Genomic DNA, 72,089 nt, shown 5'->3' on the forward strand with positions numbered 1-72,089 from the left:
CAAGAAATTTCTCTATCATGGGAACTTGACGCTACTCATGGAAGTAAAAACAGAGCCATGAAAGAATGAAACTTTATTTCCATAATGTTACAACAGCTGTGAAGGACACAGATTAATGTCAAACTGAGACAAAACAAAAGCTTTTTCTTGCAGAATATCAGTACATAATAATTTAATATTTTATACTAAAATAAAAGTTGAATGTCATGGCACTCAAATTCCCTATTTGTTTCCATTCTAATGCCCAAATGATTTTGGTTTATTTTCAAATCAAGTATTTTTATATTTGATTTCCCATCTCATTATGAAAGAAAAAGATTTCTGAACATTTGTAGTCATTTTAAGAGAAATGCAAATACTGCTTGCAATACAACACAATATTGATCACAGTTTCCATCCAGAATGGAATTCTTATTACTGTATTTACATGATATATTCAGTCTCTTTTTCTTAGGTGCATCTCACACACTGCCTCATAGTGGCTCAGTTCCACATAACACAAAGGCAAAGAGCATTTTTTCTGGAGATATGCCCAGAAAAATTTAACGTTGCACATGTAAAAATTCTAGTAGCAGTTGTGCCACTACAAACCTCAGAATATATATCAGCAGATATTACAGTCACACCTCAAAACCACAACCAAAATGTAACTGATTGAATCATATTTAAACTGGCGGATGCTACGAACATTTCTAAATCATAACTTTTTCCTCCTCTGACATTGAGAACAAGAAGAATGTACACAGAGGCAAGAGAGTTGCTTCAACCAAGTGTGGCAGTGCGGTGCACTATTTTAACTGTAGCAACAAGTATACCACCTTCATTCCTTGATGATTATTGTCATTGCTATGCATGTTCTTGTAAAATTTCTTGCATACCTTAGAGAGACTGCCAGGAACAAAAGAAAAAGGGGGGAACAAAAACATAGAACAACCACAATAAATAATCTCAGTCCTTGTGCCATGTTTCATGTGACATTTAGCCATGATCTGATGTTGCTAAGTTCCAACCAGACAGTCAAGACATGTTCATACAGCAATGTGTTCAAACACATGCCAATGGAATTATTCAAAAATTTGAATTTATCCTTTTTTTGTTGTGTGACTTTTACCTCACAGAGATTTTGCATGAGAATCAAAACTTCTCACTTACTTGATTTATAACTAGCTCATACATGCTCCAGCACTTTTCAAAGCATACTGTGGCTATAATGAGAAACACTTAAGAGAGCTGATCTATTCACTGTAAGTATGCGTGGGTAAGGCATAATAATTGTGAGGCTATGCTTGTTCTCAACTTACAATGGTGAGCGTTCAACGATTGCCAGGTGAAGTATTAACCATTTCCCCTGTGTCGCCCCCATATAAACGAAATTACTGAAAAGCTACAGAATTAGAGGCCATGCTGAAAACTGTCAGTTCTAGCTTCTCAAAGCTTTCATTACCCATGTCATGTGTGATGACATAACAAAAAATTCTTTGATCTTGCGAGAAGAGAAAAAAACCTAAATTGAATGTGAATTGTAGTATAGGAGACCTCACACGGCTTTTTAAAAAGGCAAAGGGTTCCTGAGATCACCCATTTTATCCATTGTCAAGAAAGGCCCACCTCTATCTTGGAAGCCACCTTTTCTGGCACAAATGGTGAGATATCACCTCAGACAAACCTCGTAGGTTTTCAAAGGGATGTGCAGGAGGTTCACTAACAATTGCGTGTATTTGTCAATGGGTAGTTAATAAACACACTGCTTTGAAAATTTACCTCTGCACGTCCGCTCTTCTTTCAGCTGTACAATGGCAGCAGCCAGTTTTCTAAAGAAGCTCCACCCAGTCGGCCTTTCCAGCTGAGAGGGCAGGAGGACATCTGTCTCCAGATACAGTGTCAATCATATTCTAACAATCAGTGCTTCTCTGAGGCTCAATTATTGTTTGCACTAAGTGATCTATTTCTCTCAGCTAGTCTTCTAAACTCCCTTTTCCAAGGTTACTGATTATGAGATATAAAAATCTATCTCTCGCGTGACTTTTCTCCCTAAAAGGTTTTTTGTCATCGAGACACTGAGCCGCATTCTTTGTGCATTAGATCCCAGATTCTTTCCTGATGGCTCTTCAGTGTTTTTACCCCAGAATATCTCTGTCTGATTTATCTCTCGGTCTAATGCCATCTCACTCTGATTGTGTCTTTTCTTTTGCAGTAACACTCATTTTTGAGAGAAGGGTCTGATGTTTACCGCACACTCCCCTAACTAGAGAACTTTTCATCTTGTCCATTTGTGAAATGCTACATGTACCAAACAGTAAAATAAGAAATTATTAAACATAAAATAATATACTAAGCAAAAATGATAAAGCGAAGCATCCCTCAAATAGAAATATGATTCATAGCTTTCAGAATAAGCTAATAACAAATCCATTTGTCATGTGCTTGGCTATATTAATGAGTTTCTATACTTATTTAATTTACTCATCCAAAATGTTTATTAGGGGTATTTTACTCTGTGGCATATGTACTATCATGCAGCCAAAAACATATCTTATATTCATGTTTCAGATATAATTTGTCATATAATATCTCTCTCCATCCTAATATGAAATCATCAGAAACACTTGAAAACAGAAGGTATGAATTCTTCAGGGGCCTTCAAACAGAAACAGGATTTTTTCCTGTGCAGGGAGTCTAACTGGGAATTTGACATGTAAATCAGCAAAGAAGCTGATGTCAGCTTCCAGATTAACTTCTTTGCAAAGGTAAGACTCTAATTTCCATTTTAGGTGTTCCCAAACTTACCCCCATATGTTGAATTTCAAAGCACCACAGCTGGTTTTACTTGGCTCTGTCTTACAAGGGCTCCTGGCAAGCAAGATGATGAGTGCAAACAGGTAAAACTGCATGAGACATATGTCTTCACAAATAGCAGCAGCTCATCATGTGATACTTATGTTTGTGTTTACTGATGTTTGAAGAATGATTTGTCGTTGTATTCACACTATCCTAGAGACCAGGAACCTCGTTTCATTATATTTATGTTTATTATTGCATTGTAGTAATGTGCCGCCTTAATCTTTAAACCATTTTCATAACAATTTCTCTCTAAAGTCCGTGTACAGGTCCGTCTGAACTCCAGCCACCTCTGTAGGAAAAGGCTAATACACACCTGAATAGTCTAACTGGACAGTTGACTAGCATGAAAGTCTTTGCAGAATGTTAACGATCCATAGGCAAGTGGCGACTTAGGCTCCTGTCAGAAACAGATATGTGGACTCATATTTGATTTGAAATTTTTCATATGCACAGTTATCTGACTATGCTTCCTCTCTTCTGCACCTCTGTGTAGGAATTGCTACAAAATACTGGAGGGTAAATGCAGCAGCTAAACCGAAATATACTCTAGTCCCTTGACCTTAATGAAATATTCATTGAAAAAATAGCAAAATCAAACACATGCACAGATGTTCCATATATCCTTTTCTTAATTTTTTTCCTATTCTCCCTGACTATGACATCTCTTACTATTTTAAATATTTCCTCTTCACTTTTAATGTTTACACACAATTTTGTAGAGTTCTGTGTCTTTCCCTGCTGGTCATTTAGCCCAGCAACAGATATTTTGTCTCATTCTATGCATTTTCCTACTCTGTGACATCATTTTCTTTTTAATCTAATTTTCCTATACAACAAGGATTGCTTTTGATGCAGATAAAAATTAGATATTGGAAAAAAATCTCAAATATATTTATATCTTATTATTCTTACTTTAAAGGAGTCAATTTAAATGTTGCTATTTTTATTTCAAAAGTGCCATGTTACTTAACAATTGGTGAGTGAGCAGATACAAGCTCAGGATATGCTCAGGCAGTCACATGCATCCTCAGCAGTCCTAGATAAGGCCATGTTTATGTTAGCACTGCACTGCTTTTAGCATTTGAAAGATATGGTCATGGATACTTCAAGACAGTTTGAAAACAGTCTCTTTTGGAAAAGATTTAGAAAAAAATGAGGCCACACTAAAGACTGAGAGAGCGGAAATTATTATTTTTTTACTCCTGACTTTTTTATTTTGAACAAGACTGGATGATTATGGCAAATTAACTGTGTGGATGTGTGCAAGAGATGAAGTATTGCTAGTAAAAGCCTCAATACTTAGTGGATGTTTACTATCTTACAGATACCTGTAAGACTAATTCTAGGGCATAAATCAAAACAGGACTTAAACAGGTAATTATTAGGCTAGGTTCAGAGATACCACATATAACTATCTTAAAAGAAGGACTTAGGGGTGGAGAGTGTAAAGCACGAAAACTAGGAAACCTAACAGGAAAAATAATGGCAAGAAACTACTACCCTTGCTATTGCTACTTTATATTTAGGTGTGCACTTCAAGCATTCCTGCAAACATTTTAATAGCAACACATAACCTTAATGTCATCCTTCTAATACAATCACTATAGGTCCCATCAATTTGAGCAAATACATGCTACAACTTAGCATGTGGACATATTTTATACAAGCACCTGCAAAGCTGTGGGTTTTGTGAAAGAGGCCCATTTAATGCAGTTCTGTCCTGACTTTCCCACTGCACATGTTTCTCCCATCTTCTGAATCAGTACCTATCCCCCTGCACACACGCATACTGAATTCCTGAAAAAAATCACATTTGCTTTTGTTTTCAATGAAAATGTACTCAGAATTACTTTTATAGCTTTTTCAAAAGGGATCCCACAGAGTTTTAGCAGTTTCCTGTTTATTTTCTCATCTCTCTCACAACAGATTATTCGTTTAAATCGTCATCATTATTAATGCTCAGCAGCATTAGTGTTCTGCTTCAACCGAGTGGATTTTTAATACCATTTTCACCTGAGCCCATTGCAGAAACCACATATGAATAGTAACTTGGAGCATAACTTTATATTAAGATTTTTTTTCAGGGCAGCCGTAAGGTTAGGCTACAGAGACTCACTCATATGAGAATGCCAGTATAATTCTGATGCAAGTGAACCTGTCATCAGTCATGCAGTTAATTGTGCATCAGTCTTGATCCCCTTTTCTGTTACAGTCCTTCACATCGAGACCACAATCTAAGGCAGAAGTGTCAGCACTAACCAGCTTTGTAATATAAGTTCATTTTTAAATACATCAACTATTTTTTCTTATTTCTGAGCTAGTTGAAACAAACTGGGAGGAGGGACTTTATCTAGCTGTCAGTTGAGCCGAGAGTACAGACTGCACCTCTGGGAATATGGATACAACACAGAACGCCTGGTGTTCTCATGTTAATGTTAATACAGTGGATCCTGTTCCAGCTCACTTATTTTAGTACTGGAATTTGAGCCTAGGGAATAGACCTAATTTGTACAGTTTTATATTCAAACAGGGACAAACTTCATACAACTTCATTTCTTGCACAACTGTCCACATCTCCAGAAAGAAGCTGAATTATCATGATTTCGCTATTTAAGGATAGAATCGAGCTATGCAGAGGGTTTTCAGGGGTACTATATAACTCTGTTGGAACTGAGTAGTTCAGGTTTCCATTCCACCTCTCAGTCACCAGGGTATAGAAACGGGGCACAGATTTGGCATCTGAGTAAGGAAACTGTATATGAGCACAGACTTCTGCATAGAGAGTATAGCTGGTCACAGCTCTTAGCTGAAGGATTTATGGGTGGATATATTATGTCTCAGCATCTGTTCTGCATCACAGCTTCTGACATGGAGAAGGAATCTCCCACAGTGATTTGAGCAAAGACAACAATGCATTCATGGACAATATGGCAGACAAAATTTTGACCCTGAAAACAAAGTATTTGGTTCATTGGGTGTTGCTTAGATTTTCTGAATGTAGTCAGGCTTCCTACTTCAGAATTCTACATGGTATTAGACATCAATAGCTAAATTCAGGTCACTGCATGATTTCATTATCATCTGTATATGCTCTGCCAAAATAAAACAATTCACATTTTAAATTAGAAGAAAGTACAATATCATTTTGTCTTTATTTCTGCCCAAGTTTGGCCTTATTCTTTGTCAGAAGCCTGGTAAGCAGCCTTTCCCAGTATATGCAGTGTTCAACAGACATAGAAATTTATTTCAGACTGAAGAATTTTCTTTTGGAGAAGTCTTATGGAGAAGAGTCACTTAAAAGTGAGCTTTGTTCCTTATTTTACATGACATTTCCCTCCTTTTTACGAAAAAAAAAGAATCATTTTCACAGATAGAGCAAGTCTTCCAAAGTAATGAATCAGGTGTCCAATGTTTGGTTTCTCAGTCACACCATATCAACAATCACCAAGCTTGTACCAGGGACTTACTGTTTTTGTACCAGTCTTTTAAAATTAAAATATTTTTTTTCTGGTGTTATTATTGCTTAGATACTGTCATTCTCTCCGAGTTCTTTAATGACCCTTATCATTGTCAGATGTGAGCACCTATATCGTAATCAGGCAATCTGATAAGTCAAAAGTTCTGTGGAAATGATGATAGAAAGAAGGTTTCACTATCTTTACTCAATTTCATTCTGCTGAGAACAATAAAAAACTAAATACTAAAACAGAGCAATTCTAAGAATATGTTTTATGGGAACAGAGGGTAACAACTTGATTAACAGACGATCCCCAGAAAGAGGACTAAGAAACCTGTAATGAAATAATAACCACAATTCAAACCTTTGTAGTACAGACTAAAACTCTGAAGAGTAACATCAATGATACTTTACCAAAGGACATGCTGGCACACAAAAATCTAACCAACAACTCCTTCACAAAGTGCAATCTGGGCCACTACTAGTTTGGATATTCAAGTCAGAATTCAGTCAGAATACTATAAATGCTTCAAATGTTGCTGTGATGGGACAATTTGGCTCTTGTTTGAAAGCATAATCTGGAACTGACATACTGTATTCTTTGTTATAATTTAGGAGGAATGGGTATGAAGCAGCTTTCAAAAGAATACAGACAAATTTACTGTCAAATTCAACCATATATTGTATGTTGTAAGGCAATGAGAGCAGGGATGCTGTTTACAAGAATAAATTTAATTTCTCAGAGGACAAAAATATAACACAAAGAAATAGCTGACTGTCAGATAGTAGCTTTGAAATTGTTCATTTCTAGGGTGACAAAATTATTAATGAATGCACAGAAGGGTTTGAGTTTAATGGAAGCAAACACCATTCTGGGGTAATTAGTGGGATAGCTATCTCTGCTGAAGCAATGCCCCTCATTTACTTCATCCTCTGCCAAATTTTACGAAATTGGCAATGAGAATTATGAAAAAATAATTTGAGAATTGCTGAGCACTCTCAGCCCTCTCCTGCTTTCAGAATGAATGAGGGTATTAAGCAGTACCCTGAGAAAAGACATAATTATTCCACTGCAGAGCTGTACACAGACTACTTCTGAGTGGGGATAGGTTATATGCCCAGGTTAAATTGTTCATAGACATTTAACAACAAATTGATGTTAATGCACCATCTGGTAACGTGTGTCCTGTTCCTATTTATCTGATAATACAATTCCTTTCCTTACTGATAGCTTTTACCTTGAGAAAATGTCCTGTATGCAGCAGTACAAATGTTAAAAAGCTGAGATATTTCAGAACTTATACGGTTTACTGAAAACTGACTCTTATATTTTGCAAAGAGACCTAGATGCCAAGCACTCGTTGTTCATTGCTTGCACTGGTTGTATCTCCATATAAGCTGATTTCTCCACAGAGACGGTATTTGAAAGTTACTGTAAAGCATGTTATATGATCTCTTCTTTAATAAGAAAATCCTAAAAAATAAGGAACCTTCGATCTCTTCAGTCTAAATCTAAGCAGTTTGAAATTCTAAGTGTGCTTGATGTAAAGTCTGCTGCTACTGAACTCATTCAAAGTGCTTATGAGGGAAATCTAGTGCATGTGGGTAATAACCTTCACAGGAAGAAAATAGTATAGAAATAGAGAGAGATGTACTGCACTGAGAAGCTGAGCTGCCAGCACTTTTGTTTCCACCAATGCTATTTTATTAGCTGCAAGTAGAGATTCAGAAGTCTACCTTTCGGGTTGTGTCATTAAGTACTTGAGGGTTTTCAGTATCATAATTTGAACGGAAACATTAACAACTGAAAGACTTTCAAGATACACACTTTAGTCCACAGTGCAGTATCTTTTCCAGCCCCTTGGACAACTGTAAATTGGAATTAACCAATGGAAATGCCCAATGTAAATATTTAAATTGATTATTCTTATCTTAACTTGTGCATTAGCTAAAAAGCCCGAGAGGCTGCCAAGCAAACAGCCCTGAAGAGTTCTTACTGAAGAACAAGACCTTCCAGTTACTGAAGTGAAAATACAAACAGAGCTTCTCCTAAAAATTAACTGTATGAATAGAAAAAATATTAGCATTCCATTAGATACAAAACAGTGGGGGAAGTTCTTGCCTATTGAGTAACGAATTTTTTTCTGAAAAACTATTGATTACATTTAAATACATTTAAACTAAACTATCCAAAGGTCTAATTTTTCTTTATCAGTAACACATATGCATTTTATTTCCCCCCCCCCCAATGAATCTGTCCAACGTAAGTGGTATATTTTTTATAGGATCTGTATTTTCATATCATAACACTTTGACCAAAAAAAGGTGGGGGTTTTTTTGGTTGGTTTTTTGGTGGTTTTTATTATTGTTGTTGTTGTTGTATATAACACGCAACCATGCTATGGATCCCTCATTCATGCAATAAGAGTGCTCAGTAGTGTGGATTGTTCCATTTGTGTACCTTGAAGGATAATTTTCCCAAATCACTGCTAGATTTAGGCACCATTACCTACAATGCAGTGCCAAAGTTGTGTCACTTACAGCATTCATGTGACAAGATTACCTAGAAGTCTCATGCTACCTGCTACAGAAGGACAATTTCTGCCAGGTATGGAGGTCTGCACAGAAGTCTACCCTGGAACCACAGCTATCTCTACATCCAGTGGCAGCATGATACAGAGATATCTGTAGCTTACCTAATGCCATTGCATCACATGAAGCATGGAATTTGATTCATCCAGTGTTCCATCTCTGCCCACTCTGTAGACTTCCCAAATCCAGCCTTATGTCAATGTGATGGTTTTCATCAAAAAGTAACAGTAGTGTGTTTTTTTCAAAAGCCCTCTCTATCAGCCTCCACATGCCCACTGATGGCACAGGTTATAGGCTTGAGCAAGTAAAGCTGGTGCCAACTCTGGTACTTTAGAGAATATTTTCTTAATTTATTTTAATGTTTTATTTATGGTAACTGAAGAATATCTTCTTCAACATAAAAAAAATTTCCATCTTAAATTGAACCAAACTATTTAAAAAACAGTATCAAGAGAAAAATTCCTGAGAATATTTCTGTATTCTTTCACTAAATGTGTATTCCTGTGACTTATTCAGCTGGTCCTGAAGAATGGAGAAGGATTTATAATGGAAGTATTGACACTGTCAAAGACACCTGTTGGCTTTCTAGCCTGGAATATTTGATGCACACATCCCCGTGATCTTTTCAGTAATGTTGTACCAACAAGGGTAATGTGTGCTGCAGCCCTCAGAAAGCAACACCCAGCACAATTTTATTTTTCTGCTCTCATGGGAAGAACAATTGAAAAAATATGAAAATTCTGAGTATTTTTTGCATGAAATTATATTCTCAGATTACTGATGTTATGAACTGAAGAGACTCTGTTTTTTAAAGGGAAGGACTAAGAAAGGTTTTCTTCTTGATTAGTTTTAGTCATCTTCACCATGACTGTCTAGTTCAGGATTATGATTTCCAAGTCCTCTCATTACAGAGAGGAATTGGTGTCACTAGAGTGTGCAACACCTTCCTTATCTGTAACATCTTAGTCATACAGAGTGAATACTTCTTTTCTTAGTCTTTCTTCTTTCTTAGGTCTTCTTTCTTAGGTCTTCCTGTTATATGTGCACTTGTAAAAACAGTTCCAAAATTTCCTCATCCTTTCTTTCACTTTTTTGCATCCAAACCTCCATATATCCAACGCAAGAGATTTCCTCACCCAGACAGATTATACATAGTTAAATACTCGTAGCTCCACAGACACTGCCCTCTGTTTCAGCGTATCTTACTTTCCCATGCTGGGCATAGCTACCTTAGGTTTTCAGTTTGTCTTAAGGCCAAAATCTGTCCCTGCTCATCAAAAATTCCACTTAGTTTAGCAGTTGAACTTTTTGAATCGATTAATTACTGTTGTTGCAATATATAGTTGAAGTATAAGCAATTGTATAAAGTAAGCAGTGACTAACCAAGAAGGGAATAGAACGAACGTCATTGGCCCACTGACAAGAAATGAACCAAAACACGATTTGAAAAAAGATCCAGTTCTTTCTACATAGATTTAAAAAAAACAAAAATGATGATACATGTTTAGGAGGTAGAATATATATGAATGGAAATGCTTCTAAATTATTAAAAAAATCTGCTGGAGACAAAGCAGATTATGTTTATGTGTTATAAATATATTTATATATGCCCACATGTATGTGTATATATGTGTGAATATATACATTGTTAGGTGTGTATACACACAGACATTGTGCACGTGTATGAGGACAAAATATATGTATTAGTTTGCAGTGTCAAATAATAGCAAAAATGTGACTACAGTTAAACACAGAAAGACACACTTGTCACTGAAGTCTAGTCACTTTTCATATGTACTGCCCAGAACTGAACATAGTGTCTGCAGCCCAAAATAGATCATTTCCCTTCTTCCTTTCCTCTGAATGTGCCATCTGACCTAATGGCTCCTCAAAACAACCCAACACAGGTTTCTATAGTTTCCTAGCTATGAAGTTTGAACACTTCTCCCTCTTTTTTCATCATAAAATCCAGGAATAATCTTCCTTTTTCACGCATCCAGAATCCCTCCGTGGCAGTATCTATTCCCAGATCTCCATTTATGTTACAGATCCATTGACTATTTTTCTTTTTTGTACTAAGAAAAAGTAATCTTCCTGCAGAAATACAGTGTCTTTTAAATACTCTCCACACACTAGTTTTATCTTTAATATAATTTTTTCTTCTTTCTCTGCTAGCTGTAGCCACGTCCTAATTTTAGGTTATAGAACTTAGTCCATCAAATCTAATTCCATAAAGAAACATTCCTCTCCCACATAATTATCTTTCCATCATCTCTTTTAACTGTAGAGTGGTCTAGAGCTATGTTTTCATTTGGGTCCTGTGTATTTTGATTTCTGCATGTAGTTACTGATTTTTTTTTCCTCACAAAAGGGTATTTATTTTATAATGATCACCTGATGATGGGATAAATGGTTTTTCCCACTAAGCCCACACTAAAAAGTAGGCATTTAGCTCCTTGTGCTCCAGATGTAGAAAGATCTGTAGAAATTAGATGAAGTTCATTCATGCAGTGGAATGAAAGATAGAGGAGGAATATTTAAGCCAAATGTGCAAGAAAAATGTCTCAAACTTCCTGCCAGAGAATGGGTGCCAGAGAAGAAGGCTATGACCATGACTGAGAAAGAAAATTCATCCATTTCTGATTTGTGTGTCCTAGTTTGTGACTTTGGCATAAGGTATTCAGTGTTACCTCTGAGTTCTCTCTCTGAGTTGCTGCACGGCATTGAGATATACTTCCTCTGTGCTTTCCCTTCAATCTGAAAGGTAGGAATTTAGCATGAGATCCAAAAAAGAACCTTTGCCATCTGAGGCATCTAAACAGAATAGGTAGGGGATTTTTTTTTTTTTTTATAACTCTCCTGAAGATACATGTCTAAATCACCATTTGGGCACCTGAGTAAGAGGGTAATGCTGTAGTAAACCTATTTAGCAAGTTTCACACACCCAAAATTACATCATTTCCGACATGCCACATAGGCAAGACCTTCCACCCACCTTACCACTCCCTGCAAAGCTACACCTGCTCTCTTGTGTGCACCCAAATCCATGCTCCAGGGATGCAGGGATAGTGGGCGATAAAGCTCACAATCAGAGTTAACGATACCCAAATGTGCCCCAACAAGTCCTCAGAGAATTGTTAAGGGTGTGAGTGAATTTACAGAGAAAGGTAAAAATATCTCAGTGAGTCTACACTAGCGTTACAAAACGAATTTTTGAAAACTAGCACACTACAAGGAATTCACAGGCTATAGTATTAGTTAGTCAGATAAAATATCCAGACTCATACAACAAAGCCCTAAGTTTCTAACCTTTCTCATGTAACCTTTAAAATGCAAATCTCTTCAAAAGCAAATTTTGAAGTGGAATAGTAAATATGGGTAAAAGTAAATCAGATCATCAGATATTAGTTTATATTCCAAAATCACTTCCCAGCTGTGAAACTCTTTAAAAGTTGTGAAAGTTTTAGGATAATTCAGTAACAGTAAATTAGATTGTCCTAGATGATAGTTCCTGTGTTCTTATTAGCGTATCTATGTGTGGGCCTAAAGATAATTTGCATAGTACAATCTGTATTACAGCAAGATGGGGCAAGCACAATCTGTTTACTTTGGTTCAACAATTGCTCATTCTGTAGCCAAAGAAAAGGTGGGGCTGGTTCCTTCAGGTTCTCTCTGCTTAACCTTTTTTTTTTGCACCATTGTTACATCTCACATTTGAGATGTAGAAAGTGGCAAGCCTAAGATAATTTCTTTAAAGACTATCTGTTTCACTCTTACAGCTTCTCAACAGGACTTCTTGGCTTAAGAATGCACCACACTAACAGAAGACATCTAATTCCAAGTTTACCAGTCTGTGGTGAGAGCACTGCAAGATCAGGTCTGCATACAAGGATGTAAGTGGTTGGGTAAATAAAACAGATGAAGGGCTATTCCCCCACTCAAAATAAGATAGCATTGCTCACATCTGTATAGGTAAAGATTTTTTTCTCACCTTCACCTACACTATGTGTTGCAAATAGTATGTGGCCTGTGCTATGCCCTGAAGCAAACGCCAGTATGTCTGGGAAAGTCTTAGCACAAGTTTTGTGCCAGGTAGAAGACTGACAATTAATGAGTCAACAGAGTGGAAGACTGCTTGAAACTGTACTGCAGCCCTTAGTTTATTATTTTAGATATACCTCTGACAAAAGGGAAGGAGGTGCCTGAGGGAGTGGGGTGTTTCATGTGTTCTTTTTTTCCATCATGGAGTGAAATGAAGTCAACATGAGCAAGACTAGGGGTTCCAAGCAAACTTAGCAATTGTGTGCATCAGCACCGCCAAAAGCAGAAGCTGACTTGGGACATCACCATTTTTCCATGCCTATCCTAAGGTCCTTCATTTTTTATTTGCAAAAATGGGGTAAATACACATTCCTGAAACACCATTTGGGTGTTTTAAGGTGACTCTCAAAACTAGAAAGAATTCCCCATTAATACTTTTCCAGTGTCAGAATTTTATTGCATACCAAATATGTATCCCCTCAAGAACATTATACATTTGTTTTAAATGGCCTGCTGTTTTATTAAGTTGGTTGGATTTGCCTATGCTGAGTTTATGACTTTCTAATGAAACCCTTATTTGGGTTTCATTTCTGTGAAGAAGTGTCCCATGGCCTATACCATGTGTAATATGGTCATAGCTGTTTTAGGTAGTTCTCAGTGGACCTCAGAACAACTTAGTCCACATAAATGATGGCATTCCTTCTTGACCTTAATGAAGGACTGTTTAACCTTTAGCAGTCATGAAAAGGAGAAAGACAGCTTCGAGCTCTGCTGGATGACAGGATGTCCTGAGAATTTCTGCCTTTGGATCTGCAAACTTATGTATCTTCTTTTGCTGTGGAGCAGAGCCACGCAGCATAAAAAGCCACGACTTAAAATGTCTCTAATATATTCGAGCTGAAAGCATAAAATGCTCCCAATGTGTACTATGCTGTCAGCTCTGCTTAGTCTTTACATAATTAGAATTATTTCAGATGTACATAGGAAATAAATTTTGAGACATTAATAATTTTGTTCCACTGCTTGACAAATACCAATCAGATGCTGCTGTGTTGTGTAGTTTTATATTCTAAGAGTGGTTTTGACTTAGACGCCACTTTCAGGTTCATTTAGACAGCCCTCACATCTTTTTTAAAAAAATTGTTGTTCAGAAATCCCAGCACTGATTCTATTAAATTAACTTTGCATGCCCAAACACCATCTCTTATGTCTTTTATGCACCGGTCTGGGTTAAGACAGAGTAACTGAAAAAGAGGAACTCAGTAGCAAAGAGCCCTTTGTCACACCACGTTGGCTTCAAAACTGCATGGCCGCAGACACAAGACTCCTATGAAATCAACTGGGTTTTAGTAATAGTTTACATAGCAACGGTAATTATCTGAGTTTCAAAAATAACATCAACTATACATTTAGTAGAAAGAAAGATTTGCGATACAGCTGCACTTTTGGCTTCTATGACATAGATTAAAAAAAATAAAAAAGTCTGCATATTGAATATCTGAGTTGAAATGGTAAATTTAAGATTATTTCAAGAGGACTGAAATTTGCCTCTCCCATCAAGATGGCATGCTTTATACACATACATTTTGAAGGTGGGCATATTAAGTTTCCCTTGGGCTTCTGTAACCAAGAGTCAGCAGGCACTAAAGTATATTTTAAACCAAGTTTGAGGATGTAAAGCAAGTATGGTCTGAGAACACTGGAAAGGACAAAGCCCCTCCAGGATATGCAGAGAAGTTTTCTTATGCTTCACAAGTGGAATTTCAGTATAACCAGTGCCTGGGTGCCATTGCAGAGGCCTCTGTCCAGGTTGTGCAGCATATCCACTTTCTCAGAGCCAAGTCCATTTATGATATCTGACATTGTAAATCTAAAAGTTAAGGCACTAGGGCCATTATTAGATGTCAAAACTTATTAAAAAATGAAGACAACTCTGTTCTGGTTCTGTTAAAACAACCAAAGTACTGTGTCTATTCACTCATGAATCATCTTTTGAATTTAAGAGATAATCTCTGCTGGAAGCAGTTCTATTGTCTTTTGTGTAAGGAAATTTCCATTGCCACCTGTGTTGGAAAAAATTTGGATATAAAGGTATAAAATATCTAAATGAAAATTGTTACCAATTAAAAATGCATCTGGTTCTTCTGTACATGACAAAGAATAAGCAGATAGCATAGTAAGATGAGAACAAGAGGAAATTTAGAGATCAAAATATCTAATTTTCTGTGTTAAATGGAGCAAATTACTTCAGGAGGTAATAAACAGAAAATTAAAAAGATGAGAGACAACAGTTACTTGGTGTTCCTTATCAGCGTGCACGGTAGAGGAGATAAATGCTTACGTTACCCATTGTTCTGGTCTGGTTTCCTTTTTGACTGTCCTGGAAAACTCTTAGTAAAACATTGACAATTGATGGAAGTTCAAAGAACAAGCAACCTGATTTTTTGTTTGAGAAATAAAAACCAGAAACCATTTTAAAATGTTATTAACTTAACTTCCTTTTTGAATCTTTAGGTCATGTTTTGCATGTCTTTGCAAAGCAAATACTGAAGAAGGCAGCAGTCAAATAGTCCCTGTAAAAGGCAGTCAGTTGTTACTTTCAGATCTAAATGTGTTCATTTACTATATAATTCAGCATTTTGCAGACAAAACTACATGCTTCCTCATCACTTCCAGGAACTTGTTTTATAAATCCAATGGGGTCTCAGTTTACAACTCAATTGAAAAAATATTACACTAAAGAGTGAGAGTCATATTGGTAATGCTACTTCTGATCCCTGCTGTGCTACAACTATGCATTAATTTTATCTCTTCAGAAGAATAGGTTATATTAAAGCCTTGACCAGGGATTTTAGAAGTTTTGCAGCTCTTTCATAGCTATGTTGTGTGAGTTAATCACGTTTCTGCATTTCTGTCTCAATTCCATACCTATTTTAGTTTTACAAAACTGCTTAGATTATCAAAATGAAAAAGTGACAAATTAATACTATATTATAAATTCTTTATTTGTAAATCATTATATGACACAGTTCTTTAATAACCTGAGAAAAAACAGATTTAAAACTGACACATATCCAACATGGGCAGTAATTTTCCAGTTTGCTTACAAATAAAGAATTAAATTATAGTATTTGTCACATTATTTACACGAAGGACTCAGAAACACCTGCTATCATTTTATAGAAAGGGAATTGTCTTCAAGTGTTAAAGACAAACCAAAAAACAGTTAAATTGTGTTTTCAATTCTACCTGAGAATTTGGTGAATAAAATAAGTAAAGCAACCTAAATTTCGTGGTCTGACTAATAATCACTATTCCTCACAAATTCTTCTTTAGCTAAAATTTCCTTCTGCACTCTGACTGGCAACGCTGATACTATCTTTAAGAGTTATTACTCCTCTTTTTATCTTTGTAACATCATGCTTAGCAAGGGCAAAAGGTGAGCAGCCTGAGGAATGAAAAGTGGAAATGAAGCACATTTTTCCAACAGAAAAATTTCTTAATTAATGAAAGAACTTATTTGGAGAAGCTATGAGATCTTGAACTTTGGTTGGATTCCTTTCAGAATGCACATTTAAGTCTAGCACATCATGTTAAACTTAATAGAGACATAGAGGGAACCTGAAATCATGCAGTGTGAGAATAACTGGTTCACTCTTTAATTAAAGTGTGTCTAAAACCCTATATGTGAGAGAGATTCTGAGAGACTAAGATTATGTAACTGTAAACATACCTATAATTTCAATATATGCATGAAGGTCACCCAGGAAGTGGAATCTTATGCCTGTGCAAAACATCCACCTCATCATTAAGTACAGTTTCTACCACTGTGCAAGTAGTGCACAAGCAGTAGGAATGCAGATGGATATCCAGTAACTCATTGGCAAAGCAAAGAGCAAGTTAGTGCAACAGTGTCTGCTACTGATGGCAAAAAGAAAGAATAAAAAATATTGTGAGTTCTGAAATGAGAAGTTATTCATACGGATGCCACTGCTCTTCTCTCAAATAATGTCTTGTCAATTTTGGGGAGTTCAAAAAGAACATGCATAATTTAGAAAATCACTTTGCTCTATGTATTTTTTTATGTCTAAGGCGTTGTGGAGGCATTCTGAATCTTGCTGAATATTTCCTATGTGATTTATCCATTTATACTGTTTCTCACTAGAACTGAAAGATTGAAGATGCTTTCATTTGGGGACTGTATGCAAACTCAGCAAGTGCTTCTGTTGAGCCATGGTGGTATCCGCTTTTGGATTACTTTATCCACTGTTAGCTTGCTTTTAGCATCTCTGTGTCCACCAATATTAGGAATGAAATCTTAGATCCACTCGCTGTTGTTAATAAGCCTTTTTTGGCATTCTACCCATTGGAAAGAAAAATTGGATTACACAGAATTAATTTAAAATCACATGTCTATTCTTTGTTAAAATTATATGCTTTCTTAGCAGCATATATATTTACATGATTCAAGATCCTAGAAGGGGTTGTGCTCTTCTAACTTTGCCAATAATTCTATACCCAATGACTTGGCTGTAGCAATGCACTATTTCTGCCCAGTGATGACAAATTTAGATTGTGGGTCCTTGGAATGATGGAAGATGGAGTTAATAGTGTAAATCATATGGCCGGTCATGGTGAATTGCATTTAAAATATCTTGGCCTAGTTATGTTGTTGTTTTTTTTCTTGGAGCTCTCATTGCTGATGAGAATTACTAGAAGATTATCCAAACCAAAATGCCTTTCCAAAAACATAACCAAACTTTGGATATTTCAAATCTACTCAGAAACAAGAACCACAAACCTATTGGTTTCTTTTCCTGTGGCCTGACTTAAGCCCAGACACAAAGTCTGGGTGATGGTAAATATGCACAGCTTTTGTGCTGCCTTACTTTGATTACTTCTAACTACAGGGATGAGTCCTCATAGCCAAAACATTAGGGAGGTCAAGGCACAAAAGAAAAGAGATTGTGAACATCCTACCATCCTCAATTACACTCTGCAGGTATGTACATTTCTCTCTGCAAGGGAATATTAAGAAAGGATTCGTGAAGCTGGTATGTACAGCAGCTGAGTGTGTGTAGGATCTGTGTGCAGGGAAAGAACCAATTACTTCATTTTACTGAGCCTCAAACTGAAGACTGGAATTTTAGCTTGTAGCAAGCAGCAAAAATTTCACCCAAACTTCCCAAGTCTTCACATTTTAATGCAATGGTAAATGACACCAGTCTGTGCTAGAAGTGACCGGGAAATTTCAGAATCCAGCTATGAATCGCATTTCCATGCAATATATGCTTAATTATATCTCTCAGTTTTCATAATATAAAGCTAAAGAGTTAATGTCATACTTTGAAAAAAAGTTCTTTCTCTTCTGAAGTCCTTAAAAGTAAGCATTGAGTTGGCTTTCCTCCACAAAATATATTCTCTGTTGAATCAGGTGTGGAAAAATTTATTCTCACAGCAAAGTGAGCTAGATTCTTTTGACTATTAATTCTGTAAAGTAGATGATTGCCTTGATTGCTTCACCTGATTCAGCTGAGGTGGAGCTAAAATGTAAATGAAAAACAAAGCTTCTTCTTTAATCTTTGCCTTAGGCTTGACCTTGAATTCCTCGAGTTCCTACTTGTCTCATTCGTTCCAGTACAAGATCTGGAACAACTTCTTGTGTATTTGGGACAACTGTTCAAAGGTGCTGAAAAATGAGAGAAATGAAACAAAAGGTAAAAAGTAATTTCAGAGACCTCATTGTGCTTACCTATTTCCTTTCTTCAGGGATTCAATTCAGGGAGTCAACATCATGCTTATCCTCTGTCCGCTCTAGCACTGTCAGTGCCACTATTATAGGTGCTTGATTTATGGACTAAATTTCACACCCTGAATGCAACCTGTCAAGAATTGTATCCTAATAAAAGACTGTATCATCAGACTTATTATGGATGTTGAGAAAGATATGTAGGGGTTATTAAATGCCAGGTATCTGTTTTAGTGAATAACCAAAAAGTTCATGCCCAAAGAAATAACTCACTGATAAATGAATGTAGAAGTTGCCTTGTGAAATGTGTATTTGTAAATGAGTAAGATAAATTATGTGTTAAGGGATTAAAGCGTGAACTCATTTGTTGTGTAATGATGCTCTATATTAGCAATTACTACATCTATTGTTATTAAGATGGGAGGTTATGGCTTTGTGATCCCCTGATGAGTAGAATAATAGCAGGATGACAGGGAAGAAAAAAGCGGGGAATAAAAGGAAACAGCTCAGTTCTTTATGAAAACACAGTCAATAAACTTCTCTAATGTAGACACGATGGAAAGAAGGTACTTGAAGTCCAGGAGTGTCAGCCTGGCAGTGGGTGGAGCTTACTGTGGCTGTTACAGGCATGGTTATTATCCCATACCAAAATATTTTATGAATGGAAAAATTCATAGGAAAAATGTAATAAAGGTGCAGGGAACATATCTGAGCTCAGAGTTTGAACAGTTCATATGGAAGAAATATGGCACAAAGCATCCAGTGATTTCCACAGCAATACTGAAAACCCAAGGTCCTCAGAGCAGAGGAGAAATGGGCCTGTTCCATCTTCAGAAGTGAAGAGTAAGGGGGCTGAGGGGAGATCTCATTGCTATCTGCAAAATACCTAATGCAAGAATGTAACACAGAGCACACTCATCTTTGCAGCGTCCAGTGATGAGACAGGAGGCAACAACCCAAACTTGGGAAACAGAAAATTTCAATTAGATCTAGGGAAATGATCTCCCTAAGGTTGTTTTTTTAAATCTCTGGATACCCTTACTTTATAAAAGGGTACACAAGTATTTTAATGTGATTTTCTCTTTAAATGCTGAAATGCCATACTTTTTTATCATAAAAAACCACAGCAAAACAATACCAAAATATTTGTAAGGGGGCAGAATGAGTCTGGAAATACACAGAATCCCTGAGATCCATTCTTGCATAAGTCAAGATATGCATTGACTTATGAAAAGAATGAACAAGTAATGGAATATTTATGATTGAAAGAATTGTAGCATCTGGGGAAATTGATGTGATTTAGAAAAATGGTGACGAGAGAAAAGAGAAAGACAACAGCATAAGGAGTAAATTAATGCCTCAGTTGCTGATCATTTACATTTTTTCAGTTTGCCTTGGAATTAGCCTCCTTATCTGCAGGAAATGGGCCACATTTTTTAATATTTCACTGAACCAGTAAGTAAGCTTTTTAGCAGCTCTCTAAATTGTATCATAATCTAAAATTATGAATGTATGTATTGCATCATCTGTGAAACTTGCTTCATGCATTTTATTGCCAAAGGAATTCAAAGAGAATTTGTATGGGAAATATTTTCAACCACAGAATTTCTGGTGACATTTTTCCAAAGGAAAACAGTATAATCTGCTTGTTTCCTTGAAAGATAGATTCTGAAAATAGGATTGGAAGCATATGGCAGCACTTTCTTGCACCATGGAATGGATTATTTAAACTCCATAGCGGCCATGACAGCTCTTTTCAACATTTTTGTTACCTTCATCCAGGCAGTACCTTACTCAGGTTCTTGTTTGGTTTGGGATATGAATCCCCCTCACTCTTCCCCTACACTGCATTTGGAAGGATTTCAGGAAATAGCAGAAAGTCTTAACACTGCTCCAGGCCCAAACAGTTGTGGAGTGGTGCTAATTTTCAGACATCATTGTCCTTTACTAGATGGGTTACTTAATGTTTGCTCTGTATTGTTCAGCTATTAAAAAAAAAAAAAAATCAAGAATGTTTACTCTGTTCTATAATTCTGTCCATAATACCCTAGCATCAGTTTATAAATCCCGTACAGGATTTATAAGTCAGGCTTCTAAGTTACTGCAGGTAAGGATGAGTTCCTGAAGTGTGATTTTAAAGAATGAATTTTTAAAAAACTAATGTATTTCAGGTTCTTTTCCATTTATGTTCTGTTTTTCAAGACTGGATTTCATGCCTGCAACCTTTTCCTTCGGCTAGAATGTTGGAAATTCCTCTTTCACTCTCTTTCTCTTTATTTTTTTTTAAATAATAGCAGAGATATTTTCCTTAGCAATACCTGTAAGGAAAAATATATCTTAGGCAAACCCAAAAGTTTTTATCTATATTTATATAGATGAGATATTGAAAAATTTGAGGAACGTATCTATACACTTCTTGTATGATGCTCTACCTATGATATATCTGTGGGTTTGTTTGTCATATATATTTTAAAATTAGGAAGATCAAGGTTGCTTAGTGCTATTACTCTTCCAGAGAAAGTATGGCATGGCATTCTTCATAGCAGTAAAGCTTGCACTGGAGACTGGCCGCTTTTAGAGAACATAATGTATCTGTTGCACAACAGTGTGCTTTGTATAACTTGTCCTTTGTCCCAGAGAGAAAACTAGGTTAAACTTAATATGGGTTGTATGTAGACAGGTGTTAACAGAGAACCACATTTCGTAATCCAATGTTAGGCAACAGACCATGCATTTAATTTAGTTTGGAAGCAAAAAACCTGCTGCTCAGGTAGAATTAATTACACTTTGAGAACATTAATTTCCAATATTTAAAATTCTTTCTAAAGCAGAAGAAGGGTCAGATTCTTCTCTCACTTCCTAACTTAGAAACACAAAACACTGGTAATCCAACTGGCTGGAGAAGTGGGGAAAAGACATGAATTTGTCAATCATTCTGGACTGCTACTGCATATAATAGCAATTACTCCTGCTGTTATATGAGGATCACAACATTGCTTACAAATAACAATTACATCTCACACCACTTGTCTTACGCAATGCAATACACAGTAGTATCCAGATGAGAAAAATTAAGCTCAAAATGGAAGGAATCCAAGTTTTTGAGTTTTTAGCAATTTTATCTCCCTTTCTATGCTGGTAGAAAACTCTGGAACAGTTATTTTTGAATTATTTTCTAGCAAGATATAGATGGAAAAAAATTTGTCTCTTTAGCAAAAATATTAAAAAAATTTATTGCAGATAACAATCCACCACAGAAAATGTATGGAGCTGTCTTTACTGTGTGAATTCATCCTCTCCTAAAGGACCTAAAAACTTATGATTTTTTGATGTCCATTCAAATTATGTGTCCACATTTCAGTGTAAAAACTAGAGACAGAAAGAGTTGATTCTTTATCTTTGATGGAGTAACTACTATCTGACAGATCTCTTAACTGCATCATTCTCAAAGCTAAAAAGGCAATCTAAAAATGGAAAGGCAGGAGTCCTGTTGTAAAAGTTATCATTATCTGCTTAATATATAAAGAGTGCTATATAATTGATGGTCTGCACTGTTCTGCTGTGGTAGATCACATAATATTGTCATGCATCTTCCTTAATATCAAGATACTTCAAGTCATATCTCAATTACTTCCAAGAGTTCCAGATGCACCCTGAGTTAATAAAATGCCTGCATAAAATTATAATTGAAAAATTAATATAATTTGGTTTGATCACTGACTATAGAGTCTGAAAATCCATAAATTAAAAATAATGACATATCAACATTTTACAGAGGGTGGAGGCAGGCAACAAGGAGGTGCTGAAATTATTGTTTGGCTTGCTACATCTGGAGCCTCCAACAGCGATCTGAGTAAAATGAAGAGAATATTAAGTCTTACAAAGGAATAGTCTTTCCACAGACTGACTGCATGTCCTCTATCAAGTGTAGCAGCATACTAAGAAAGTGCAAAGTAATCTAGTTTTGATTAAACAACAAAACCAAAACACAGCAATCTAAAACACACACCAAAAAAAACCCAAAAACAAACAAATGGCCACTCTCTATTGGATAGTAAAGTGAGTGGCTATTTGATGCCTAAGCAGGAAGGCTAGCCAAGTGCTGTTTAGCATGCTTTTGCAAATAGCTCAAAGATGACCATAGATGGCTAAAAATTACTGACAAGAATATTATGTATCCTTCTAGACACAACAGCAGCCAGAAGTACACTGACGAATCAGAACATATTTGGGCAAGGCCCTAACAATCTAAATTCATTGAGATGACTCAGAATTACTCTGCTGATGGCTGATGATACCTTCAACATTTATAACTATTTGTAGGGTAATAGAAGAACCATTTACAGGTAAGGAGTAAATTCATGAAGCTTAAGTTCAGAAAAATGTAGGTAGAGCATAAAGAATCCTATGTTAAGGGAATCCTTACCTCAGTGTAATGAGATGTTTGATATTATTGAGTATATGAATGAGGGAAAACACAAAGTCTAGAGCACACAGAAGAGAGAATCTTTGCCTGATAGCACTTCCTACTAAAAGGCAAGGGACTATCTTAGAAAGAAATATGTTAGCCCTGACAGTCAGAGGCCGATGCCTTTTGTAAAATAGAAATGCACACTTCTAGTGAAGGATTGAAATGTTATTCTTGTAAAACAGATTAGGTTATTGTAATGCAATGCCTGAATTACACTTCATGAAAAACAGCTGTAACTAAGTTTTGGTCTTGTATTCCTTGAGTTTTGTGAATTAAAAAAAAAAAAAAAATCATGCAGATCACTGGATTACCTGCTTAGCTGCTGCAGCCTGTTTAACTCTCCTTGTGAAGAAAAATGACTCATAGAAATCACCACAAGGAGTCACTGACTGAACCTGTATGGTAGATGTTATATATTGAATATCATAATGTTCAGGATAAATTTGAACCACTGTCCTTTTCAACTTTCTGGAAAAGACATCAGGATGACATGATAACACATCTCTAACAGTTGTAGAAAAACGCATGAATGATACAGAAATGGACTGTTCAGCGTGGAGGAGACTGAGGGAAGTCTTCAGTCACAACTTCCTTGTGAGGGGAAGAGGAGGGGTAGACACTTATCTCTTCTCTATGGTGACCAGTGACAGGACCCAAAGGAATGACCTGAAGTTCTGTCAGGGGAGGATTAGGGTGAATATTAGGAAAATGTTCTCCACCCAGAGGGTGGCTGGGCACTGGAACAGGCTCCCCAGGGAAGTGGTCACAGCACCAAACCTGACAGAGTTCATGAAGAGTTTGGACAACACTCTCAGGCACACGCTGTGAGTCTTGACAATGGTCCTGTGCAGGTCTAGGAGCTGAACTGGATGATCCTTGTAGGTCCCTTCCAACTCAGCATATTCTGTAATTCTGTGATTGTTCATTCATAACCTGGAGGTTTGGGAATGAAGCTTGTCTTTTTGTGCTTAATTGCCAGGAAAAAATATATTGACATAATTGTCTTTTTTTAAACAGTGTTCACAGAAAAAGTCACCCTTTTAACCCAAGAATAATTATAGGGTAAGAAACTCTGGCTAGTGCATGTCTGAGACACAGTAGTTTGAAGTGATTCTCTGAATACTTTGCATTGACCAAGCAGAGCTCACAGAGGGCTGAAAGTCCATTGCCAGCTTTATGTTACTGGGGCTCAGTGATTCTCTTATCTATTCTCTCCTGTAAATTGCCTATCGAATTGTACCTTGCCTGAAGCTTCTGGATGTGTCTCTGCAGAGGGCAGAGTGACTCAGCAGTTCAGATCCCGGTGGGTCAGGAGAGGAGAAAGGGCAGAGTTTAGCTTCCTTCCTAGAGTTTCAAGATTTTTTGATGCTCATTGAGATGCTACTTAGTTAAAGAAAATACAACCTAAATAACATATGGCAAAGACAAATAAGAGCTACTAAGAAGCAGATATTCTTTTAAGTCTTTTCATGGCAGGTCACTTCAATTGATCCTGAGGGTTGTAGGCTACCTGCACCATTGCTATCTCTCCTCCAAATTCTTCCCCAACCTGTGCTCACCTGTCCCTTTGAAATCCACGTCATATGCCTGTAGTTGGCTCCTGCAGTAAATTCCCTTGTGCTTCACAGTTTTGTATATTAGTTAATTTCCCTTCAGAGAAGGATGTATTCCCTTTCTTGTTTCTTCGTAATCATCCTGAAAAATTTTTGCTCTCATGTTGTGCCATTCCTACCAAAGTGGAAGGATTGGCATCCCTAGCTACAGTCTGTGGGGGATACAGTGGAATGAGGTAAGGGTAGCTATAACACACACCTCCTTCATGTCATGCTTGATGAAGGGTAATTCTTGTTGGTTTCAAGGGGTTTTTTTGGTTTTGTTCTTGGAATAGGACACTCAGGAGAGCCATGCTGTCATGCTGGTGCACTCAAGTATATGAGACAGGTCATACAGTAGGATTTACTAGCTTGGCTGCAGTTCCCAAATAATGCAGCTGTATGGTATGAGGTACAACGCTGTAGCAAACTTAGAATGGGAGAAGAGCAAACCAATATGTATGACCAATAGTCTGGTTGCAAAAGAGTGTGTAGATACAGCCATTATTTGTTTTTTTAAAAGCAATGCAAAAGTCTGAAGAGTATATCATTGACAATTACAAAATAGGCAGTGTCTATTTCAGTCAGAAATCCACTTGGGAAATTGTAACCGACTCCAACCTCCCTGAATAAACTGAATTTTAATATAGTAATTTTGAATTATTATCAGCTCACAAATCTTGAAGAAACAAGGAAAGGGAAGGGTGGCACTACACTTCCTCTTCTATTTTGCTTTAGTTAAAAAGAGAAGGAAAGCCAATGATTTGTACACCACCCTCATTCTCTATGAACAAGAATCAAATGATAAAATTCGAAGGAAGCAGTTTTAGGAGACCTACTTGTACTAACTATGCAAAATTACACTCAAATCTTAATGTGTTCTGATCATGGTATAGGAAAGAATTTTTTATGGAGACCTTTGATTCAGCCCATTTTATAGTGAGCAAGGTTCAGTTGCTATCAGTTGGGCCCACATTTTTCCATTAGCATTTCATTATTCATTCAAACTCAGTCGTAGTGAATGTTCACTGGACATTTCCCTGGGGTCAGTATAAGTACCTAAGTGAATTGCATATGCAAATATTGGGTATAATGAAGTGCAGATTCAAAATAATAGCCACAAACCAGGAAGCCATTTTGAACAATCTGGGCTATGAAAGTAAAAGAACGGTGGTCTGTGTTGTCAGTTGTACGAACCAGAAAAAAAATTTTTACAGAAAACAACACAGCTTAATATTTCATCATATTTCACTTCACATTAACCTTGTTTTCCCAGGTCTTTGTCTCTTTTTGTCAAGTGTTAACAGCATGCAAGATTTTGATGCAAGGATATTAACATCATAATAATTGTTTAAAATGTGTCCCATCAGCAGACAAATAAAATTTGGCCAAGAAAAAAAATAATGGAGCCAGAGCAAAAAGGAATAAAATTTTCCATTGATTGGCTTTTTAATCTGAAAAAGAGAAATAAAACATTACACAACAAAATGATGTTAAAAATCAAGAGCTATCAATATTTTATGCCTGAATCAAGAATATGGGCATCACACAAACACTCTGGTGACATAAGAGGAGCAAAAATTTTTATTTTATATTGGGTTTTGGTGTTTGTCTTACAGTAGAGGTGCTCTAAAAAGCGCTTTTTAGCTCAAGATCTTAAGGTGTGTTACAGAAGTGATGACTCCTAGTTCCTCTGTACAGGTGGAAAAATAAAAACTCTGCAGTGGGGAGTGACTACCTGAAGTCATTTAGCAAACTAATGTTTAAATTGGGATCACAAACTCCTCAGTAGTGGTTCTTTGAGCATGGCCAGAACTCAGATGACACCTAAGGATTTCTGATGTCTGCAGATAGACATTTGTGTTGAATAGCTTGAAGGATTCAGTTTACAAATTTGTATAGAGTTAAAGCAATTCTTATTCTGGATTTATACTACTGTAAAATCTTTTTTCTTGCTTGAATGTCTCAGTAGTTTTTATTATCTGCTAATCTCATCCATTAGCAAATAACTGACAAAGCTCCACAGGTCACAATTCATATCTTTTTATCATGAGATCATACAGGTGAGCTGTGGCACCATTATTCCTTAAAGAACACCTCTGGGGGAAAGAATCAGATCTCCATTTACTCTGACAATGAAATAATTGGAGTACAGAGTAGTCACTGATATTTCAATCATCCGATCATTAAAATGAGCTGCTAGTTAAGAGCTGGATTCTGATTAGCCAACCTGAGCTGACTACAACTTATCTAAAGTCAGATAAATTTAGATAAGTCCTCTGTGTTCTTCTAAAGTCACTCAAAGGAGATTGGCAGCTGCTGAGAACAATCTATGATTCCTATTTTACATACTCTTTTAATGTGGAGAGAAACATCCTCTGGAGTTACCTCTGTCTCTTGATAACAGAGGACATACAGACAACTACTTTAGAAAATATGTAAATACACATGGCCAAACTTTTTGAGGAAAGTCTCACAGTAGTTAAAATATTCCATCATCTAGACTGTTTGAGTGTCACTCACACAGATTTCTACGTTGTCAGATAAATCCTACTTGTAGTAGTGTGTGACTATGCCTTAAAATAATAATTAAACTAATAATTGTCTCCTGTTTTACTTTTCTACTTCATTTGTCTAAGCTTTCCCCTGTTTATGCTTCCTCTTGACTAGTAATGAGATTGTAATCTTTCCCAGGGCTGAGGCCCTGCTGCTACCCCATCTCTTAGACAACCCTGTCTCAAAACTGAGTATTCCTATAAAACCACAAAACAAAAAGACAATGAAAATCACATTAGTATATCATATTATTAATTACAAGAGGTATAATAAATATTCGCTTTTATCTCACCTTATTATTTTACTTCTTGTAATACAATAACAAAACATTAATAATGGCTTGAAGGTGAAAGCTTCTGATCCAGTATGGCAAATCTCTACTGCTTGACCTCAGTTTAGTATAGAAAACAAGTGTTTAAATGTCTTCCTGAATCAGTGCTTCAAAGTTGTGAGCATTTCCTAGAACAACAACATAATCTTACAGGAGAATTTTGAAAATTTTTTCTTAAGCTATATTAAAAATTGATTATGTTGCTTATACAAGATTTATGTTCAAAATTGTTTTCTCCATTTACTATTTAAAATAATATTGAGTAAGTTTATATCAACAGTAAAAAAAGTATACATGAATATTTGTAAACATTTACATACAGGCTAGAGAACATTTTGATTAAGAGCAGAATAATATGTGGGGATTTTTCTCTGTACGCTGAAACGGAGAGAAAATCAAATCCATGAAACAGTACTTAAGAGTTTGTTCGAGATATTTCACAGTCTATCTTGGACTAAGAAACAAACATAAAATTTCCACCTTACTCATTGTAATTCTGTATCTCTTTAGCTTTGTATTTTTAAGGATTTGGGGGGGTTTTAGGTCAATCCAGAGTGCTGAAGTAAATTAAACAGACTGTGAATTAATTTGATTTGGGCAGAGATAAATTGCTGATTAAGTATAAAGTATTAAACATGTGATACCCAGCAGAAAATATTGATTTTATTTTTTTTTAAAGAAATTTGAGGGGGTATCTTTTTTAAAGACTTTGTCTTGTTAATAACAGTACTGTAAATATGGCATAATTGGAGACTGCATGTGTCTTAATTCCACCAGTCAATCCTATGCACTGTTCCACTGCCTGTTATTACGCACAGTAACACTTTGAACTTTCACATGCCTATATTTATTCAACAGATGGCAGAGCTTGTGAGAGGATCAAACACCTTCCTGACAAGAGAGCAGCTCATTTTGTGCAAGGAAACTGCCAGATATCTTTACTGGATGGTAAACAAACTGATAGCCTCCTTCTTTTCCCGGGAGGAATTAGCTGCATGCAGCAGCCACAAAGAGGGCAGAGAGGCATGAGCTGCCGAGTCCTGCAAGCCTTAATTCAGTGTCTGGTAAGGAGACACTGGATGTACCTTGCAGGTTGCAAAATTATGCTAAGACAAAAAGTTCACCCTCAAACTCTGTATCATCTGGATAACAAACACTTATGGAAAAATTCTCTTAGATATAATAGAAAATGAGAATCTTTCTGCAGTTTTCTATATTAATTTACAAATTCAGATTGTTTGTTTAAATAATTCCTAAAACAATTTCAGCATGGCTTTATGGCTTTATCAGAACATAATAAGAAGTTAACAGTAAGAAGATAACAAGAGTTACAGTGGTCCCGTGTATTGAAGACATCTGCTTTGAGAAAGTTAAGAAGCATCATGAGAAACTATTATTGAAACTGTACAGTTTTAACTGTACAGTATTTTTTATACAAGCTTCTTTACATCAAAGCATACTGTTTTCATTTCTGGCGGCTGCTCTAAGACTTTCCATAACAGACAATACCTCAGCACGAACTTCTCACCAAAATTTATAAAAGATATCAGACCTAGCTCTGTAGTTCCTTGTTCTAGCTTTAAAGTGGAGTAGCACAGAATTCACTGATTTATACTTCCTAAAAAAGGTTTCAAGATGAGTGAAATAATGCTGAAAATACAAGAATATGAATTACTGGAACCAGCATGAGTCAGTGAAACACAGAAGGAGGGGAAAGTCCAGTGGGAAGTCCTTTATAACTGCAGCAGACAGTGCTTTCTGAAGTGCCCTTGGAAACAGAAATATGTGCACTGTTGCCCAGGTGACAAAATCCAAGTACATGGTGCCTACCGTGAATGAAACAACTGACACTGCCTGCTCCTTGTGGAGTGGCTGGTGTTAGTGACACTAAGAGCTGTCACTCTCAGTGGGTATGAGAAGCAAAGCCTATTTTTGTGGATATGTGTTAATCATTTGCTGGACTAGGCAGTTATAAAGGTGTAGATTCTCCAAGTAAGGTGTTTGTAAACAAGACTCATCTTAATTTCTACGAATACATATGTAAGTTCTATTATTTCTGTCTCGTGTATTTCATAACGCCAAAGAAAATATATAAGGATTTTCTTGGGTTAGACCTTATTTTATCTTGGTGATGCTGATCAAGTAGCATTTATTCTCTGAACCTGATTTTTAATTTCTCTGGTTCTTTCAGACTCTTCCACAGCTCTGCACTTAAAACATTACAGACATATAGTTCATAAAACTGACATCTTAAGGGTGAATTGTTTTCTGCTTCTCCAACCATTCATATGCCCTAACTTGTTCTGCAGAGCATTTTTCCTAATTAAGTGTTCCCTTTCATATTAATCCCTTAACATCTGTCTAGTAATCAAGAACAAATGTTTTTCATTGGTATTCTCATGAAGCTGCTGGGTACTTACCTCTCTTGCTGCAATGTTCATCCCTTTCGAGTTGGCTTGCATTTTCACTTGAGTTAGCAGCTGACTTGGCTGCTGGTTACTGTTTCTCTGACTTTGTTCTCCCTGGGTCACACCATTAGCTCATTGCCTGGCATGAAAGACAAAACTGACAACAGAAACAAGAGAATTCACCAGGTTCCATATCTTCTGTTCATGTCCAGGTTTTAAGAGGTACAACCTCAACCACACACTGTCTCATAATTATATCTGCTGTTTTTCGAGGTATACACTTTCTCTGTTTTTCATATGCTTAAAAAGACTGATATGATATAAACAAATGCAGGGAAAAAAACAAACAAACAAACAAAAAACCCACCAAAACCAAAAAATGGAATAGAACCAAGTAGACTTGTTCAGGGCTTCTGAATTTTGTAGGTGATTACAGCTTCAGTGGAGCACAGGTTATTTGCCTGGTTGCACACTCCTCTGAAAAATAATTTTCAGGTTTCTTATATAGAAAGTGTGCAGTGGAGATGGATGGAAAATTTGTGTCTTTTGTCCTAAAAAAAAAAAAAATTAAAAAGTGGAAAAATTCATCTTTGCTGCAATAGTTTGATTTTCCACCTGGAAAGTTACAATAAATATTTAAGGACAAGTCAACTCTCATTCTAAGAGAGTTGACTTGAAAAGAAAACATGAAATCCTAGCCTATTGCTATCATTAGAAGCCTTAAAAATTAGAACATACCAAACTTTTATTGTGGTAAAGATGCTAGGAAAAATTTGAGAGAAGGTCTAGAGCAAGAACTGGATTTGATTATTTCCACTAATACTCAGTTCCTTAGAAAGCTTTTCTTTTTCTCCTCTGTATTGACCCTAATGTCATGTATAGATGATTCACAGCTTTTTATGCTATGGGAATGTAGGCAAATATAACTTCCTTCTATATATTAGGATTGAATTTTCTTTCACCTTTGGTAAAATAGGATTCATCTTTTATGGGAAGTATAATTCAGGGAACACAGACACATATTTCTTTACATGTTCTATTTAACTGCACTGGTCCTTTTTCCATGGTTGATAGAGGCTTACTAATGCAACAGCTTTCTTCACTAATAGCAGAGAGGTGAGGGGCTGCTCAGTTGAAGATGCTTATGTCTGTATATCAATGAATAACAGCTTGGTGGTTTCACTTACACATCTAAAGAAACTTGTGGTCCCTGGGACTATACGAGAGCAAAATAATTATTCAGAACACTGTGACAGGGCACACTCCATAAGCTCTGTCTTGTAGCTTGAACCTAAGAGTAGCCTCATAGTTTTCTTAGACCTGTTGTCCAGTAAGAAACTGAATTGTTTCCTTATAACTGGGTGACCTAAAGCCTAAAAAATATTTTAATGGTGGCAAAACCAGATGTACTATTTTTCATTTCAAGATAGGAATTAGATTTTTTGAGAGGAGTCCTTATCCCATTTTCAAAAAACTTTTCCTTTTAAACCATCCTTTTTATTTGTTAATATACAATTGTCTGAACTATAAAGATACCTAAAATTAGAAATTCTTCATTAGCACCTTGAGCAGTCATGGGAACTCAGTCATTGACATTGCTAAAAACTGGTTTACCAAACATCTGTCAGGAACAGTTGAGTTGCAGTTAAGTCTTGTCTTCAGGAAGCAGGGTGGCCAGACTGAGCACCTTCCAGCCCTATTTTCTATGACTATATTACTAAGACAAATATGAAAATACTTTTAAAGTCAATTTACTTTAAAAGGCTTTGAGCAGTTAATTACAATGGCGAACAGCATCATCCAATTTCACAGCTTAAAGGAAGAAAGAATCACCACTAGGACGGTTTGGGTTGGAAAGACCTTAAAGATCACCTAGTCCCAACCCCCCTGACATGGGCATGGTTAGATCTTTGGGCCAAGATGTAACCTGCCTGTATACCCACATGCAAGGAATCAGTATTGGCCACACAAGTGAAAGGGCAGTGCCTGTTCGCACTGTTAGGAGAGGCTCTTGAACAGGAAGCAGTGTAAGCCTTATCAAAAACATCCTCAGCTCAGAGCAGATGAAGTTGTCCTTAATTGTTACTGGGCTGGAATTACCAAAGTTGGGTGTAGAATATAAAGTGATCTTGAGAGTAAGATTAAATAAGAAGTCAAACATATTTGAGTTAATAACATTCTTTTAATCATCCCTTCTTCTGCAAACACACTACATACTTATACAAATATATACACACTTCCAGATGTTTTTAAGGAAGTTCAGAGTCTGAAATTCCAAGTAATAGCAATTTTTTAAGAAATTTTCACTGTGCCATCTGGAATTAGTATAAGATCTACTGTAGATCACATACATATATACACTACAGTACACTATTGTGAGTAAAATGAATCATGTCAATACATATCCTTTCAATGCTGCTGTGAAATACTATTCAGCTTCCTTTATATTCAGGAAAAGAATGAAAATTCCCTTAAGAGGACCTGAAAAATGTAGCTGTGCAGTTACAATGCTTGTCACAGGTAAAGGAGGCACTGTACCTCTCCGTCTGAATTTTTGTTGATATGTGAAAAGGAATTCAGAGCAGAAAAAGAATTTGCTTACACAGCCTTGTGGTTAGAGGACCCACATGGGATAAATAATCCTGGATTTCATTCTCAGGACTCTTACTGGTTAATTTGTACACAAGTAACGCATAAATAATCATAGGCAAGGACAACTTATGTTAAATGAAAAAATAATCACAGGCAAGGAATCCAAAATTCTTCCCCCAAAATGGCGTACAGGGCCATGTCTGTTCTGTCATGTTCTTTCTCTTGGTCATTACCTTCCTACAATTTTTTTCCCCTTCTTTTGCCACATCTTTAATAATTATCTTAATAATTACAGAAAGAAAGAGAGAAGGATGGGAGAGAGGAAGGAAGGAAGGAAGGAAGGAAAGAAGGAAGGAAAGAAGGAAATATAACTGGTAAATAATTATCCTTTAACAATAAGAAATGGGATGAGTGTATTGTGTGACGTTGAATCGTAGAATGACCTGCATTGTAAGGGACCTTAAAGTTCCAGCCCCTAATGTCCTGTAAGTTTTTGTTACTTACAGGGAATCTAGTCCTTCCAGGAAATGTGCAGAAATACTTTCAGAGCTTCATTGGATATAAGTATCACATGGCTCTGTGCCCATTTCAGGGCACATCCACCAACAGGTTTTTAGGACACTAAGGTAAGATAAATTAAGACATTGGGAGCAGTAAGAGAAAAAGTAGATGCTAAGAAAAGTGAGGTGCCTTCAGAGTAAGCAGTAGTTGAATGTCAAAGCACACCATTACATTTGCTAATATAGGCACTATACTTTACCCTAAGTCCCGTTTGAAGGTGCTAAGTTCTTTTTTTGAAGTAAACTGTTGCAAAAACAGGTATAAACCAGGTGACAGTTTCTACGGTCATATCCTGGACTGGAACTCAGAGACCTGTCTTCAGCTACACACCTCTTTAAATGCTTGCAGATAGAGACCTATAACAGAATAGCCACAATCATATTGTCTGACCCATGTTGTAACAGGCAATAGGACACCAGAGGATGGGAAGAGAGTCTCGGATGGAACATGGAGGCAATGCAGTCCTTCATCCTGCCCTGAGAATCTGTAAACCACATTTAAGAGATGTTTCTATAACCTGTACTTTATAAACCACCTCTGTTAATATTTTTTATACCTTTCCTGGTCCTCCTTTTACCATGTTATAAAGCTTCTCCTAAACCTTCATTGCTGCACTTTAAACCAACTAGTTTCTATCCTTACAGATGCATAGAAAAGTTGATTTTCTATCTCTCAGTTGCATTTACATTTCACATTTGAAGCTTTTTAGACTGCTTCCTTTCAGTATTTTTCACTTCCACCACTCAAATCTTGTTTTAACTAAAAAAAAAAATTTAAATAAAGAGTTGAATCTTGATAAGTTACTCCCGTAGTTCTTTATTTTTCCAGAGAAAAGTTTCTTATCTCCTACAATCAGATGTAGAAAGCTTTTAAACTCTCTCAGCTTGCAATTGCAATTCAATTGCAGACAGTAATCTGCTTTTTCACACCCTTCTTAAAGATAAGTCTACTGAGAAAATAAGCTCTTCAATAGGGCAGCAATATGGACTTCTGATATTAGAGTAGGTCTCTGGACATCCTTGTGATGCAAACATTAACAGTGCTCCATTTTAACCCAGGCTGGGATGAACAAACACTGTGCAGCTCTCAGCCTTTAAGATGCTGCTGTCAGTCAATGGCATTGTGCTGATTACAGGCAGAATCTCAACTGGTACAAACCAGTATAACTCCTATCAGACATCACACTCAGTTCTTGCCTCCTTTATGAAAATGTACCTTCTGACTGCCATAGGCTTTTATCAGCAGCATGCTTTGCTTAATGTGTCTGAGATCCATAATGGCATATTGAGCAATATGATAGGCATCTCATAGGGCTATCTGATCTTTTAAGGTCAAGGATGAACTGTAACATCCCTGAAGCATTCAACCTCATTTAATTAGTGACTGAATTCTGTCAGAGCTACCTACTGAAAGACATATATCCCTTTCTCAATCTGCTTCCTGTCTTAGCTTATCTGTTTGTATAATAAAGACTCAGTTATAGGAGACACAGACTTCTCATTAAGAATCTTGTAAGAACAGTACCAGTTCACATTTAGTGGGAGCGTGCACCCAAAAACTCTTTGTATAGTTTCTCTAAAACTCTATGTTGTTCCTGTTGTTACAGTAAATAGTTCTGCAGTAGAGAATGCCATACTTTAGTATATATATACACCTATAATTAGTTACATTTACTGTGCTTATTTTATATATGCAAAAAGCCCATCGACTTCAGTGGGAAATTTGACTGTGCAAGTGTGTACACTCAAACTGGGATATGGGTGGGATAAATTTGGGTGGGATAGAGTTAATTTGGGTGGAATAGAGTTAATTTTCTTCACAGTAGCTAGTGTTGGTCTGTGTTTTGGATCTGTGCAGAAAACAGTCTTGATAACACAGGGTTGTTTTGGTTATTACTGAGCTACCCAGTGATCTACACTACTACTGAGTTACACAGAGTCAAGACCTTTTCTGCCTCTTACCCCACCCCACCACTGAGGAAGACTGGGGGTGCACAAGTTGCTGGAAGGGGACACAGCCAGGACAGTTTACCCCAACTGCCCAGAGGTATATCCCAAACCATACAGCATTGTGCTTATCAATAGCAGCTGGGGGAAGAAGAAGGAAGAGGAGGACTCTCCTTTTGGAGAGTTGCCCTTTGTCTTCTTAAGTCACCATTGTGCATGATGGGAGCCCTGCTTTCCTGGAAATGGCTGAACACCTGCCTGCTGATGGGAAGTGGCGAATAAATTCCTTGTTTTGCTTGTATACATGGCTTTTGCTTTGCCTATTAAACTGTCTTTATCTCAACTCATGAGCTTTCTCACTTTTATTCTTCTGATTCCCCCATCCACCGGGGGAAGTGAGTGAGCAGCTGTGTCGTGCTTGTTTGCCAGCTGATGTTAAACCTCGACAATCCTTTGTGGCACCCAATGTGGGGCTAGAAGGGTTTGAGATAATGAGAAATTTGATTGCAATGTGCTAAGTTGAATTTATAGCTGTTATTGCTGTTTAGCCATTAATTGACAGGCTTCTGTGCTTGCCATGGGGCTTGCTTGCCTCACTGTATATCAGAGTCTAGTGCTTGTTAGTGGCTGCTTTTTGCTTTCACTGTCTGCTGTAGTGTTTGTTGTACTGCTTATCATCTTACTCTACTGTGCCTGGGAACATTTTGATAATAGCAGTGGTGATGTGCCTGGGCTGGCAGATGGCCAGGGTATTGCTGCTGTTTCTGTGCTGCTGCACTGGACAGGCTGGAACTACAGCATGAACAAGCTGAAAGGATGTGACCTGTGGATGAGTCCACACGGGAGCAGGACACCCCAAAGCCTCTGTGGCTGTGGGTAAGTCCACATCAGAGTAGGTATATCTCGAAACGTCTGTGGCGGTGGTTGTGTCTGTGCCACAGCTGGTTTACCTCTGAAGAGATTGTGGCCTGACAGTAAGTCCAGGCTGGAGAAGGTACACCTCAAACATACACCTCAAAGACATCTCTGTGGCTGTGGATAAATTCATGCTGCAGGAGGTACACCTGAAGCATGAGTGGCTGTTCAAGAAGTCATGCTGAAGCACCTTAAATTGTGTGGCCATGGATAAGCCCTCCCTTGAGGGACTGTGGCTGTGGATAAGGCCATGTTGGAGCAGGCTCACTCCTGAAGGGACCATGGCTTTGAGTAAGACCACACTGATTCAGATGTATTTCTTAAGGCATTATGGCCCACGGAAAAGGCTACACTGGAACAGGTGCCCCTAAATTGATTGTGGCTGCAAATAATCCTATGATGCAGCAGGTATATCCCTGAAGAGGTACTGGCTAATAGCTAAGTCTCTTCTTGGAGCAGGTAAACCCTTAAGGAACTACAGTTTGTGGATAAGTGCAAGCCATAGAAGGGGTAATGGAAGGAGTTAATTCCAAAGTTAAATCCTATGTTCCTGTCCAAAAGAATCAGGGAAGCACCTTTAAACAGTTGTAACCTGGTATTTGAGTTGCATGTTTAGCAATCACTATAGCAGGAATTGCCTGAACAAGAGGAGGAGAAGCCTTATAAGAAGCAGTGCAAGTGCAGCAGTCAGTCAACTTGAACTGGCTTTGGTGCCCAGTAACTCCCCAAAACACACCGTCTCTCTGCCCTCAGAGGTGGTCCGTCGACTAAGGGAATTCTATATGTGTATTACAGCAAAAGATGGGAATGAGGATGGTGGTTAATGATGATGTATTGGATAGTGTGGGACCTGAGCATGATGTAAATGGTGTGGAATAAGGGTTGGAGAATGTGCTGGTGTGATGGGAAGTGGTGAATGAATTCTTTGTTTTACTTTGCTTGTGTGCTTGGCTTTTGATTTCCCTATTAAACTATCTTTATCTCAACCCACAAGTTTTCTCACTTTTACTCTTCCAATTCTCTCCCTCATCCCAACAGGGTGAATGAGAGAGTGAATGAGCAGCTGTGTGGGACTTAGTTGCCCAACGCGGTTTAAACCATAACAGCAAGAAATGCCATTTGGAGTTCATCAGGTGGACATATCTTTTACTGTTTCTAAAGCATGTCTGCTCTTGCATTCATACACAATGTGGGGATAGTATATGCACATGTTGTATTAAAGGTTCTGTTCTTGCTTCATTTTAAACAATGACTGGGCACCACTCCAAATTGTTCCTTATGAAAATGTATTAAATGTAATGGTTTTGAAAGAAAGGTATTGCATGGGGTCAGATAAATGTAAAATAGTTCCGCTGGGTACCAGAGCAGTAGGAATAAAAAGTGTGTGAATTAATTTTTCCCTGGCAGCTAACACTATTCAGTGCAAAATTTGTTCAGGGTTTGTTGCAGAGCTTAAATATTTGAGCTTTTTGAGATTCAGTTGAAATATATGTTTGTTTTTTCTAAAGCTGTCAGGGGCATGCATGTGTCAGTTTTCATTAAGAATAATTTCCCTCAGGATCTTTGGCTTAAGTTAACCTTCAGACCTCCACTGACCCCTTCCAAACCATCAGGGTTTCTTTTTGTGTGTTGTTCCATGGATAAATGTACCTGCCAAAACCTAAGAGCCTTCAGAGGATGATGTTGACTGAATGTCTGAGCAGTTCTCAAACCTAAGAAATGTGCCCTGAAAACTGCAGCAAGAAATTCTCCTTCTTCCTTTCCTCTGAAATGATCTATTTTCCTAATTCTAATAAAACAAACACTTAGGTAAGTGTATATAGCAGAGACCTTTTAAGGTTAGTGTCCTCTATGTTAAAGCTTCTTTCTGGAAGAACCGTGCTGTGTTGTATATGCTAAAGCCCGATTCCCACTCTGAAAATTTATACTCGCAAACTAATGACAAAGCACAATTCTGGTGATTCTTTAAATATAGGAAAAGGAATCCAATTATTTGACAAAAAATCATAACAGTAATATGATTTGTTACTAAGCTAAGGTGGCTTCTCTGAACACAATGCTGCTTTTTCACTGGTCAGAGAGGCTTCACAAAGATCATAAGCCCTGCTACTGCACTGGTCAGGACATACATCTACCCTCTTTACTGATGGTATAGGCCACCCATTTTCTCAAGAGTTAATTTTGTTCCCTGTTCAAATGTAGCAAATAACTTTAGAGTTAGGTCATTGCTGGCAAGTAGCAGAGGACTGTTGAAAGTAAGGAAGTTTCCAGGGAAAAGCAGAGACTGAAATATTATTCAAGGATCTTTCTGCCTGAAAATCATGAGGTTATTGTAACATAGCGTTCTGGTTCACACGATCCACTGATGTTAGTAAGTAAGGAATGCTGAAATGTTTTGATTTGAAGTCTGTGTTGGAAATGAATAATTCACTTCACTTTTGCACCCATGAGCTGAGAAATAAATGTGCAATACACATTTATTTTATAGAATGTTTTAATGAAAGACAGCTTATTTTCTTTCCCTCAGATGAAATCCCATGATTAGCTCTTTGTAAAGAGCTATCAAAAAGGTTTTTTGCTGCAGAACCAAGGAAAAGGATCAGATCACTGATTTACAATAAACCATACCAGTAACTGATATTTTAATGGCTAATGTTTAGCGTTATGAAACCTTAACATGGATAGACTTTTGTAAACATATCACTCAGTGTGAGGTTTATCTGAAGTTGTTATTACAGATGTAATAAAACATTTTTCAGTTGTGCATTTAATAGTTGCAGAATTTCCTTAAAGTTATATACTAAGCTATATATATTGATCTATATGTTGGGTTATGGAAAAATAACTTCAGAGGAGGTATGTATTCAGTGCTAGATGTTTTCCCTCCCTCCAGCTGATTCCATTTGCCTTTTGGATGGCCTGGATAAAAGTGCAACCCAAAGATGAGCGAAATCTGGCCCTTGTTTTTCATAGTTTTCAGAACAGAGATAAGCTGAAGCCATTCTTAGGAAGATACTGTTTCTCTTAAGCAGGATTTACTCTTACGTTCATCATATTGGCAATATTGCAGTTTCAGACTACCCCATGTTTCAAAGGTTCTACATTCTGCAGCATGATAGGGCAATAGACAAACTAGAGTTAAACTCCCTTAGGAACGTGAACAGGTCTGGTCATGACAGCAAAGTGCACCACGGTAATTATGTATATTACTGGGTTTAAAGGAAGATACCTTCTTAGGAATGTTTAAATTAAAAAATATGTTCACGAGAGTGGTATACAAATAGTCTCAAACTGACTGTACACTCAGCCTTGGCCTGCTGGTTATCCATTTAAATATCAGTGACCGTGTCTGGAAAAATTCCTGAGGGAGAGAAGCAAATATAGAGCATGTCTATGTGGTCAGAAGATGGATGTCATTCCCTTGCTCTGTCCATGGCTTGGGGCCACTGAGATGTTATTCCGGATGCTGTTCCACCAGGCTCAGGGCCAGATCTTCCAAGCATACCTTTTCCAAAAGATTTAGGATGGATCTCAGAACTTTAAAATTCACCCTGTTTTCCTGATTTCTTCTATGAATGTCATGTGGACTCCACTAGAATTTAAGGAACAAGATCAGTGACTTCCAATAAACCTTTAGGTTTTGGAAAATAATGGACCTCAGTAACATATTCTGGACTCCAGTTGCCAGTTGCTGCAGTTTTCAGTGAAGTACTGTCTATGAAACAGCCAGGCAGTTTCCTCTGAAGCAATATTATTAATCTCATTGCAAAATGCGTCGTAGTTCTCTAACTGAAATTTGCCTCTGAACTAGCAGTTAACCTCAAAAATAATCTTTCACTTTTGGAAGAATTCAAAATGAGACCAAGAAACCAGTACTGTTCAGTGAGAGTTTGTGTCTCCAAATGTTACTAATTATTGCATAGCATCTATTTTTAACTTGAAAACCCCCATCTCCAGCTTTCCTCACATCTTTGATGGTCATTATTTTTCATATAATAGGATTCCCATAGTTACCCTAATGCTTTAAAATGTGTCATCTAGTATAGGTTGTCTGCCCTTCTAGAGCGAATGAAGAAATTCAGGTGCAAATAAATGTATAAATTTAGGTATTCCACATTATTATATTGCTGTCTCAGTCTCATGGATAAGACTCTATATTTCAATCAACTATAAGGGAAATGCATACCATAAACCTAGGCTACAAACCTGACTTTTAGGTGACTAAGATCTTAAATAAATCCCATTCTTTGTGTCCGTATAAGGTACTATACAATAATAATCATAACCTAAAACTATGCAGATACATTTTCACAGAATCAGTCTATGAAAATAAATCAAACTTAACTCTTATACAGCTTGTCTGAAATGATCATATATGTTTAGCAGTATATTATTTATTTTGTATCATTTTTGTAGGTGTCCAATACTGCAAAGGTAACTCTATTTCTGGTAATACTGGGGGAACTGTGAGTGTCCATCATCTGAAGCAATGATTATTTTGCCCTGAATTTAATACTGACAAAGCTATACCAGGATGTTTTTGTATTATTCACTGGACTAGTCATACTCTATTAAAGGTAATCAAAGTCATGACGGAAAAAACATCACAGCTGTCCTAAATTCTGGGAGTTTGGCTCAGGGGGATTGGACTGTGGTACTTGAAAGGACCTCAGATTGTGATGAATGGTAAATAAATGAAACAACCTCTCCCTAAACAGAGAACTCATCTTGACTCAGCCCTTTTGGAGTACTGCCCTCAGCGTAATCTGCAGCGGGCAAGGCCAGACCTACCCACAGTGGGCCTCCCCAGGGGTGTGTTAAACCAACTGACACTAAATGCATGATGTAGCATCAGGTGCCCCAGGAATGTGTGTGTTTCACTGGGCCCTACTGTCCCTTCACCATGATTCACCCAGCTCTTCACTTAGTGCTCACACCACTCTTTCAAAGAATGGAGACATTTTCCTTAGCCATGCTAAGGAATCTCCTTTGAAGATTTAAAGAGAGATGTCACTGTTTTGGTATCCTAATTTGATGAGAGTTGAGTAGCTAATTCCTTGGAAAGGGCTGTTAACTAAATTGAGAATGCCCTAAATTTATCCAGGATTTTTTGGTAGCCTTACAAACAAATTGTTCTCAGAACCTTTTAGTGTCTGAGCAAATGAAAGCTGCTAAAATATGTCCTCATATGCAAATTTGACATATTGAAAATGGCTTAGCTGCTTTGCACTCTTATACATTCTGTAGGTTAGTAGAAGTATTCCAAACAAGTTACTTATAGATTGGACTCTAACTGAAGTGCCCTATCAGCTTATTGCTGTCCAGAGAAGTGCAGAAAGAAATACAGAATGTAAGATTCAGTCTTGTTTCACACTATTCTGGTTTAATAGGGAGCTACAGATTGGAGGGTGAGCCATGGGACTGCATTTGCAAGTGTGTTTACAGATACAGTATTGATTTCCTTGCTCAGTAAGAGCATTTCTGTACTGCCACTGCTTCCAATAAACAACCCTGCAAGAGCCTACATGGTTGTGAAGCCATGATGCATTATTTAACAGGAGCTAATCAATATAAAACAAGTATTCCCTTTGTTACAGGAGTGCTATTGACAGAATGCTTCTCCTTTTTAATTTTTTATTATTTTGCATTGATTGCTGAAGCCCTGCATAGTCTTTAACAACATATACTGAGCAAGGCCTGACCACAAATTTCACCTTATATAAAAAAAACACATTGCCCCATTTTAGCACAGAATTAATTTGGAAGAATATCCAGTATTCTAAGAAATCAATATGAGCATAGACATTAACTTCAATAGAAGAAAAACCAGGCCTTTGATCAGATATAAAAATCAGTCCATTTAACTATCTCTGAAATAAAAGATCAATACAAAAAAAAAAAACCCAAAACCTTCCTATTCCCAAACAAGTCCTTGACTTAAGAGTTCACCTGGAAAGAATGCCTGGAATTTGGATTACTCTGCTATCTGGAGAGAAAGAATTTTGCCACCTGTAATTTCAAAAATAATATTCTCTACTCTGTGTCTCATACTTGACCTGCAGTTCTGCTAATGTCGTGCCTGTAACATCATTCAAATGATAGTAAAAAAGTGCAAGATGGAGTTCCTAAAGCTGGACTGCCTTGAAATACTTCATTTATAATCTTTTAAGAATCTTCACCCAGTTCAGTTAGAGCAGGGATGAAGTAGGAAGAGAAGAACATACTTAAAAATTTCAGTTTCAATTATTGGACCTTCCTTTGTAGGAATATGCTTAATTAGTGAAGGTTTTAGGACCTTCATAGTGAAACTCATGGATATCAGTTGTCAATCACCAGGCTCATGGTCTCAACTGGCATTCATTAACTGCTAATATGGTATTCAGGGAATCAGATAATTTGGCATAAAATTGTCTAAAAAAACACTAAATTAATTTGTTGTTTGAGTATATTTCTCTTCAATTTTATAAAAGGAAAAATACAGCCTTTTTCTTCCAGTCTAAAAGCTAAAACTTTACACTAAAATCTGAACTCTAAAACAAATATAATCTTATTATTTTGACCCTTCATATGACTACTGCAGCGAGGGATTTCAGTATTGCTTGGAGTTGAATGATGACTAAAGTGTCATTCCAAATTGAAAATCTTTATGAAGAAAAAGGAGAGGAATGTTATGTTTGATGTTTTGAAAATGGTAAGTAAAATAAACATGAAACATATAAAGGTAAGACCCAAATATGAAGCAGGCAGCTTTTTATCTCTTGCTCAGAGAAGATACTTTACTATTCTCTGAAATCTGTTTCAAAGAAAAAGAGAGAATAAACTGGGAGAAGATATGTTTTACTGGTTAGGAAAAGAGATGGAGAAGATAGGAGCAGAGGATTTCATATTGTTGTTTTACTACAAAGTAGTCACTAGTCATTGGTGAATGTAGAATGCTTAATGGTCTCAGGATGTCCCCCCAGTTAAAGTCTTTATAAATTGCAAATATCATAGGTGACTCTCTAAAACAGTTTACATATATTTCTTAATTGTTTAGAAGTATCTTGTGCTACACGATTCTACTAGCAGTCAAAAAAATATAAATAGATAAGAGAGAGATGAGAAAAGGAGATATTTTGCAGTAACCCTAAGCTTATACCTCATAGCATCAATCACACTGAAGAGTGCAGCTTGCCAGAGGCATTTCCTTTGTAATCCAGAAGACCATCTGTACAGTGTCAAGGAATAATACAGCAAGCAGAAGCTTTCATACTTGGTGCCTGTGCCTATGTGCATACACACACCTACTGCAAAAGCTGAGATGAATTCTGCCAAGTGTACTAAGAGAAGACATCACAGGTGCTCACTTTATAAATTATACACTAGATATTAGTCATACAAAGTTTAAAATTTGTCCCAGTCACCACCCTGGAATTCTCAGAAGTCTTCCTGTGTGGATGTGCAGAATGGCCATACCCAAATTTCCAAATTTAGGTAAGGAGGACAATGATTCTTTGACACACTGAGGGTTGTGTAGGGGAGCCCAAGGAGTGTCTCATGAGGGTATATGTGAAGAGAAAAGGAGCATTGAAGCAGGTGTGCTCCCTGTCTGGTAGAACATATAGAGGCATTCCAGTTTTAATTGGATTATTGGGATTGCAAGTGCTTTGCTTAATGAGGGAGAGATCCTCTGGTTTTTACAAGGAGATCCAAAGAGCAGACAATCCAGAATGGCCAAGTGGACATAGGTGGTTTGTGTTATGGGGTGGGAAAGTCAGTTGTTTTGTCTTGATTAAAGAATAGACGTAAGGCTATGCAGATCTTCGGAGGTGCAAAATCACCTCTTTCAACAAGGAGAAAGAAGAAATTACCTGAAATTGTGAAGCAGGAAGGTAAACCCATGCAGTAGGCTGACTGCTCCTGCCAGAGACAAACACTTTCTAAGCGACTGCACCAAGCAAGGGTAAAGATAGATGGCAAAACAAGCCTCAGGGCTGCCAAAGCATTGGAATTCTGACAAACAAGTACCACAAGAACTTAAAGGCATGCTGATGTCTTTAGAAAAGAAGTCGACCTGACTAAATAGGTTAACCCCAGCTAGAGATTTAATTCAAAACTTGTACAATTTTGACATTACAAGATTCACTCTTGTTTCATGAGCTAGAACAGCTTCTCTTTTCATGAAGTAAGAAATTATATACACATGCAAATTATTGATTTATTATACTATTTTCTAATTCTAAGAAAATTCATATTATTCTGTCAGGATTCTATCAACTTTTTTCCTTTTCTCTGCTTACTGTAGAAGCACTGTCGATACTGCTATATATCTGAAAAGATAAACACCTGGCAACTTGGCAACACTTAAGCATTCTTCATCCTTATTCTTTTATGCATCATAAGGATCTGCTCAGAACACCCACATACATGCACAAACATTGTGTCACTCACACATAATACACTCCTTTTTCCAACCACAATTTTTCCTTTCCCAACAGTTCCAACTATAATTCACTGGCAGAGCAAAATCTTGGAATAAGCATCTCATTTATCACTGGACAAAGACAGGCCTTTACTTCTCCTCAGCCCTAAAGGCCAAGGTGGAACTGTCTGCATCTCATTTGTCATAAACTTTCAGTAGATGAGTTAGTTTATATCTGGGTGGACCGAGACAGGCTGGAGCTTACTGCAGTGGGGTTTTTTTTATCGTTTTAACCAGGATGGGGGCAGAACTCACAGTTTTATAGCTTTACTTTCACTGCTGAGCAAATCTGACTCTATCCTGCCTGCAAGAACAGAAGAGCTGTGGTTCAGAAGAGCTCCCTGGGGTGCTCCGGTCAAGTAATTACAGTAACTTGCATAATACCTCTCATCAAGAAACTGCATTTTTGCAGCAAGAAGAGAAGTCTTGTTCCATACACAGCAGAGACTTAAAAAAAAAGAAAAATGTCAGTCTCCAGTACTAAACTGCCTGTAATCCATTTTACCTTACTGGCAACAAGTAAGGGCAGCAAAACAGGAAAAAAAAAACTAAAAGCATTATGTGGAGCTTACTGGAGGACCAGAAAAGACACTACTCTTATTGTCTCAGTTTGGTAGAGTTCTCAGGAAGAGTTTGCATAAGAGTTGGTTAGTGGACCCCGAACAACAGAGCTCTCTTACAAGCTATCTCACAGTTCTTCACTGACAAATTCACAGGCTACCACCCAAGGAGGGATTTTGCCTGAGGCTTGCTCTTCTGTTCCACAACTGCTTGGTACATGCAGATGCCTGCATGTGTTTCAAAAGCTGTTAGGTTTGTGCAAGTTGCTCCCTTCCATCTACCCCATGTCAGTCCTGCTCCCTCAGATGGGGACACGTCCATGACACTCTCCAAATGACACTCACCAGGCCATGCACAGACCATGAAGTCCAACAAGGACTTTTGGCAGATTCCAGAAGACAAAGGCTCTCAGGATGCCAGGAGAGTGTCAAGAGGAAGGAAACAATGATTTAAGCTGTTATTTATAAGGTATATCATGTGCAAATTGGGACTACTTTAATTGGGAATTAAAAAAAATAAAATAGTTCCTCCAGAGGATATCCTCATCCCTTAGGCATGTTCCCCAGCCAGTGGATTGCTGGCTGCAGATGGGCTGCATCACCTGCTGGCTTTATTAATGGTATGCAAGTCCATTAATGGACATATTAATATGTAAAATTAAAATGCTTTGTTTAATAGAAAAAAAAATCCCATTCTGCCCCCCCAAAAACTAACCGATTTAATTTCTTTTTCAAGCAGCAAGAACAAGGACATGTTTATTTAGATTTAGCTCAAGCCAAATTAATTTCCATTTTTTAAAGATCATTGGCATATAAGAAGGTAAAATACACTGTACTGTGAATGAATCCCTATTCCCTTCCTTGCTCCTTTCGCTACAAGGCTTAATAAATTAACAATGTGTGAACTTTTACTGAGATCCTGGAGGGTCCAGAAAATGTATTTTAACTGTGATGAGAAAACTTAGTCTTATATATCTGTTCTCTATTCATAAGGTACAATGTATTTTTATATTTCCAATTTTTAAAGGCTCCACTTTCTTTCAGAGAAACTAATTGGGTCTGTTCCCCACCCATTTTAACCTTTTTTCCTCAAGCTCAAGGATGCCAAGGTTCTGCTTAGTTCATAAAGCATCTGATATTTTGAAAGAATAAAAAAATTCCTTTTCTTTTCTTGGTGAAGCGTATATTTAAGGATGAATAGACCATTTTAAAATTTCAACAACAGCACTTAGCCAAGAATGCAGAGATTGATAGTTTCTCAAAAAATTAAGATTATTTTAGGACATATTTGGTTAACAAAATATCTCAGGTTTCCCACCCAGCCTCAACAGTTGGCTTTTGCTGTACTAACCACTGCTGTTAAATTACATAGTGCACACTACACTTATGATGGACATGGTTATAATGGACAATTGGTTATAGCGGACAAAAACAGATCTCCCAAACCAAACATATTAAGTTCAAGACATTCCTCTCTGGTTATAACAGACAAACATTGGCCACAATGCCAATTTCTGGACTTTTTTCTGAACCCTATAAATGTACTGAATAGAAATGGGAGCTAGTGAGGAAAGTTACAGGAATACTATGTTTTTAAAATAGATTGTGCCTTAAGCCAAAGACTGAACAAGATGGTAAAAGAGGTTATGCCAGACTAGCACTTTCTGCTAACCTGATTGACCACTGCATACAAGATAAACCCAGAACTTTCTATAATCTGTTCTCTCCTGCTCTAAGAGCCAATTTCAGTGGGTGCAGTACTGTGGAGATGTAGAAGGACTCCAAATCACTCCCTTCACAGGGCTCTTCCTCAGATGGCACAGCCTGTCCTGCCAGACACTCAAACGTACTCCTACTGACATAATAATTTTCAAGGTAGCCTTTTACATTCTGTTTATATGCATATTTGCCAAGGGTACCAGGGGAGTAGGTGGGTGAGTTAAAATGTACCCATTTTAAATAGAAATAAGAGCTACACACACAAGCACCCACTCGCATCTATGAAATAGCTCTGGTAGAAATAGAGAGTTTAGATATTTGCTGACTAAGGTCCTGCAAGTGGATACCCTGTCAGCTGATGCTAATGGAGACAAAAAGCTGACCCAAGATGTAATTCCACATTTCAATAAGAAGCTTTGTTTTATTCTATATGTTCTTTGGGGTCAAAGTCTGTCAAGGCATAGTCCTGGCTTCCTGGTGTCTAAAATTAAAAACGAATGCTCACTACATTTGGTAACAAGAACAATGTTACCTGTGAATTTTAGTTGTGCCCTATGTGACCTCCCTGTAAAATAGTGATGAACATCCCAAGTCAGCACAAAGTATTTTACCTAATAATTACAAAGAAGTTCCAACACACATCTGAAAATAAATCATGGAATCATAGAATATCCTGAGTTGGAGGGGATCCAAAATTCAGCTACTGACTCTGCACAGGAAAACCCAAAAATTCACACCATGTGCCAAAAAGCAGCATCCAAAATCTTCTTGAGCTCTGTCAGGCTTGATGCCATGACCACTTCCCCAGACAGCCTGTTCCAGTGCCTAACCCCCTGTCGGTTGAAAGCCTTTTCCTAACATCCAACATAAACCTACCCTCCTGACTCAGCTTCAGACCATTCCTTTGTGTCCTGTCACTGGCCACCACAGAGAAGAGATCAGTGCCCGCCCCTCCTCTTCCCCTACAGGAAGCTGTAGGACTGCAGTGAGGTCTCCCCTCAGTCTCCTCTTCTCCAGGCTGAACAAATCAAGTGACCTCAGCCACTTCTCATATCACTTCCCCTTTAGTATCTTCGTAGCTATCCTTTGGAAGCTTTCTAGTAGCTTTATATCCTTCTTGTATTGTGGTGCCCAAAACTGCACACAATATTCAAAGTGAGGCCACCTCAGTGCAGAGCAGGGAGAGACAATCCCATCTCTCAACCAGCTGACGATGCTTTGCCTGATGCCCCCTAGAACATGGTTGGCCCCCTGGCTGCCAGGGCACTGCTGACTCATATTCAACTGGTCATTCCTTTCTGTTGCAGATCCCTTTCTGCAGGGCTGCTCTCCACACTCTCAGTCCCCAACCTGTACAGATGTCCAGGGTTGCCCTGTCCCTGGTGCAGAATCTGGCACTTGCCCTTGTTAAACTTCATACTGTTGACGATTTGCATTCTCTGAAATACGATGGTAAAATATCTGTCATCCACAATAGTCTGATGGACAGCACACATTCAAAAGACTAGGAAGCTCACATAGTGATTTTCCAGGCAGCGGACACCTGTTTCACCCATCAGCATCTTCCCTTCTTGTAATACAATAAGAACATCACAATATATTGCTATTGTCTATAGATTGTTTCTTTTCAACAGCAAGACAGGTGTCGCAAGTTTCTTCTATTCTGGAGAAAGCTTGCTAACAAAATGTGATCAGTGAATGATCATTATGGTAAGTCCTGTGACTGGAAACTGCATAGGGAATATAAACTGGCAAACACACTTGCCTCCTAGAATGATAGTAAAAAGTGTTTTCAAAGTCTATTCAAATGTACTATATTTTCAAAAAACTGTAGAAATTGTCTGTTTTTAATTATTCCATTCAGATAATTTGGGATTTTGTTGGAGTTTTTTTAACTTGGGTTTCAATATTTTAAGGCCTATTTTCCAGTTATTAAGTAGTTGCTACATGTTCTCAAGCCGTGCTAATGCACAGAATTTGAAAGACATGACATATCACAAATAGATATGGTTGTCATACAGAGTTCTGTGCACTTAAACTATCATTTTGGCACAAAACTTCAAGTAACCACCGGACTTTCTCTTCACTGCCTAACCAACAACACAAGAATAAAACATAAATATGTGAAAAACATATCATTTCCCCAGAGAGAGTCTCAAAGAAATTGGGGTGCATGTTGATCTCTTTTGCTTATCTGTCTTCTTTTCTTTTCCTTTTTTAAAGATATAACCCTCAACGGGGGAAGAAAAAAAGGCAAAGAAAAAAGTGCATTAAGATTACATTTGGCGTTTTAAATACAACAAAAGGTACTTATAGGGCTGCTTTATTGTACAGTCAAGTAAACTCCAGCTGTCAGCTCTGTGATCACTTCTTCAATAGGCAAAAAGGACTCAGCTCTAACCTGGCTACATGCTGGTTCTCACCAGTAGAACAACTGATGTTTTCTTCCATATGAATTGCATTCACAATTATTCCTTGACTTTCAAGGAAAACTTTGAAAGAAAAATGTGAATAGACTTCCAAAGTGAGTGTGCTTCTTTTTGCTTTCCTTATTTTTTTTCTTATTAAAAAAGCTGTATATCTGTTTTTATTAGAGCTGAAGTAAAGATGAAAACTTCTGCAGGATGACTTGCAAAATCTTGTGGGTTTATTGGCATTCTCCTATTATGTCCACATTAAAAAGGAAATCAAATAAGTTTGATTTTGAAAATCTGCTTCAATCTTGCTTGAAATTAGTGATATTGGCAGTTTTCTCTTATGACTTTTCCCTTTTTCTTTGTTGATTTCTGTCTTCATTTTCTTTTGAAATCCATACAATACAAAATTAAAAATAAAAAAGGAGTAGTAGACGAGGGAGAAGAGGAAAGGAATGACAATTATTTGTGAAAAGAAATTACTTTTTACCACATTTTATCTCTTACATTCAAAGTCAAAGTCAAATCAAGACAGAGACAAGTGATGTAGCTTAAAAACTACAAAATTCCCCTTTGCCCTCTTTTCAGTGTATTGCTATACTGCTTTCAAAAGACTCTATTTCACTGTATTTTGAAAGCTAGTTGCATTTTGCATGTTGTTTCTTTTATGAAATTATCTTCTTTTCTAAGTCCATTCTATTAACCAGTTGTCAGAAACTCATAAAAAATGCCACTCTAGATTGCTCCATCATGTAGGTAGGCAAAACACGGAAGACTGACAGTAGCAGTCTGTGCAAGGCCAAGCAGCATACAGCCTTCAGCAAAAATGGGCCCTAAATGATTTCAAAAATTTGTTTACTGTGGCATTACATATTTGACAAACTGTATTCCAGCAAACCAAAATATAGACAACTATTCAGCAAAAAATTTCTTTTCGGTGAAATGTTTGTCCAGGTGACCGACTGCTTAGTTTTCAGTTCTGACCTCAGTCAGCTAACCTATCTGCTCTTTCAGTCTTCTCCAAGTTTATCAACCTTACAACTTCATAAAATTGACTCAATTTGGCCATAATTTCTTGATTAATCTATAGTTTATGTGTTTATATGAAAATATTTTTTTTCAAACGTCTCAAATCTCTGTTTATGAGTTCTTGGCTGAAGGATTAACTACAGAAATGACAAGCACGGAGGGAGCTTTCTGAGAAATTTTTTGGCTTCAACAGTAACATTCTGGTCACCTCATAATCCCATTGAATGATTTAATGTAAAAATGGACCCAAGGAAATATGAAATATAAGAAGTGGTGTTGCACGGGGGTTTTCTGTCCAAAATATTCTATGTAACATAAAACAAACAAAACCAAAAAAACAGCTACAAAATTGCATATTAGGTTCATGAAGGTACTTACTTCCATCCTCAGCAACAGAAATTTGTAAAAAGAAAACCATATATGTATGAAGAATTTTTCAAGAAAAAAATTATTTCAATTTTATCTAATACAAATTTCATCCTGTTGGCTGTATACTTGCTCTGTGTGCAGACTTAAGCAATGAGCAGACAAATGTTCAAGTCCACACATTTCATTATTCATGTCATACGTTTTCTGTATGACATAGAAAGAGATATTGTTTGATATAGTGAAACAGAGAGTTTACCACAGATCCAGTCAGAGTCCTGGCATAAAGTATTTTGATAAGTTAACAAAGTTTCTGACAATGTCATCAATAAGAGTGGCACAGGAAAACATTTGAAAAATTTGATATCTGTACCTGAGGATATCATTAATCAAAGTGAAGGTTTGCTTTTGAAAATCCTTCCATCTGGCATATCTGTTAAACACCTGTAAACATCTGTAAACACCTGCCTACCTCCAGGGTATTCAATACCCCATGGCTCTTCACTCTTCCCTCCTAAGTTTTGTATAGCAGGAAACTGCAACTAGATTTGCCTTCTAAAAATAGTCACAGTTACTTGGTATATCTGTGTAACCTCTTCCAGAGTGAGCAAAAGAGCCCTAGCAGTTCCAGGTAGGATGGAAAAAGTTCCCGTAACATGACATGTATGTAAGGTGATGATAAAAATCTCATCAGAATGGATTACAAAGCCCAGTAATCAATAGCAAATGAGCTTCTTTCTAAACAGTGCTCTAGATAAAGACCAGATTTATACAGTTTATTTTCTGCTGTCTTGTCAATGTTTGGTCCAACAACCCTTCAATTCTTATTATAGCAATGTCCATTCACCAACACATCCAAAGAAATATAAAGAAAGCTTCTCAATTTCTTAATATGATTAGAGCACCCTAGAGTTTTTATGACAGACATCTTCTTAACATATAAAATATATTCTCTTCAATTAAAGGCCAGCAGAACTGATTTATATTGGTTTAATTCCAAAGTAGGTTCATGCCGGTGGAATCATGGCTAGCTTTGAATTTGCCTTTGTGTTTAAATAATGTGCATGGTTTAAATAACGTTTGTGTTATTGAGGGAAAAGTTAAATCACTGAGAATACATTCCAACACTGGATGATTCTTCATCCTATTGTATGCAGCTGTGATAGCCATATCAGCCCATGAAGTCAAGAGGGAAAAAAAAAAAGAATTTAAAATTATTTCAATTAGTATAAATTATTACATTAACTGGTACTTAGTACCAGTACAATACACTCAAGTATCTTCTAAATTCTTTCTAAGCTCTTAGTGTTATATTTATATAACATTTGTAAAGCCCTTAACAATTCAAATTGTGATTATTTTTAACTTGAACCTCAGCCATATCAGAATAATATTTAGGAGGCTACTGCAAATTAAGCTATGTAAAAGAATATTTTCATTATTGATTTGAGGCAAGAATGGATACCTACTACACATTAAGAAACAGAGAACCAGGATCATTGCTAGATCAATGCTAGATTTCACCATTTTTTAGTTCAATATCCTGAAGTACTGACAACTAATAGGATGAAAACTTCGATACGCAGCATTCCTCACATAATAATCCTCAGCTTTCAGCAATACTTAAGATTTTCTACAAATTTACTATTTTTTTTTGGAGGAAGTTAACTGGAAGATATCAAGGCATTTCTATGTACTGACATCAGAGTGAGAAAGCAGGTAAATAAGAATAAATATATAACACTGAACAACACCCCTTTTCTTTTTTTCCTGCTTTACTATAACAAGTATTTAGCTCAGTCACATTAACATGTAAAAAATTATAATCTTTTTTTTTGTTGAAAATTTTTCTTGTTGAATGCACTATGACATAAAACTTTATTAGAAATAATATCACATTTTTATAACTATACAATAGAAACTTTTTGAAAGAATTATCACGGAAATGTAAGTGCTAGGCAGGCATTGAATCATTCCTAATATTTTAGTTATTAACAAGCCTAGAGAGTTTTAATTGATTGGTAATCACTTAAAGTTCAGAGCTGTTTCTAATAGCAGAAAAGTATTTTAAGACACTTCCAACTTCAATCAATATAACTTATGAGTATAGTTATTTCTCAGAATTACTTAATATGCCAGGCTGAACAAGAGTATTTTCTAAAATTCTGGTGTTATTTTACTAGACAGTAAAATAAAATTTAAAAAAAGGTAAGTGAAAACTTATCTATTAGCAATCAAATAGGTAATGGGAAACTGCAATACAGGCACATGACCCTGAGATTAGTTCAGCTGGTTGGAGCATGGAGCTATTATCACCAAGGCTATGAGTTTGATTCCCATATGGGCCATTCACTTAAAGTTGGAGTCGATGATCCTCGTGAGTCCCTTCCAACTCAGAATATTCTGTGATTTTCATTTTATTTGCATCTCCAGAAAACAAGGTGCTTCTCTATAAAAATTATTTATATTTGCAAATATTTTTACATAATCATCTCAACATCTTGAAAGTCCAGTACATAACAGCTCAGTCCTTTGGGTTGTGTAATAAGAAGCACAAATCATTCCATTATTTATCAGCAGTCATGAAAGAGTACTTCCTTCGTTGTCAATTTTCTTAGATTGGAAATGAGCTAATATATTGTTGTTGTAAATGCATAACATGTTAGTCCTGTAGCAATAACTGCAGCTCTTTTGCATTTCAGTGGCTGCTAATTTTTCTTTGGAGTTCAAAAAGAAATATAAGTGCTCTGTTATTTTAGAAAGCATCCTTGGGCACAAGCAAAGGTTTTCTGATCTTACTGTGGCCAGCTCTTAGTCTTTAAACATTAGCCACATTTCAGGGTATAAGGGATTCACAGGTGAAATTTACAGCCTCATTTGAAACCTCCAGCCAATGTGAGAAGAAACTAAGATCTCGTTCTGGCACCATCACAGCTCTGAAGGCCCTCCCCAATCTGCTCAGCACCTCAGACTGCCACAGTGACACAGCACTGCAAGTTCATACAGACAGATGTCCTGCTTTATTTATAGACTTTACACCTGGAGAAATGTTTTTAGAGAGCTCTAGGAAGACCTCTACCTGAAAACTGCCAGGAGGAGTTTGCTTGCAAATGCATTTTAAAGCCTCACCCAGAACATCTTGCAATAACATAGATCAGCACTCAAATGCTGCCAACACATTCAGAAAGATGAATGAAGAGTTCAGACTATGTTCCTTTTTTTTTCATGACATTACCCAGACTGGATTGCAGAGTCCTGGGACAATATCCTGTTTGCTTGCAGAAAGAATAAAGTGTTGACACTCACACCTGAAATGTGAAAATAGATTTAAATATAAGTGACATTGCTTAATGCTGCTCTGCGAAGCTTCAGCTGAGTGATTTAGGCATCTCTTATGTAGGCAGGAGTTGCATGAATTGAGAAACCTTGCTTTTTGGCAAGTCAAGATGGACATTATAGGGGACAAACCAGGTAAATTAATCACAACACATACTCTCCTCTATGAAGTAATGTCATTTTTTCCCTATTTTATTTTTTCATTCTTTTGCCTAAATCTTATTCTGTGTCACGGAAATCAATTTCAGAAACTTTGTGGGTGTTACCTCTGCCTCAGAAAAGGCTGAGAAAATAAATCTGACACCTCAAATAGATAGACCTCAGCCTCATCCTTCAGTCTTCTCTGCCTTTTCGTTGAAAACTATACATTCAGATACTCACAAGCTCTGAAGAAGCACAACTTTCAGCTTTCTTTACAAGCTCATTCTTTCCAGCAGCACTAGCTCTCTCCATCTCCTCTAAACTGCCTTCTTGTCCTGCTTCTACTTTACAGCCCCATTCAACTTCCTAGTCTGTGCTTTCTTCTACACGTCAGAAGTTTTGATTCCAATAAGAATTTGACCCACTTTCATCCTTGTTAAACCATAAAGAAAAATGCAAGAAACCTGATGCAGAAGTTATTCCAACATGTATTTATTCTGTAGCCATAGTCCAGACTGAGATTCAGAGCCCTAAAAATATTGAGATTGAAGGAATTTAGGAAATTAAAACCAAACTTGTGACTCAAAAACCGTAAGCAACTCTTCTCTAATGATCAGAGCTCCTAAACATTCTGAAGCAATTTTAGCACCTAAGGAAATGTCTGAAGAAATCCTTTGGGCTATTCTTTGAAAAACAGGTTTGGCTATATCTCCACTTATTAAAAATAGGTCAGCTTTCCTCAGAGAAGCACTGGAAGCCAAGAAACTGGAATGAGGGAGAGAGAAAGCTCTGCCAGGCTGCAAGTTAGACACCTACATGCAAGAGGCAAGACCAAACCAGTCCTTTGCCTTCAGAAGCTGCTCCCAACTCAGTGTGTTGACTGCCTTTGCCCCACTGATGACTTTTCTCCTGAGTACACACAGTGATGGCCATGAGCACCCCTGCACGACTCAGGGCTGTGTCACCACACTGACTTCCTTGTGGGCTCCAGCAGTGAACCTGATCTAGGATCATGTGACTATAAAAGTTGTAATTGTATGTCTGTGCAAAACATTCCCTGATTGTATTTAATGCACCTTCACAGAGTTAAAACTCCAAGAATTTAATCCGAGGATTTATCTGGAGAATCCAGCCCTGAACAAAAACATCTATGTGGTTGTTTTCTAAGAGTTTGTAAATGGCATCAGTGACATTTCTTACAGATTTCAGCTAGTAAGAGCTCACCAGGCATTCCAATTCATTATGTTTCTCCACTCCCCTATCACAAATGATATTTTAATTTTTATATTTTGACTCTGCTGAACACTTGAAGGCTGTATTGTTTTGTAGTTCCTAGGGCACCATGCATAATAAACAGAGAATTTCAAACTTCTCACAGCCTCATGCTGTGATAATATTGTCAGTTTACCCTCATATTTTAAAGACTGTCTCCAGTCATCAGGATTGAGATCACGGGGTACAATTCTACTGTCAAATCCTGTGCAGCTGTAAGTTGCCCAAGCCCCCAAAACTGCAGACTGTCATCTATTTGTAGTTCAGGGACATATGACTTACTTTCTGTCTTTTGACCAAAAAAAAATTTTTAACCAGGTAAAAGGGAGAATATAAGGAATCTTAGTTTTGGAGAGAAGGTAAACAGTGAAGCTACCTGTAAAAGAGATGAGATTTACATAGTAATACTGCTAATATTAGTACAGCTGCCAGTATTAACATTAAACAAAGAAACAAACTTAAGAATTTTTTATTTATTACTGTCTTCGTCTTTAGTACCTGATTTCTTTCCTCTGTCCTCAAACAGCCTTCATTATGTGTCCATCTATTTTATTATACTCCAGTTCTTGGGTGCAAGTAATATTTTTTCTCTTGTATTTGGAAAGTGCCCAGGTCATTTTAGACACAGCCACAACATAAATAATTGTTATCCAGACTGCTGGAATGCCCACTCCGTGAGTTAGCTGCATGGCTGCACGTTCAGTCACCTCTTGTTCTCTTCCAGGGATTGTCCCATATTTCCTGCAGTTTACTGCCAGCAGTTTACTACCATCTATACAATCAGATGTACAGTTTCAGAAAAGAAGATATATTTCCCCCTTCTTTTTCTAGGAAAATTAGACAATGGCAGTTGTAATGAACTCACTAAAAGGGTGACCTACACAGAGCCTACCAGCAGTGAGGCTGTGTGCGTTACTCAGCAAGACCTGCTGCACACACAAGTATAATAAACGCTGCAGGAGAGGGCTGCCTGGTGAACTCGTGGTGCAGCTGTGGAGCACTGTGATGCTAGCCAAGTGACCCCAATCTCAGAGCAGTCACAGAATCCAGAAAGCTGAGTTCATAACAGTTATGTGTTCATAGTCAGTGGGGAAAGAGTCAGAAAAACAAATATTTCTTCTTGTTTTAACATGTGGGATTTAAAAGTACAAGAGCTGGCTTTAAATTACTGACCAGGTTCTCTAGCTCTCCAATGTACCAACTGCTTTGTGTTGGGATAAATGTAGCTCCAAAGAGGTCAGGGGGAGTTCCAGCTGACCTCCATGAAGGATCTGTTGAACAAAACACATCAAAGAATTGGATTCCCTGAACAATCTCTTCCTCGAATTTCCCTTTTGTAAAAGACTGGAGTATGTTACTCCCTCTGTTGCATAAAGCTCTTTAAGAACTTCAACAGAAAGGCAAGAAATTAATTCATTGAAAAATTTTGGCATCATTGCAGAATATCTACACCTGTAATGAAAGCAGAGTTGTTCCATTTATAGTATTATATATGTGACTAAATTAAATTATTTGTGAGCTCAGAGGTATGTAACTTGTAAAAATTGATTCATAGTCAGAAAAAGTTTATAGTTTTTGAGAGAGATGGAGACAATCTCTTGGAAAGTGAAACAAGCAATTCCCATATAATTAGATCCTTCACAAAATGTATGCAACTGTGAATTTTGCATTAACTTAAACTAGGTAAATTAACTTCATTTTATCTATAATATAAATGCATACAAAATATCAACAATCTGCTATAATTATTAATTGCAGATTTTATACATATCTCACTATCCAGACATTTAGCAATCACTAATAATCCATCCTAATATATAGCAGTAAAGCTGTACTTTTAGAACAATCTCTGCTGAAGTAGCAAAGTGACAAATTCACCATTGTGTTACATTACCTTTACATTTAAAGATACCTTCCTATATTATGCAAAAGTAGTACAGTGCCAACTATACAGTATCTGTAAATGATGAGCCATTCAGCCATTCTGCAATCATGCCAAAGTTATGATTGCACAGCCACAGAGCAAAAATTAACTTTCCTTCTTTTTGACCTGCGTTTAGGTTATATTATCCACAGACCATGGTCAGACCTCTGCAAATTTCTGCACAGGAAACCTTTATTAATATCCCAGGAAAGTCTTAATTTCTGTCTGTTTTTCTTGTTTGGCTTGTCAAATAAGCCGATATGGACCAGATTCTCACCAACTAAATTCTAGTTCATAAAATTTGCCTATAGTAAACAACTAAACATCCTTGTCCTGGCCTTTGTAGGTAGTGTAGAGGGAAAGAGATATTAAACTAAAATAATTGCACAAGATACATTAATCTACACAGACAGTTGTGTATCAGGTTACTCAATAGAGAACATTTTTAAGCACATCTAAGTTAGGTAATGGAATAATTGAGCTTTCTTGCACAACCTTAATTAATCTCAATAAAGTACATACATTATGAGACAATCTTAAGTGATTGTGTACTACAAATCCTGTATTGCATTTTACAGTGCACACAGCAGTCTTTTTTTTTTTCTGCAAATGAATCAAAATTGTCTAGAGTTGTCAGAAGAAGCTCTTCTTACAAATGCCTATACAATAACAATAGGAAGTTATAGCTATCTAAAACTAAATAAAACCAACAGTTACCAGTGTTTTCCATCTGGGATCCTCAAGAAGATTTACATAGTTCTACCAGAATACTTGGTATGTAGTTTACAAACGAAATTAGTGGAATTACAACAAAGTCTTCATCTTTACTTTGAAGACTGTTCTGCATTGTTCTTTGTAACATACAGACCGAAATAATAGACCTCAATTTTCTTTATTTCTTGAAACTACTTAGAATCAGGGATTACACAGTTCACAATGAATTTTTAGAATTGCTTTCTAAAGCTTTGTCCAGATATGCATTAAAAGCATATGTCTTGTTGCACTTTCTAAAGATGGAAAGGGTTCTACCTGTATTTACATATTTTGATTCAAAATCTCCTTTATTCTCAGTTGGGAACAGAAGAGCTTTTATTAGTCTCAGCTGGGCCCAGTCCCACAAACATTTCAACTCTGCCTTCATCAGATGCAGATCACACCAGCATTTATCCCCACTAATCACCACTCCCTCTGGCACCAAAATTATCCTGGGGAGTTTCCCATTCACCTGACATCAATTACCCTAGACCCTGCTGATACTTAATTCATATCATCATACTTAATTAATCATTAACCCCTTCACTACAGGCAGTGTTCTATAATTGGTGTTCACAGCATCTGCAAAATATTAAGGGTATTTTACTGTACATTCATCATGAGCTCTTCTACTGGAGCATGAGGTACAGGCTACACACTTCAGGCATGTTTCAGAAGGATATCACACAAATATATTAACACTAGGAAAAATTAGTATTCCTTATCCAGCAGCTCCATAAATCTAGCAGCTCTGTATTTACCATTCAGTTCTCTTCAGAGCCTTTTAATAAAGTCCTGTTCTCACAAGGACATCACGAGACCTGCCGAATCACCTAGCCTGGAGAAATGCTCATGGAAACAGAGCCCAATGAGGAGCTTCACATTTTAAAATACTTAAATAAAAAAGACTGACAGATTTAAAGGAAAAGTCCAGTTTAAAACATAACTCTTGTCAGCTCACTCTAGAAATAGAACTTTTCTCCTGATCACTGTATTGATGGAGCTTGGTGGTCAAAAGATCTGAATACATGAGGTGTAACCACAGCTAGCTATGCAGCTCCAAGAATATTGGATGTTGTTTAGGTGAGACCTTAAAATGGGATATTTTTTTTATAGAGAAGCTAGAATTCTATCAAGATTCAAAAATCCACTTACTCAGAGTAATATTCCACCTTTTTTTTTTTTTTCATTGGAGACCTATACTATAGGAAGGTAAAAGAAGTCTAGTTGCATGGAGTCTGGTGTAGGACATGCGACGAGAAAGGAAAGGAGGTTGAGGAATGAAAAAAATACCAGGAATGACTCATTTCAGGGATCAATCCTTTACTCAGAATGTGAAAATATTATCCATTATCAGTGGATTTTTGGTGGGTTTTTGTTATATCTCATAACATCTTTTCATGTTTATATTTTAATGGTGCATTTGAATAGAAGGTCTATAAAATTACGTTTATCTCAAGGAAAAGAGCCACAGAATTGGTGCAGAGGATATATCAGTGAATCTCAAGTTAGCAACAAATCTTGACGTCCATATTCTACACTTACTCTACTGAAAAACAAATAGCACATTGCTGATGAGATGTTTTCCAGGTCTTTATATTCTGCTTTTATTTTGTTTTGCTTTTAGCTTTACAGAAGAGAAATATTTAAAGAGTGGAGTATCTAACAAATCTCATTTCACAAGCATCAAGAAAGAGGTTAATGAGGTTTCAAAATAGGGTTAAGTGGTACCACCATCAGAGAAGCTGTGAATGTTTGTAGAAGATGCACATGAAAGAAGACCCATTTTAATAGTATGGAAGATTCTCGCTTTCATTTCTTCTAGCAGGGTAATGTCAGAGAGATTTTTAAATTTTTATTAGAGGTGCGAGATAAAATAGAACAAAGCCATATTTACTGGCCTCATATCTTTACTAATCAGGTTGCAGAGATCAATTAATACAAAAATAAAAATTTAACTATTTTTTAATATGTATTTCTCTTAGAAATATCTCTAGCAAATACATCAAAGTTTTACATCAGTCCATGTCAGACTGAAATCAAACAGTTTTTCCTTTTGGCCAGGCAGAATACAATCGTATCCGTAGATCAATGTCTATTACTTCACTTTGAAAATAAAATAAAACAAAAATAATCAAGCATTCTATTCCCTGCAGTTCCACAGAAGTGATTGTACCAGTCTTTAACTTCTTACAAAGACTTTTGTCTATGTAGTAAGTCAAAAGCTTACAGGTTACAAAATCACCTTTACCTATTACTATCACCAGTGTTATTTCCTTTCACCAAGTAAGGAGCCTGTTGAGCATTTCCAGGGAAAGGTATATTACTACAGGAATCTCTGGTTGCAGAAACAGAGGAAGATGGTTTATTTCTAGTAGTTGGAAAGAGTTCAAGCTCAGCCAGTTGAGAAAGACTTTCTTTAGCTAAATGGTTTTTGCTAAATTTTTCCTAAAGAATTTAGCCAGAGGCAGTCAGTGAGTATGGAAAAGTTCAGTCCAAACAGCTGAAGTATGATGAACATATTAACATTTTAGAATGGGATTTTATCATGAGATGTGTCAGGCAACTTTAACAACAGACAGATCCTTCTACACCACCACACCAACTCCCCCCAGTTTGATCTCCTTAAAGGCACCAGTGACTGCTATTAATTCCATACCTGGCTGTAATGGATGATGTCCCTCCCATTCTCTTTCAGGCTAATTGAAAAATATAAGCCAGTGCATTTATGGAATCCAGTATCATGAAAACCAGAATCTTTTCCACAAAAGAACTGTCACAGTGGTAAAAGCTGAGCAAAGCCAGACTTCAGATTCTATGGTTTTTTTCCTGTGGTTTGTATATACACCCCATGGAGGCTTCATGGCAAGGGCGAGTGTGCAAAACAAGAAAAAGTCTTGTACGGGGGGCACTCATGAGAGAACAAAAGGAAAAGACCTCATGGCACTGGAGAGGACTGAAAAATAAGCTTGCAAACTGTGAGCAAAAGAGCTTCACTGTTGGTTTTTCAGCTGTACCTGTTCTGCATTTGGCTAGGACCATAATTTTTTCTCTTATCAGAAAATAATATCTGATGTTCATTAATTGTACAGAGCAAAGACCAAATTTACAAACATTTAATTCTACTACTTTGCAGTTTTGTTGGGGTTTTTTTCTCTGACATGGGAAAAACCTTTGCATACATTTCATAAATGATAATAGTTGCATTTAGTATAATAGTTAAACATCACTACCTGTTCTTGATTCCTAATAATACTTTAGTCAGAGAAAGTGTTTTTCAATGGCATTAGTCTCTGTAATCTAGAATTATGCTAAATTAATATTTATCACACCATTTCACATAACTCACGATGAGTCTTCTTGTACTTGTCATCAAAAACAAGGGTTACACAAGAAATAATTTGTTGGATTACAATGCTTTAATACTTTCTGATTTAGCACATTACTGTTTGACAGGAGAGATAGATTGTTATTTCCAATAAGAAAGCACAACACAACAGATCAACTGGGTGGCAGTAGAAGCTCTAAAGCCTCCTCCCTTTAACACTGCCTAGTGCACAGTGTAGTGAGATGTATACAGCAATTGCATCCAGCCCTGATTATTATATGACCAGCTGCCTGAACTGTTCCTCCTACTAAAATAGGTACCCACATTGACAAACATCAGTTCTCCCCAGCTAGCAAGATGGTCACTGGGCTAACATGCTCACTTTTTCTACTACTAACCCACTGGCTGTTCCTCTCCTGCAAATTCCCCCCCAAAAAAATATTTCTTGATCCCATTGTCCATCTGGGATTTGATTCTTTGTGGCCAAGCCACAGCCACGTAGATACAGTATCTCCTGGGGACCCAGGAGATGGTCAAGAGACAATGGAATAGCAGTTTCTATTTCTGCACAAATAAATATGTCCTTGAAGATTGCTGCCAACTTTGTATCATTTGCAGGACTACTGTCAAAAGGGACATCCCTGCTCCAGTAACTACAAAGCCTAGTGATTGCCCTTTTAGAAAAACCTTTTCTTTAATTGGTTAGAATAGTTCTAAGAACTGCTGTGAATCCTATTGTCCCTCTCTCAATCTAAAATACTCTTATAATTTCAACAGACATATATACCAATAATATGAGACTAACTAAAAATGAAATAAATTTATAGCTTTCTTGCCTCTACATTCTTTTTAATGTGCTCAAATTAAAATCATTAATATTTTGTTTTCTATACATATTATACATTTCTTTCTAAGCGACGTTAATCATGACTGTCTGGTTGTAAATGTTTTTTAGAAACATTAGGATACTTTAATTGCTTCTTTGCTATTTCTGTGGCTCACTGAGAAACACTCTTTCTGGGTAGGCCTCTGAAACATACTGAAATATCCATCTAGATAAAGAAAGCCTCTTGTGGAGGGATTGCCTGAACAGCAGATGGACTAGCACACTCTTCCGACTGTTATTGTTGTCTGACCATTGACGATAAGTACAGACCAAAGAATAAATTTTAAAGTAACTTCTGCTTACCAGCTGAGCAGAAAATAGCAGGCTGGTATAGAATAGAAATAGTAAATGGGAGGCATATGTGTGTTTGGAACTGTAAAGAACCCCTGATAGGATTGGGCAAGCAGTTTCATTCCAAGTCCAAACAACCTGAACTCCAGCTATATAATTATGTTTGGATTTGGGTTGGGTTTTTTTTGGGGGGTTTTTTTTTTTATGTCCGTAATATTTTGTTTGGCTTCTGGACTGTTTGGAAGTCAGAACTTCTTCTGCTGTCTATTTACTTATGACATTCACTGCTGGCAAGGATTATGCATTTCTGAACTATGGAAATCTAAATTCCCAAGGATGCTTGAAAATTGACATTGTCAGTAATAAGGTTTAGATATTGTGGGTAATTTCAGTAATGAGAGTCTCACATCAATCTCGTCACTTTACTTTGTTTGCTTGAAAGGTGAGGGCTGGATCATCAAGTACGCGATATGAAGCAGCAAGTATTCATCCTGATTATTACGGAGGTACAACACTGTCACTAATAAAAGTTATTCAGGGCTTTACTCTTTGGATGTGGTCAAAAAGCAGGATTTCTTATTTGCAGGAAATGCTGTTTTGCCTGGTATTTTGTTGCAAATTCAAACCTAGAGCAAAACTTTTCAAAATTCCTTATAAGCTTGAGACTCTGGAGCAGCCTAGTGTTCCTGTCAAACAAATCTCTGTCTTCACCACCAAAATTGCCTCCTATAAAGCAAAAATACTACACTTATACTGCCCAGCATGCACTCATTCGGAACACTAATCATGATTAGTGAATCCAAAATAAAATATAAAAAATAAGATATACAATCATATATACATCCAAAATAATATCTTCTCCTCAAACAGTAGGTGGAAGGATTGCATAAGTGCTTCTGTAAAGTGTACTGTACAATGCTGCAACTGCCTGAGTTTAGCTGATCCCAGTTTCACTAATTTCTTGTAATGCATTTACTAATTAGTTGGCCTCCTCAAGTTGAAAAGTTTTCTGTCTACGCTAGACGTCTCCTAAAGCACCCATTTTGCTTACCCAGAATCCTTGTTCTTTCAAAGCTTTGTTTGTACTCTTTACTTGTGACACAAAAACTTCAAGCTTCTGCATGAGATATTGACACTTAACAATTTTACCTGAGACTAGTTAAGACTAGAATTGCCTTTGTATGTGTTGCTGAGCCTTTTCCATACTCATTACTTCACTATCAATCTAAATTTTAAAATGGTGTAATGATAGGTCCAGTGATAAGACTTAATCTGTACCCAGGGTTGGTACCTGCTTGGTACAATTTACAAAAAAAAAAACTTAGTAAGAGCACATATTTTGGTAGGATTTCAAAACTTCAGCCAAGAATTCCTAAAAATTGGTCCAGCATCTCCTTTGGAAGTAAACCTGCTAAGGAACTGCATCTTAGTAAAAGCCCACTTCCAAACATTTTAACCCCATTTTAACCACACAAAGCTGGATGTCTTAACTAAGGGTATGCTGTCACAAAAATGTCAGGTGGTTCTTTTATGACACTGAGACAGATTCTATGGGGACTCATTTTATTTTGTCCAAAGCTCTGGTTAGAAAGATTGAGGGAACTCTTCCAGGACATTACACAATGATCCTTCATTAGAAAACTATAAAGTCTGCTGAGAAAAAAAAATTTCTTCTGGCTTCCACACTGTGTAACTCCATTAAATGCTGTAAACCCCCCCTCAAAATTGGCTTGCACAGAGGCCAGATCTTTTACTCTGGTTATCCTTCATTAGTCGTTAATGTAGTTAAACTTGTCTCAGAGTTTCCACTGACAAATCTCAACTTTGATGGGTTATGATTCAGCTGTAAATTTTGACACTAGAGTGATATTTAACAAAAAAACCTCTTATCCCAAGAGCAAATAATAATAGTATTAATATAGTTATATGTATTATGTTTTGTGCTTTTAAACTATTTATGTCCCAAACAGCTTATGTGCCTGGGATAACTTTTAAAAGGAACTAACTTTTAAGGCATGCCTAACTGAGGGTACAAACTCAGTTCTTGCCTAAACAGTGTTTCTCTGACGGTCCTAGCGACGCCCACTGTACAGGGTAGCAGACTCCCCCACACCGTTGGCCTTAGCAGTATTCATGTTCAACTCGAATCTTCATGCAGATACTCAACTCCAACACCACTGAACTGGAGATGAGGGCTGTAAGTTCAGTCTCCTCTTTAGTTGTTCAGTCTCAGTGGCTTCTCAAATCAAAGACCCCCACGAGGCTGCCTGTCCCCAGCTGTGTTCGGAGCAGTGGGTGCCCAGGGGTTGCCCACGGCTCCCACTGAAGGATCACAGCACTCTTTGGGGGATCTCAGCAGGCACCTTCCTGATCTAGTCAGCTTCTGTTCTGATTCTGTCAGGCAGCTGCTCCCCCACTTTCGGCAGGATCCCGCTGAGTCAAATGCACAGCAAAACTTCAGAGTCACAGATTTGCACAAAAGTAAGATTCTTGTGTGTGTTATGCAAGTGTTTTCTCCTGTGCTGGTACTCCATGGAAGTTGGGAGCTGCTCCCCAGGGTAGATATCGGTTGCTGCAAATTTCCAGGGCCTTGTAAGACAGCAAGACACCTTCTTTCATTTTTCACTTCAGGTTGAAAGTGTTTTGCTTGACATGAAACCTTACTTGCATCTTCTGCTCATTGCTCTCTAAGACGTTTTGTTGGGTTTGTAATATATGCTTTAAAGTATCACATTTTTTTAATATCATTGGTCTATCATACATAGATCTGTATATCTGTTGATGCTCACAATTCACATTCATTGTTAAAACCAAAGCAAAGATGTCTTGTTTTTTCTCTTTCTTTGTAATGGTAAATGTAGAAATAAATGGCTACACAAACAAGACCTACAATGAACATAAGAATAAGATACTACATTTCCCTTTTACACAAATATATATATGTAAAAAACCCCATAACTTTCCAATGAATTACACAATATGAAATTATGTAATTTGGAAAATGCCAAAAACAACATTCTAGACTTTTAAAAAAATAATTATAATTTTTTTAAAAGTAGCAATATGCTGCAGCCAGCATAGCAAGTCAAATCTGAGCATTTTGCAAGAAGAGTTTGGATAAGCAGCATATGTCCTTTTTCAGCTAATAATTCTGCCTCTCACAACAAATATTCTCTTTTTTATTTATTATTACTGGAAAACAAACAAACAAAAGAACCTACTCAACCATAAATATTTTGAGATCACGTGTGTAGAGGAAAAACTTCACTAGAGGTGCAAAAGCTTTAACATCAAGCTGAGGGAAAGTGGCAGAAAGAAACTAAAATGTCCTCTTCAGCTGCATGAGCAGAGGCCCCCATGGCTCTTCTGTGCTCACCCACAGCAAGAAACAACATCATGTAGTCCTGGATCGCTGGGGCAGAGGCCAGGCTGTGGACACAGACCAGGTATGCAGCCTCATTGTGCTCTCTCTTACAGACACAATCACAACCTTAAGCTGTAGTGAGGTATTTTGGGGTATATAGACATTTGCAGACTAATTCTTCATTAGACCGTGGCAAAAAACTAAGGAAGGAGAAGACTTTCTTATCCATCTGAACTTTATTTTTGTGCACTTAGATACAATAAATCTGCTGTCTGTAAGACAAAATAAATACTTTTCAATTTGTGGTTCAATCAATCAGATTTTTAAACCTTGCACTTTGCCTTTTAAGTTGTTTTGCAGGAATCCAGTCATTGTTCACCTTTCTAAGGTACCCAATCGGGCATGTCTGAGCTGCCCTCTGTGGAGGGGCTGTATGCAGAATTTCACACCCTAAAAACATGCTCTGAACTGCACCTCGTGCAATTCATACCAGAGGGCATGCCCACATCCTCTGGGACCAGTCCATACAGATATTTTGCCTCATAACTAACGCATTAAATGTAACCACATTTAAACATTTTTGTGAATATGACCTTTCACATAAGGTTTCCTACACGTTTAGTAAATGAGTTTTTTGAGGTATCAAAAACTTAAAGCTTCCCATTCACTGACGAATATAAACCTTAAGTATGTGTATATGTTGCCTCTGGAAAAACATTTTTTAATTTTGTTTTTAACCCAGTTAATTGTCTCTGTCCACTTTCAGAGGATTGTGCCTTGATAAATAGAGCTCCAGTCTCTAATTTTCAGTTTGAAGGCCTGAATGTTAGTGAAGTAATGCTATTAGTATTAAGTAAATCCTTAGCTTAAAATGTAGGTCTGCATAGAACTTCTTGCATACCACACCTTTTAAAAGCTTCATTAATATCTAAAGCATGTTCAGTCCTGCCAGTACCCAGATCCACACTTTGCAAAATTGCCTAATGTCTGGAAACAAGGTTTAAATATACCCAGAAAATATTATAGACAGATTTCTAGCAATATTTTTATATATCCATTTTTCCAAGGAAAAAGTGATTGAATTGTATAAGCTGACCCTCTTCCATTTTGTTGTAAGAATTCCCTGGTGCTGTTAGTTCATTCAAAGCCAGAAGTATCACTTTACACAGTTTTTCATTGTACTCAGGGGAAGTATATGGAAATTTTACAGCAATAAGCTACAAATGGGGACCTGGACTACAGCCAGTCTGCATCCTTCTCATGCCCTTATAGCATTTTTCTTCAGCATTTAGTTTTCCCCACAGTGTATAGAATATTTTTCCTGAGAGGCTATTATATTTGGGTTGGAGATGCAAAATGTAGTAAGTAGACATTTAACAATGATGTCCAAGAGACAGAGCTGACATTTTTTCTTTTTCCTTCAAGAAAAATTCATTAGTCAGCTTTTTAAATGCAAAAAAATGAGGCTTTTTCCATAATATGTAGCTCTTGCATTTCAGTCTATTCTTTTCCAAGTGGTCAATAATTCCTGTTTGGGTGTTATACAACTCTATTATCATTGCATACCTTGCAAAAAATTGTTACAAGGTGCAGGTTGGCCTCACTCAGTGCCTCATGTTTTTTCTTTGTATCTTTATGAGAGAAAAGAGACGATAGCCAGAATAGTATTATAACTGCTAGAGGAATAATATTTTATAAATATAGAATATCTTGTTAGAATGTTATTATAGAATGTTATTTTAGACTGTTTTTAGAGGATAAGATTTTAGGAATATACTCAAGTACTGAAATATTTAAGCCCATAGGAAAGCTGCTGTTTCAGACTTCTCATGGCATGAAGAAGCATCCATCAATATCATACAGGTGACATTTTAATAGAAGGCTAACATATGTCATCCTTTGTATAATGAATACGTACATAAATATCTCCGTTGTAATTATCACAGTCTCAATTCATAGAAGATAGAATTTTACAATGAAAAGAATCAGATATCCCATAGAAACAAGACTCATGATTTCTTCCCAGTGTATGAAATTCACTCTGGATCAGAACTTTCAGAGATTCTTTATAATGAAGAATTTATAGGATTCTTTATAATGAAAATTTCTTTTCACAGATTTCATAGGTCTGAGGTGGGAACTATCCAACTCACTTATATTTCAGACATCAACATTTGAGTCAGATACTATGTCTGCCATTTGCAATTGATGGAAAGAAGCTGGTACTGTAAGGACAAAATTCTGCTGTCCAATTTTAAAATTAACTTTAGGGTGAAACCACATTAGAGACTATTAACCCAGTCTTTTCTCTGACCATAAAGGGGGACTAAAATGATCTATTCTGATAGGCCTTTCTACATGATAGATGTTTACATTTAGGCAAATGAATAACCTGCTCAGGGGCAGGATACGTGATATTGTCAGGACAAGAAATGGTACAGGCCTGAAATCCAAAGGTTACCATATCACAAGGCCTTAGGCTAATGCCAAGTGTCCTACAACTTCTGTAAACATCAGCCCACAGCTTTGTTCAGGATAGATGTGAAATGAACTGAAATCAACAGCAAAACTTGTCAACATTAATGTGGTCAGTCATAGGTTGAATTAGAATCAATTCCTAAAGATCCAGTTCCCAGGATGTTGCTAACACTTCTGTGATCTAATAGGATAAGAGCAACAAGATCTCATTGTGTCTTGAGAGGTAATGGATGAAAAACATACCATGATAATTAATTATATAAACAGTGACAAGCTCTTACATATTCAGGGCTAAAATAAAATCCATCATACTTTTTTTTTGCGAAGTGTTCTAGAAAATATCATTTATTCTTTCTGTGCCTTTGATGCCTATCTGTTCCAGTAAAGGGACAGGATTTTAATTCTCCCAGATTTGTAAGGTTAGAGTGAAAGTCCTTGTTGCAAAGATGCTCTAATGGCTTACTGTATATCTTTGAAATGTCTAATATGAAGATAGCTTAGCTGGGATCTTTAGATAAAGTTGGATTATACACAACATTGTACAAAACCCATAGTTAATCAATTTCAGTTTCTCACTCTTAATGTACATATATATGTATGATTCTAAGATGTAAGGAATATTGTATTTTACTTAAATTTACTTCTAGAAAATTATTGCTACTACATAGTTACTGCTATTTTGGTGTCCACAGAGGATTTTTTAATTTAAAGGCTAATAGCAAGCATATACAATAGTGAGAATTCATGCTCATGGCTCTGTGTTTCTTTTACAGCATTTGATTAGTAACACCTAAAATTGTACCGAGAGCTATATTTCCTGCATCTTTATACAGCCTCAGAGCTATCATCACCACCAGAGGGGACACAAAGATTTTTGTGTAACTACAAGATTAACAGTTAGGGAAGGGAGGAAATTATTTTCAATTATGTATATAAAATAATACATTGTATATTCCATGTTTATTTTTAATATGACAGGAACATTCTGAAAATGGTACGAGATTTTCAACAGGTTACTTTCTAATACTGCTCTACCATTCATAAAGTGTTTTACCACAGCAGTCTGTATACACTCATTTTTCATGATTATTCTTCAGAAAGACGTGAACTTTTGACCCCCCACCTTCCCAACACAGCTTCTATTCATTAAAAAAAAAAAAAAGAGCTAACAGCTTACACACACATACACACACACACCCCTACATGTAACACACATGGTGTATACAAAAAGCACTTGGTGTACTGCTTGCTCAAGGTAACCCCAGCAACAAGAAATCTTTCAATTAATTAGTGGGGGGGTTTCTTACATTTATTCTTAAAAAAAAAATAAATCTTTCTTAGAGGTGAAAAATAAAATTCTAAACAATCACTCAGTGTGACATTTCATACTTATGTATGTCAGCATTTCAGTTCTTGAAATTCCTGGTTCATGTAAACAAAAAAAAGCAAATGGACAGCTGTATGACCACAGACTATGATAAACTTTTATTTTTTGAATTTTTTTTTTGGGGGGGAGGGATGGTTTTTTTGCAGTTTTTTTACAGCTGGACTCAATGACTTATAAGGTCTTTTCCAAACTAATTTGAAACAGAACTCTTTTTCTGCATGTGGATCTGGGTATCAGGGAGTTCTGAAAAGGATTAAAAGCTGGATTATCCACATTTGCTACTGAAATTCTCATTAAAAAAACCCATGCTTTTGACTTCCATTGAGTTTAGAAGGCTGATGAAATTTATTCAAAACCAGTTGAGCTTCTGGACTGTAAAATTGGAAAAAGAAGTACTTTGTTACAGCAAGGCACTAATAGCTCACGCAGCAAAGATACAAGCCGGTGATTTGCACATGTGAACTCCATATCTATCAATACAAAGATTATAGTATGCTACACTAATGTCATGAAGAAATACTACACCTATTACAAGGGAAGATATCACAGTTTTTCCATATAGGAAATTAATTCTTGGATTCTTCTGTATTCTCTATTCCTCTACCCTTTCACTTTGCTGTGAATCTGGATGAAAATAAAAGGGGCAAAGAACTAAAAATGTTTCATTCTTCTAGTTCCCTGACATTGACTCACTCACTCTTATATGAACAGCAAGAAATGTCAGCATACTGAAATTATATCTCAGGTGGACTGATCATCACCAAGATGTCTGTTAGTCATCCAGATTATCACTTCTTACTGAGAAATGTGCTGTCTTTTCAACAAATATCTGAAATTTTGATCCAATCCTACATTCTGGGCTCAGTCCAATGTTATAATCAGGATAATCCTAAATATGAAGCACATTTAATCAAAACCAGTTAAAAAAGGGAAATAAAACATGGGGTTAGTGTCTGTTATTTTACTCAGCTTTCAAATGGCTTGAAATATCTTGGGTAAATTAAAAAAAAAAAAAAGGGGAAGGTGTTTCATCAAATCTGTGGTCTGATGCCTCTTCATAGTTAATGGACAAGCCAAAACTTGCTGATTTATGCAACATGAGCAAAAAGCTGGTCACATTTACATTTCATAAATCAGATGACAGACTTCTAGATACTAAACTGCAGAAATCTAAAGAATCTCTGCAGCTTCTAGTCACTTAGCAGTAGAATCCCAGTATTAAAAATAAAGCAACCTATATTTATTATAACAAATAATATCAAATTATATTTCATTTTAATTGACTCTTTCTCAGAGATTGTAAAAGTATCCATAGACATCCAGCTTTCTACTTTCTTTTGTGTTGTACTCTGTTAAAGAAAGGTGCTCAGTTTGAGAATACCACCATATAGGTGATTGCTCTAACCACTGATAATTTTACCTCCTTGTCTTTTCTCAGTGTTTACATTTGCCAAAATAAGCATCTGACTACAAAACAGGGCCTAGACTTGTAGATCCTGATCAGACATAGTTATCATTCTCTAACGTGGAGTTGAACGCTACTGTCAGAGCTATATAGTAACGAGTCTGGTTGATTAGTGTAAGAATCTCTAGTCTCAGGGTACTGATTGGTGTTAGCAGTGCAGAGAAGTTAGCACAAATTTAGTTAAGAACTGTACAGTCAATCCACGCTCATGCCAGATCTACCGCTGCTCTCGTGCACTTATCCCTGCCCGACACCTGCCCTGGGTGACTGCAGTACACCTGTGTAGCATTTAATGCATGTTACCAATGCACTCAGACCCATCTAGTTCTTTGGTTTACTAAACTGAGAATCCTGAGGGTTGCAATCTTTAACTTCCACTAGAACCAAAAAACTGGGATCATTCATATCTAGGAGCCAATCTACCAAGGTATATCTTGAAAGTTTCTTGCACCTCCTTTATATGTGATCCAGGACACACAGACATTTCTGGAATATCCATGAATGACTTCTCCCCCCTCTTGGATTTTCAGAAATTCTTACATATAAATCTATCCTCAATAACAGTAAGTGTATTCGGTTCACATCTAGACATCTTCCTTGGCATCTTTTGTATTATCTCAGTCAATGTCTGCCTTGGGGGAAAAACTCCCACTGAAACGCTACAAACATCCAGATTCTGAAACTTCTCAGGTTTGAATTGGGAAGTCATTATGTGGAATTGGACTGCAAACTTTATCCATTATCAATTTCCTGTGAGTTTTACTTTTGTGAATGCTGCAAATCACTCGGGTTTTTCCTATTTATTGTTTTATGAAATACTGCACAGAACCTTGCCAAAAAAAAAAGACAATTACTGCTATCCA

The sequence above is a fragment of the Lepidothrix coronata genome, unplaced genomic scaffold (assembly GCF_001604755.1).
Source record: "Lepidothrix coronata isolate B3197 unplaced genomic scaffold, Lepidothrix_coronata-1.0 Scaffold80, whole genome shotgun sequence".
In the NCBI taxonomy this organism is placed as follows: Eukaryota; Metazoa; Chordata; class Aves; order Passeriformes; family Pipridae; genus Lepidothrix; species Lepidothrix coronata.